Genomic DNA, 72,089 nt, shown 5'->3' with positions numbered 1-72,089 from the left:
TTCCAACATCGTTGTGTGCAACTTTAGAGACGTTACAGCATTTATGTAATGTTTGTGTTTGATGAGGCTTAAAGCAGACATCTGAAGCTTAAACGTTGGGAGGTTTGACATAACGAGGTCACTCACAAGCTGCTGAAAACATCAAAAAACATTAGAGACGATAAATGCGTTTAAATTAGAGCTTGAACTCAAAGTTGTTTTTCTTACATAACGGCCCGCATGCACCAGCCACTTCATAAGGTAAACTCAATCTAGAACAAGAGATACTTATGAACCAAGCGCAAGTATCTGATTTGACAGTTTTCACTACAGCCACCTCCTGTGGTGTGGACTCACGTTGGCCGTTTCTCTGAAGGTCTTGAATCGTTGTTGTTTGAGGGAGAGTCTGCTGAGAGACAGAGGGGGATCTCTGTAGTCCTCCAGCTGTGACTGGACCTGCTCTATCTCTTTATCACACTGAGACAGACCGACACAAGGCAGAAGGTGACAGACATTAGATCAGAAACTCTTAGCTACTTCAAAGGTACTAAATGGCTACCACTTTGATATACACTTCTTAAATACCAAAGTTTGATGGTTTAACTTCAATTAGAGGGCAATCTAATGAGGAATGACTTGTGGTGGACTACTAAGTGATTTTCTCATCACTAGATTTGCCAGGAGATGTTGGCTTGATGTAGGATTGGTGTAGAGCACGGGGGGATGTTATAAAAAGCCAACTGTTACTTACGTGTTGTTATGCGTTGATGGAAGTCTGCTAATAAATCTACAGATCTAAATACCTACTCTTGTCTCGACTTCCACAGACTTACATTAATCTTAACAATGTAGGAAATACTTCAATTTCAACATGCAACACTTCCTATTTATCTTAATTTATGCAATCTGTTCATTTTCAAATGACCATTTTTGAAACTTTGAATAGGAAATCATCATGTTCCCATTTTACTTGCCCCTAACAACTTTTCACTAATCATAGGATATGCTTGAACAATTTCAACAGAAATCACAATTTTACCAACGTTCACTTCCTGTTTAAAAAAAAAAAAAATATATATACTTCAAGGAATTGTATTTATTAATGTTTAGACCTTTAAGAATAAATAGTATAAAAGAATAAAATCAGAAAAAACTAAAAAAACAGAAGATCTTCAGATTTACAGAATCATTTTATCAAACACCAAATCTATAGGATTTTTAACAAATACTATATGCGATTCTTGACCACATTTGTTACAATGTTTCAGTGACAATAAACATTTGAAAACACCTCAAATTACCACTGGCCACACCCACCACCAACAATACACTTACAGTATATATTAACATAGGAAGGAATCCTAAATTCCAAGCGCAACATTGCATCTCTCTATGTTATTCTTTCCTAAAAATCTGATTTAATTAAATATATATGCTTTTGTTTATTTACCTTTTCCAGTTTTTCCACCAGTCCAGCCAATTGACCCAGTGCATCCAGGTCTCGGCCTCTCTGATTGGACACTCGGACCAGACAGTGAAGGGCGTCGTCAACACTGTCGTACAGTTTGGAGGTCCCAGCGAGAGCCGCCCTGATGAGAGGAAAAGAAACCGAGTTAATTTCTGAACATGGAAGACAAAAATCAAAAGAAACTAATGAGCCAGCGCTGCTACGTGCTAAGCTAACAAAAAGATGTGCGACTGGTCTCTGGTATCTGAGGAAGAAGCACATTAACCGTCTACAATGCGTGGAACACAATGAAAGACTGCATCAACATGGCAGCGTTTGGTGGCCACGCCACAGACTAATAAAAAAGCTGTAGTATGTAGTAGTTGGAGCTTCAATGAAGTGAAGGAGATGTTTTCCGAAGCATTATTCATTAAAGTTCTGTGATTGACAAACAATACAATTGAAACAGAAAACACTAACCACTTCAAATTACACCACCAACTCCAAATTACACAAGTCTGACACAGACTGATAAAAAAGCTGTAGTATAATAAAAAATATTTTCTTCTCGTCATTCATTCACACTTTGTTTTAATTGTCATTTCTCATTGTTAAGCTTTAAATTTGATATTTGTGAAAAATAGAAACAGGCCTAAACAATTACAGTAGATTAAAAAGACATTTCTTTGGTTTCTAGATTAAAAAACAAAAAACAATGAAATTTGCTGTGAAAAAGCTTAGCAAAAACCTATTGTATTTGTTAAAAAAAGTCATGAACTGAGGGTAAAAAACTGTTGTAAATTTATCGTCTTAGTTTGAAATGATTCCTGAATATTTTTTTATCTCAGTTGTTAATCAATTTTATTTAATATAATATATTTTTTTGGCAATTAGTGCCTTCAATAAATTCTCAAGGCTCTAAAAGTAATAATTACTGAGCCCCAGACGTGACATGGTTAAAAAAAAAAAAAAACTAATTTGTGGCCAATGAACTACTTTCCTGGTTAGCGACTTGTTGCTGTAGCAACGGCACATGCAGTCAAAGAGGAGCAGGTGCTGAGCTGCCCTCATGGATACCATCATGTTGCTTTTGTTTATGTTGTGTAACCGTTAAAAGTGTTAATAAGTGAGTGTATGTAGCTCTATGTGTACAGACGCATCACATGCACAACACAGGACTTTTCGATGCAAAGTAAACTCACCGCGGCTGTTGTAAACAGGAAATGACATGTTTTCGCATGTTTGTGTTGCTTGTTCATATTTTAAAATTTACAATCTGTACTATGAATTGATGAAACAATGAACACGTGTTTACAATATGTCTCATAAAATAAAAAATAAAAAACACTTTAAATTGTTTAAACAGGGTGCCACCCTCCACCAGAGGCAGTGTCTCAGCCTCCTTAGGTAGTTTAGAGTTGGTGCTTGTGTGACAGTTGGTTGTGAGTGAGTGTGTGTGTGTGTACTCCAGTGTATAGTCTGTATGTGTGGGTGTCATCCGTCTGTCTCCATGCGCGTCACTAGAGGAGCGCTTGTTTTCCTTAGGGGACCAGGACGGTGGGCGGTGTCTACTGTGTGCACGGTTCCTTTTTGATTTAATTTGGGAGTTAAATATTAAGTATGGGTGAAGGACGCTGACCGGGGTAGGTTCACTTCTTCACTACAGTGGGTTCAGTCAGTCTATGGTTGGTCGTGCACATCCGATACCTGCAGTCTGGAGACTTCTGTGCCACTCCAGAAGCGTGATTGGCCAGCCCCGCGAGCCAGGCTCCGCCCCTCTGCTGTAGCTCAGTCAGCCGTTGGTCGGCCAGCACGCTCGTCATCAGCTGCCTGTGTCTGTCAATGCTCTGAGGAACAGCCTGAGGAACAACAGACAGAAGAAAAGACGTTTAAATGTTTTAAATATAAAGAGAATAAAAGTCTTCTTCTTCCAACCTTGATGTTGTCCGGCATCGGCTCAGATTCCATGGAGCTCAGTGCCTCTTTGATCAGGCAGAGGGCGCTCTCACAGCGTTCAGTCAGACTCTCCAGACTCTAAAGGAGGCAACGCAATCAAGTCCTTTGAGTTCATAGCTCAAAAATATTGTGAAAAAAGTTGTGGAAAAGAACTTTGGAGAAGAAAAACTTGATTATTCCACTTGGTTGGGATTGTCTAAAACTCAGGAAAATATCCACAGAACATCCTCAGAAGGTCCAGCCTACTACTCAAAGGTTTAAGCGAATATTTTAGCTCAAATACTTGATCTCATTCCCTAATGTTTATAGTAATATTTGTGACTGTTGATCAAAAACATCAAAAACCAAAGTTATTTTGCACAAAAAAACACCTCAAAAGTATTTCAATTTCAAGAAATCCAAGAAAGGGGGAAACCTAAAAATGTTCTATGTCCCAGTTGAGCTTTTTTTTAATATGTCTAATTTTTTTATTTTTCTGTATTTTTGTTTGAACAGTCATAACAATGTATACAAAGGATGGCACACAACACAATTTGACAGATGCCTGTGGTCTTAACAAGTCCTCTTTGTTACAATAAATATAAATAAATAAAACTGGAAAAACAGAGAATAAATAAAAAATGTTGTCCTTCAACTTTCAAATCACCCTTTTTTCCCTGTAGGTTTAAAAAATAATATAATTAATGGAAAGAAAAGAAAAAGAAAAGTGTGCATAAGTTTACATATCAACATACAACACAAAAATTGAAATTTACCATAGTTTTACTCAACGCAATTATAAATGAAACTTAGATGAACTTACAGAAATTCCTTAGACAACCTGAGTCAGTAAAACCTTTTATCTTCATACTCAAATGTTCAAAAATACACAACTCTTCCCTTATCACAATAAGAGTAACTCGATGCAAAAGAACAAGGAGTGCCTGCTGATGCACGTGGGGCGAGATTTAACAAAATCGGCCCATATAGGGGTAATAAATGTCATCCATTTGCTTCAAATAAGCTAAAACGTGTCCTTTTGCAGTCAAGTCAACATTCCAGTTGAGCTTTTTAGGCTTTTGTTCTGAAGAAATTAGAAGAAACATCTGCAATTTCTTGCAATGGTCTTCTTCATCGTCTCTTTAAAATAATCACCCTCTCTCTTAATGTTTTTATTTGATTTAAATTCACATTTGAACACATTTTTTTTTAACTTCACTGAATCAATCTTGTAAACATTAGAAAAAGTTTTTATTAAAGGAAAACTTCCTTGGAAAATAAGAAGGCTAATTGTAGAAAAATCATCAAAGTTGATATAAAATGTCATGAATAGTAGACAGTAAATCCAGGTTTTTCTCACCAGTCTGAAGGTGAGCCAGTCAGAGTGAGAGTGATTGAAGTCTCCGTCCATCTCTTTGAGAAGTTGCTGTTTCTCTACGTATTGCTGAAGGACGACCGTTCCACGCACAGTGTGAACCTGAAAAAAAGAAAAAAACTTATGTTGGCTTTGATCCTGATAACTAGGTAACCATTAGCTAGAAAAGTAGCTTGGTAAGGGAGATCTCCACCTTATTTCTTATTCCTGACACTGACTTCCTGAATGTTGTTATAATGTTGGCTACTTAATACTAAGTATTATAATCAGGTATTACAATCTGCCTATGATACTTCAAATTAGTTTTTTCCAGATGTTTGTTTACATGTCAATTTGTCACGATTATGGACATAATAAATACGACTTATTTTGAAAGTACGAGCAATGTTGAACTACACAGTGTAGCTATGTCTTATAGTAGGAGGCAATGTTACTCAATGTTGTGTGAAAAGTCACTATTAATGGTCCAGGAAGTCGCTAGATGACGTATATGTTTCATGTGGTTAGCAAGGGCGGCGAGGGCAGGGTGCTAAATAACGCGACAAAATCGCAAAGTTAGCAATCGCAATCTTAAATGACAAAGGCTGAAACTTATAAGTGGGTCAATGACGTACTGTATATAAAACATAAAATGTTCAACATCGGGCAAGGTTTGCATGACTAATATGAAAGAAATAAAAATAGAAATACTTTGAAATCTTATACAGGACTATATTATAACTAAAAATAAGGGCAAAAAATACATTTAAAAAAATTTAGAGTAATTTTAAAGATATCTTATGGCCAGACTGTCGCACCACACTTTGAATAACAGAATAAACTAGACAAATTTGCATTGCTGCGACAATGCAACTGGGAATGCCAAAAATAATTGTTAAAAAGGATGGCCAACTCCTTTGGCTGTATGTTTTTATTGTTAATAAACAAGTTTGTACACACTGCCAAAAGCTAAGACAATTGTAGGCAGTATTAACAGAGAACTAACAGCATTACGTTCAGTCATTGAGGATTTAACAGTTATTTAGAGTTACAGAGATCGTGCAGTGTGAAATTCGAACCAGGATCCTCGTGATGATTGCTTGAAGAAAGTTAGAAGCAGGCTCTGATCACACTGAGGGTAGAAATCCTACTTGTGGAAACAAAGCGATAAATGCAAAGCATTTCCACTAAAAGTATAATTATAAGAAAGAAGACGACTGTAACAAAATACAGTATTAAGCTATAAGTTGTGGCTGTAGCTGCAGAACATAAGCTTTAACAGTAGTTTTCCTAAAAAATAAAAGAGCAACAGTTGTCACAAACAGGCCTAACCAAGCAGTCTAAGGATTGCATGAGCAGCCACATTTGCACAAAACCTTAATTTACATTAAAAGTAACAGATTAGCACTTTACAAATTAGATATTATCATTGTCACTAAGGAGCAGAACAATTTGATCTTTGAATGGTGTAAATCGGTTAAGATTTACATTAAGCATGACAAACTGGCAAAAATTATTTATATGAATTTTTTTAATGGACCCTGAGTGCAACCTCTATAAATTACTAGGAATTGTAGTTTAGACAATGGGCATCATGTTGGTGCTAGAATTGTGTCTCCGAGTTAAAAATTGACAGAGATATAGCAGTTTACAATAAAGGCAAAAAACCTAATATTACATTAAAAGTAAAAGTGTTAGCATTTTGCAAATTACATAGCAGAATTGACATTAAGCAGCATAACATTTTGATATCTGAATGGTGTGGATGGGTTAAGAAATGGCAGAGTAGTAGCAAAACAAAATATGTATGAAAGAATAAGAAAAATAGAAAGAAAACGCATTCCACATTTACAAAAGCAATTTAGGAAGTAAAAAAAAAAACTAGTCAAAGTGAGTGCATATATACTACGTTAATACATATTTGGTATCCATTTATGCATTTAAACCTTTTTTTTAAATAAAAAAAAATGCAGTTTGACAGAAAATTCACGCGGGACGTCATGGACCCATCACGTATATTAGTTACCTCTGTGCTGTCCACAGTAAGACTAAAGGACTCCTGCTGTTCTTCTACCAACACCAGAACAGATCCCAGACCACCTGGAACCAACACCTGGAAATACACACTGGGATTCAAATTCACACAACTTTATTCATCCAAAAGGTGAAATTAAAGGCAACAATGAATGTATGACAGAGATCATCAGTGTATAGACAACAGACACCTAGAACTGTTAGCTTCTATGTTGTGATCCTCTTTGACATGTGTGCATGTTATATATATATACACTATTTTTTTAACACCAAAAGGTGCAAATAAATATTTGTGACATATCATTTTCACTCCACAAAATGAAAAAAATGCACATTAAAGTTTCAGCATTTCACAGTTGACCGCCTACAAGCTGATGAAATGCTGTCACCATGTGTTCACAGCAGAAACTGCAACTGTACGATGTATTTATTGTGTTTGTGGGACAAAAACAACACATTGTGAATTTTGTGATATTTTTTCTCATATATAATGTAAATCTTGAATCTAAATGTTCAATTTTCAATCTAAATCTACATAAGAAATCTAATGATAAATGTAAAATATTTAATATAAAAGTTAAATATAAATGATAAATCAAAATGCAAAATGTTGACGTTAAATCTAACGGTTGAAACTAAATATTTAGCTAATATGCAATTTCCCCGCAAGTACCAACATAAAAGCTCATTCTAATGAATTTGCATATTGGTTAAATATTTAGTTTCACCAGTGACATTTACATTTAAAGTTTAAGATTCACATTTAACAATTAAACTTAAACTTTAGATATAGATTTAACATTTAGCATTTAGATTTATCATTTACATTGATATTACAGACCCTTTCCAAAAAAAATAGAATATCATAGAAAAGTTGTTTAATTTCCATAATTCCATTCAAAAAGTTAAACTTTCATAGATTATTAGATTCAGGAACCACATTTTTAAAGTATTTATTTGTTTATTTTTACATAATTTAGGCTTCCAGCTCAAAAAACCCACAAAAAATTTAAATACTGTCAAGAAATCACCATTTACTTTTCAGTTTTTGCAGAAAAAAGAGGAGAAGAAGGAGTGGACTGTTGGCCAGTGGTCCAAAGTCCTCTTTTCTGATGAAAGTAAAGTGTGCCTCTCATTCAGGAATCAAGGTCCAAGGGTTTAGAGGAAGACGGGGGAGGAACAGAACAGAACATTGCACCACAAATCATGACTGACTGTGGATATTTCACACTGGACCTCAAACAGCTTGGGTTCTGTTCCTCACCAGTCTTCCTCCAAACGTTTTTTTAAACTTGGTTTGTTGCTAAATGTTGCAAAAATCTTATATATGTATTTTAGGATGTACAACTTTACAATCGGCGCCCCATAGAATTGAGTTAAAATCATTGGACTAGGCTGTCCTGCTAGCTTAGCTTAGCTAGTAATTGCTTGCCCTTAAATGTGCCGTAGTCTCACCTGGAAATACTTAAGAGCAGAGACTGTGAGATCGGAGGGCAGTGAGCGTCTGCAGTCCATTAGCACCGTCAGACCTTTTTCTTTAGCTGCAGGCCTGATAAGAACAAAAACACAGCCGTGAAGCAGAAGCTAAAGCAGGAATGAGATGATCTGTGTACGCTACAGGTCAGCAAATTTTCTTTTAAACATTAAAACAATCCTAAATAATATCTTAGTGAGGAAAAAAAGACAAGATACATTATTCTCAACATCTATATTCTTGTTAGAATTAGAGGGTTTTTTTGTACTTGACAAAGTGACTCAGTCAGACCATGTATTGGTTAGTGCCGCTCATGCTAGCTAGCTAACACGTGGTCATTTGGGCAGTCTCCTCAGTTTTTAAAACTTTGCTCGCGAAAATTTTTTACTTTTGCTATCTTTCAGCAAATAAGACTTTTAGACTTTTGGATGACTTGGCCTTCAGTGCATTAGCTTGTTAGCATTTTTATTAGCTCGGAGATTGTTCCCCTGCTAGATTTATTGGTTTGTAGCTTAAAGGCTAAAACATTAAATTGCTAAATAACTTAGCTTTACACAGAAGTATTACATTTAGTGGTCAGGGTTAAGTTATATATTAGTTTGTTTGCTCACTTTAGCTAGCTAGCTAGCGAGCTTGTGGGTTGATAATTTAGACAATTTCTTTTTTAAAGATCTTTAAAAAGTTACTTTTTTAACATTTAGCTGATAAGTGAGAGTCAGACCATTAGCTCCTTTAATAGCTTGTAGATTGTTCACCTGCTAGCAGTAAATTGGCTAGCTTTATAAGTTTGTGGGTCAAAGATTAAAACATTATAAATTAGCTTTACACAGAAGTATTAAATTTAGTGGTCAGTGATCTCGATTAAATTAATTCAGCTTGAAATGATTTTAAATGCATTTAAAAAGTAGTGAAGTAAGTTGTGTATTGTTTTGTCTGCTCACTTTAGCTAGCAAGTAAGCTAGCTTACGAATCAATCAGGCCAGTTTTTTTTTAAAGGATCCTTTAAAAGTTTTTTTTTTTTTTAATTTAGCTGATAAGTGAGATCTGTTAGCTGGTTTAGATACTGTTCACCTGCTTGCGATAAATTAGTCAGTCAGATAGCTAGTTAGCTCAGAAACATGAATATTCAATAGCTTCTTAAAAACTGAGCTGGATTTATACCAAAGTATTTATTTCAAATTTGTTTAACAGCTGTTTCCAAAGCTCTTACTGAATGCCTTCTATTTTTAATCATTAGTTTTTGCTAGTTTTTCAGATTTAATGTGTCAGAAAAGTATTTACTGTGGTAAAAGAAAAATCCTGCAGTCTTGATGCTAATTCATCTTGACATGTTTTAAATCCATTTAAGTAGTGGAAAAGTTTGTTAGTTATGTATTGGTATTATTCGCCGAATCATGCTAGCTAGCAGGTCAATCAGTTTTTCAAATTGGATCCATTAAAAGTTGCTTTTTTTTTTTTTTAAATCATTTAGCTAACAGGTGAGTTGTCTAGCAATGAGCAAAATGGCCAATGATCATTACTTTTATTTAATTTTACCTTTGGTTTATCAGTTTTGTAGCTTCTACAATATACTTGTAGCTAGTTCACTTTCCTAACTGTATTTTACATAGTTAGCTTAAAGATGGTGTCTTTAAAAGGCATGCTAATACCTGGTTAATTAATTGTGGAGAAAAGTGTGTAATTATGTAATGTATGTTGTTGTTTATGAAAAGAGTTTTATTCATATTGTTGTTTTCCTTTAGACTTTCCGTGTCAGACGGTAGTTTGTTGAGCTAAAAGAAAATCACAGCTGCATTGATTCCATTAATTTATATTGACACTTCTCTAAACCTCAGCTTTCATGCTTGTAATAAGTTTTTTTTTAGGTTGGTTTGTTATTTTGTGGTGTTAATTAGATTGAAACAAAAAGTCTGAGTGGAAAGAATTAGCTAGCGTCTTTGAAAACAACATTTTTAGCATTATTAGGTCTTCTTTCAGATTCTCTCTTATAATATCCTGAGGAGATACTTAAGGCGAAGCTTAAAGAAACTATTAAGTCGCTAGTCCTGTCTGGGGCTTTGTCATTTTGCTGCTTACTGCGTGATCCGATGGTAGCAGGCCAAGACCCGAGCCATCTCCTCCACACACAAACCATCAGTGTTTGTAAAAGTCTCTGTGAAAACCAGGGCTCGTCCCAGGCGGTCAGCTGTACCTGTGGTTAGGCCAGACAACGCAACGCATCATTTAGCATTTATTTAACAAGCTCATAATCACACAACAACCAAGACAGATGTAAAAACACAACTTGTGCAATACCAAACATAATCAACTGGCGGCCCAGAGGCAACATGTGGCTTTCTGTCTAATTTTGTGCAGTTCTGACTCAGAACACACAAAGTGCCACAAAAATACACGAAATGTCAACAAAACACAAAATAGTAGAAAAATGTGCAAAAATACACAAAATGACAAAGAAACACGCAGAAAGTTACACACAAAATAGAAAAATACAAAAGATTACAAAAAAAGCGCAGAAAAATGTACAAAATGTCAACGAAAATGTAACAATTTACTACAAAAATGACAAAATTGCAGGGATGGCCCACTGATATTATCAGCTGATATTTGCCATCAGTTGACATTGGTGTTGGTTTTCCCACCTTTATTGAAAAATCAATTTGTGCAAAGGCACTTTTTCTATTACTAAAGGTTTCTTGTGATATTAATTTGTGGAATACATCCAGTGAGGCATCACATCAAAAGTAGCCTTAATGTGTTATTTCCATGGAAATAACACGTATATAATGTGAGCTAACATTAGTTGGGAGGGGTGTATATGTATATATCGGTATTGATTCATGCTGTAAATGGCAAATTAACAACATGTTGGGGAATATCGAATATTGGTAAGAAGCTGAAATCGAACATTTAAATTGCATCAAAAAGCTTGTGGCAAGGCCTCAGTTGGAAGCAATTGTTTGATGGTACATGTTGATAACTACCATTACTAATAGGGATGCACCAAAATGAAAATTCTTGTGCGAAACCGAAAACCAAAAATGAGAAAATCAAGAATGAAAACCGAGACCTGAAACTGAAATAAACCATTATTCAAATGACTAATCTATGGGTTAACTATAAAAGTATTTAATGACTTGATTAATTGAAACTCACCCGTCAACTTAAGCATCCCTGATTGAAGAAGCTCTGTGTCCAGGTCCCGTAGCAGAGCCGTTCCTTTGGTGCAGAAACCATTCTGTTGTTCTTCTTTTGAAACGTTACCAAACGATGCCTTTGCCTCGTGTAAAGTCGTTTCTGTTAAGAGACAGAAAAACAATCAATCAGAAGATTCTAAGGGTTTATTAGACTGACAGGAAGTTGTTAATGGTCCACATACCTGAAGTGTTGGTTCTTGTGCTTTCGGAGTTCTTAGTGCTGTCAGACACTCCATCTACCTGATCGTCAGGTTCTTTTTTTTTCTGCGGCAGGTCCTCGGCAGTGATTGGCGTCTTTGGTGAAGTGGAAGAGTTAGTCTGGCTTGGCTGAGAGGGTTTACAGCTCGATTTGGAGCCTTTTTGGTTCACCCGACCACCGGATCTAGCTCGCCGTTTGGCCCCCTTTCCCTTCCTCTTCCTCCTAGACACAGCAAGGGCCACAAAGAGAATAATAGGAATTTTTGTTGTAAATGTGTGTGTTTTGGGAGATTTTCTGTATTTTTCTGTCATTTTGTGTAGTTTGTTGGTATTTTGTGTGACTTATTAGTCAGTTTTGTGCATTTTTAAATTGTTTAGTGCATTTTTCTTGTTACTTTGAGTACTTTTGTTGACATTTTGTCCATTATACTGTATGTGTTATTGGAATTATTTTGTGCATTATGTTGAGCTTCACATTCCTTTCAATCTTTTGAATTTAAATTTTTGGGGAATTGGTTTTGGGGACCGCAGACAACCAATTGTCTATGTCAGAGTCACAAATATACAAGAAACCATTTAATTTCCAGCTCTCCACACTTCATGTTGATATTTTTGCAATATCGGTTTAAGAAAGACGAAAACAAAGTAACATCACACCTTGGCGCTCTAAATCCTGCTGTTTTAATTTCTTTTCCTCTTGGACAAACTCTTTCCTCCACCTTTTTGACGTCTTCTTTCTCTTCGATCTTTGGGTTTGATGAACCCTTCCCTCTGGACTCACTTTTATCACTTCCTTCACCTTCTGGCCCTCCCACGAAAGGCCTTTCTGACACGTCCGAAGTCGGTGTTGTCACGTTGCTGTCTCCGCTCAGTGGTTTGTCTGTGTCTTCAAAAACAGCATCTGATTGATCCGAATGAGCCTCCACCATGTGTCCCATCTGGTTTGTCCGGTCGTGGAGGTCGTTTGGGACCGAGCTGTCACTGCTTTTTGAGTTTTTACTTTTGTGGTCATTTCTGGATGATTGATGTGGGAAGCCATTGGTTTCCCTTTCCCGGCCCACACCGGGCCTCCTCTCCTTTAGTCCCCCATCGAAATAAGGACTGGGGCTTTCGAGGCCTTCCGATTCCCTGCTTACTTTATCTCCTTCATCAGAGTCATGGACTGAGGAAGAGTAAGAACTCCTGTCTTTGGCTTGACCAGATACAACTTTAGAAGTCAATCCGTCCCCTTTGCTTCCGAGGACACCACGAAAGCTTCCCGACCTTTCGGTCCTCCAGTATCCCCAGGCTTTACCCTTGCGTAGCTTGATGGCTTTACTTCTCTTGCACAGAGGTAAAGTCTTGGTTTTAGAGATCCCATGCATCTCTAGGTACCTCTGCCTCGGATCGACGCCTCCATCAGGTCCACCTCTGGGCTCCAGCAACTCCACGTATTCCCCGTCGAGCTGAACATGCCTCGCAGTCCTCCCTAACCCGTCTTCACTGCGACGCCGTCGTGGTAGTCCCGGATCAGTATCTATGCTGTCCTCCTCCTCATCCCAGGACCAAGAGTCCAGTTCCCCAGAGGAGGAACCGCCCCAGCCAACCAGGCTACTGCCACCTTCACTGGAGAGGCGCTTGGACATCACGCTCTGCTCTTCAGAAGGGTCATGGATGAATTTTGGGTAAACAACCTCCTTCCACGCAAGCCTTACAACCCCATCACAGGTGCTGACCAGACATGTGTCGAGTCCTCCACCAACTGTAAGAAGATGAAGAGAAGAATGTCAATATGACCACTGAACCGTAGTCCATAATATCCCGGAAACCTTTTGATACATTACACGGTTATTATTCCACTAGGAGGATTGATCCACCATAAATTTATGGGACTATGTGCAATGGCAAACATCTCACTATCTTTTCATCCTAACCTTTCAGGTAGTGAACAGCTTCTTTTTGAGATAATTTCATTCAAGTGATGCCAACCCATCCCATGAATGCACTTAAAACCAGTGGTTCTCCACCTTTTCAGCCCGCAACCCCCAAAATAAAGGTGCCAGAGACCGGGGACCCCCACTGTAGCTGAAGGTGGTTGAACACAAACATGAACATTGAAGAACAGTCATGTGGAAACAGGGCCATCTATAAGGGGGAATAAAGGGGGGAGCTTCTTGGGGCCCATCCATAAAGTCAACAAAATGATGCTCTATCCAAAAATGGTTCAAAGTGTCAATATTGTCTTAAAAGTGGCAGAAATGGGGGGGGTTGGGTAAATGTAATTTAAAAAGTAGGAACAATAGGTTTAAACTGGAAAATAATGGGCATGAAAAATCCTGAATGTGTGTAAATTGACAAAATAAGCATGAAATATGATGAAAAGAAGTTAAAAGTGACAATAATGGGTCAACATACATGACAATAGGTGGAAATTTGTGGAAAGGGTTTATAAGTGCCAAAAATATCTAAAGTGGAAAAAATGTGCAGAAAAGCCATTGAAATTTGATGAAGTGGCAAAAATGTGAGTAATGTAGCAAAAAAAAGCAATAAAAGGAGTTAAAACATGGCAAGTTTGGTGTAGTTGCAGAAAAAGAGTAAAAATAAGCAAAAATGGGCTCAAGTTATTCCGACAATACTCCTAGTTTTTTGAAGGTATCTGGCGACCCCCTCCTTGTGTGTTGCAACCCCAAATGGGGTCCTGACCCCAAGGTTGAGAACAATTGCTTTAGATGATCGCTCTAAAGCTGAATGATAAAACTTTGTTACTAATTGTCTTTGGTGTCATTTATATCAACTTACAGCTTCAAACACACGCAATATTCCTTTATTTGTGGGAGTCACCATTTTGGAGATTTCAGCCAATCAGCGTTCACATGTCATGTTAGGCTAACTCAAGGTATTTCTGCTCCCAAAAAGAGTCCATGGTGAAATATAATTTCAATCTGACGTTGTAGAGCTTAGTTACTTGTCATCCAGTTCCTTGGACATAGTTAGAGAGTTTTCCTTTTTTCAATAACGAGAGTAAAAAACTTAATGACTTAAATGTATTTATTTGTATGCAAAGAAAACTAAATAAAGATACTATCATCCATCTTACTACAGATCCACACATGCCTTCAGCTGAACAAGGAAAACACCTTCAAACAGGAAGTCTGCACTACCATGGCAACCATTAAATGCATTTAATTTCATAAATCTCTTGTTTCAGTTGAGCTGTCTGACATTTGAGTTGAGGATCCCTTTTACTTCCCTAAACTTCTTTCACTTCGCAATTTTGACTTAATATTACTTTTAACCAACAAGATTGACTTTCCACATCCAAGGTTTGGCAGGCAATACTAAACAAGTGCTTTGTCAGACAACTGTGTGAGACATTTAGTGTCTAATTTATCAATGAGTTTAATTCAACTTAAAGGAGAGCAAAGCACCCCCCAAACCAATTAATTCTGCTGAAAACAAAAGTATTTAGTATGAAGTTGTGTTGACTGCTTTTTATTCAACTCTTGACATTTTATTCAAAGTATTTTAATTTGTTTTATTTTGTTGTAAAAACAGTGACTGCCCTCTATGGCTTGAAACTCGACTAACAAGCTAATTTTGCTGTTTTCTGAGAATGTTAGTTTGTGACGTTTTGGTGGTTTCTTCTGTCACTGTTGGCCACGCTGGATTGGGAGAATTGTGAATAGAGAGGTATAGTGAGCATTGAGTAGCCAGTTAGCATAGCAGAGATGAGGGTAGCCATTGATTACCATACTAGAATACTTGGGGTTTTCTGTAATCTACCCTGTAATGGCAAAATACAATATCATAAATTGTAATTGCTCATAAGGTTTACAAATAAATTAAAAAAATCTTAAAATAATCTAAAATCAGTGGCGACTCAAGTCATTAACCTTTATTATGCATTTTAACCATCTGTCCATCAAAAACTTAATATATACCTTCTTGAAATAACTCAGTCATTGAAACAAAACAATGAGGAACATCTCCTACTAGACATTAAAACAATAACAAAAAACTCAAGGCTTACAGAATAGTACATAATCATTAAATATCAATAAATAACCTTTTCAATGAAACCAACCAATATTTGGTCTCTTTTAATTACTCTCTCTCTCGGATTTTGGTTCGCTCTCTTTTCTTCGTGTGGCGTTTTCATCAAAACAAAGCGGCATCTTTATTGATTCTGTCACGTGTGAGTAAAATTATCACAATGACTCCTTAGCTTTCAGAAACTGGTGGAATTTCTCAGATAGAGCAAATATTATAGTTACAGCCTTTTAAATGAACGTGTTCCCTGAGATGCGTTCAGGGTCCCTGGGGAACCCAGACAATTTAAATAATATGTCAAACTTGTTTTATGGAGATTTTAATAGTATAGACTGGGCGTGTCTTAACTGCTCCAGGAGTCACACCCATAATCGAGGCACATTTTGATTTTCCAGCCAAAACCTCTAGGTTGAGTTACTCTTTAAGGACTTTAACTTCTTATAAAGCCTTTGATTAAATGGATTTGGCTTTTTCCCGACCTAAAGATTAGGACCAGAGGTGGATGTCTTAAGTTCTCGCCTACCTTCACGCTTATGTCCGCGCTCCTTGTTGACACTGTGAATCCACTCAGTCGTAAACACAAGCGGATGCTGGGACTCGGGCACGAGGATCTCCTGAACCGTGCGACCTCCAGGAGCCAAACATTTCAGGGCCAGGCGGGGGCATCGGGTAGAAAACGGCACCACCTGCAGGTAGAAGTCGTTGCTGCGCAGAAGCCTCCAGTCCAAGGTGGAGAGCTGGACCACCACCTTTTCACCCAGACAGAGAGGCCAGCCGGAGTGGAGGAACAGGCAACCCAGGTACTGAGACTATAGGACCAGGAGAAAACAAAGTAAATGTTCTGAGTACCATTAAAGTTCTACAATCAAAGAGTCTCCTCTAACCAAAAGTCTGTCTAGTGGATGCTTCCTCGTTCAGATGAATTACTCAAACTAATTCCACACGACTGTCCGCCTTTCACACGCTCTGCTGACCCACAGCCAATGCCACGGACAAATGTCAGCCATGTGACTCACTGTGTTTTCTAAAGGGGGAAAACTGCTTAGCTAGCATGACGCGGGGAGAAGAGCCTGGACAAAGTGACTCAGACTGGAGCTTCACAACAACACGTTGCTGCTACTGTTGCTGCTGCTAAAACAATCCAAGTGGAAACAACTCAGTATATTTCACTGCAAGACGTGGGAACGAACATGGAACCATATAGTTCTACTGTTTAATCTCAGCTTCTACAAGAGTCGTCTGGTTCCCACCCAGAACTCTTTCAAATCAACTCCTCCACCGTCCTTGCGCTCTGGACTCACGAGACAGTCAAATTAAATTGCTGAACTAAACCGCTCATCCATCTTTCACGTTACTTCCGACCTTTTATTCAATTTATCTCCCTTAAGCCTCCCGTCTGCTTTCTTTCTTGCATGTAGACTAAAAAAATCTACTTTGGCATGCAGTAATTATTGGATTACAGTCACTGTGTTTATTATGAATGCTTGCATGAACCCTGTAGTTTTAAATGTTATCATGAGCTACAAAAGTAACTAAGGGCCTGATTTACCACAAGGAGAAGAATTGGTTGTGCATGCAAAGGAAACGCACACCTTTTCTGCGCTTTTTTCCCCCCCACTTTCAAGACATTTTTGCCATTTATAAACCATTTCCACCACTTTCTACACAGAATATTGCATTATGTTGACCCATTATTGTCAACTTACACCACTTTTCACCATATTTCATGCTAATTTTTGCCAATTTAATCACAGTCACAATTTTTCATGTCCATTATTTGGCAGTTTAAACAAACTGTTCCAATACTGACACTTTGAACCCTTTCTGTCTGTTTTTGACCACAAATTTACTTTCAACCCATTTTATTTCCGATTGAAACAAGGATTTACATCTTTAAAGCTGCAGTATATAGAATCCTCTCTCAACTCTGTTTAAAAACCAAAAGTTAATCTCCCTTACAAGCATCTTTTCTGAACGCTCTTAGTGACTTCTTTCTGTCAATAGAGACTAGTGACAAATGCAGTTACTTTATCTTGTGTTATTAGAGATTTTTCTGGTGTTTTAGAGACTGACTAGAATCCACGCATTACTCTCGTTACTGCCCAGAGCAGCGGCTGCTGCCATCAGCTCGTCCCCGCCAGAGAGCACACAGAGCTATGATCCCAGATGCTGCTCAGGGCAGACTGACAACCATTACTCCGCATCCAGACTGTAAAATTAATTCACCTTGAATAAGCTTCTCTTAGGTTTACACGCGGGTTATCCCATCTGACACCATTAGGTGGGGCCGAACCTCCACAGTCGCGGGGATCCGTGAGGACGCAAAGCTGTCCATTCTCCCCGAGTATGTTTGTGCCTTTATTCTGTTGCTTCTCCACCTCAGTCTGCCTTTTTCTGCTCGATTTGCCTTATAACTGTTGTGTCTAACAGTGGGGACTTCTGCTGGAACGTCCATCATTGCACTTTTACTACCAATGGTCCGTGAATGCACCTGACTTCAGTCGAGCAGCCAATAGAAACACCCAATACAGCACAAATGTTAGTAGAAAGATCTTCCTGACACCCAGCGTGACACTCCTGGATTTCTAAACACCAAGAGAAGGAGAATAGCTTCACTGTCCACTCAGAATTCTTTGATTACAATATGATAAAAGGTGATTATGGATTTTTTGACCAAATGATGTAAAAAAAATTACAAACTGCACCTTTAAGATGACTATATACTATGGCGCACAGAATAATAAGCTTCCTAGTTAACAATAGATATTATTCTGATCAATACATAAATGTGGTTAAAAAGGTTGAGAACCACTGATTTAAGGGGATGTGATCAGTCGGATGACGTTGGCATGACTTGTAACCTTTCCACTTCTCCCTCAATGAATCCTTGTGTTTGCTCCTGAAATTCCTCAATCAGTCAATGATAATGTGCAAACCTCCAGTGTTTTGAATGGAGTCCATATCGTCGCCTCCCACCGTTTCCGAGCTCCTCCTCGTCCTCTCTGCTCTCTCTCACATATGGAAGTGATTACAGCCATGACTCAGAGTCTACCGCCTGACCCAGGCAGCACTGCTCAGCGACAATGAAAACATGGTTTCCTCACAGTCCCCGTGTGTGTGTGTGAGAGAGAGAGCCGCAGAGGGAACTTCGAGAAAGTATTTTATCTCCAAGTTAACAGTGTGAGTTATTTATCTGTGAAGGAATCTTATTCAGAGACCAGAGCTAAGTACTCGCTGCGTTCCCTATGTTTGTCTTGGTACTGGAGAGTAATCTGAGTACACAAAGAGAAAACTGCGCGCCAAAACCAAAATCCTACTTGTTCCATGCCTTTATTTTTGGCTAAAAAGTACCAGATTTATTTGAATTATTCACATAAAAACGTGCGCTAGGATCGCAAAATAACACCAAGGCTTTATTTAGCATTAGGGATGTAACGATTCACTCAACTCCCGATACGATTCGATTCATGATTTATTTTACAAAATGGGACTGTAGACATGATGACTGAAAAATATTCCTTTTTTTTTTTGGGGAAAAAAACTTGAAAATACTGTACCATTTCCTTTTATATTTCATTGTATAGTAAACAATGCAAAACTACATAATAGTTCCTTTTCTTTATAAAAGTGCAACTGAAAATGTATTTTGTGCCTTAACAATTGGACTTTAAAAAAAAAAAAAGTCATTGCACTGTATTTACATCAGATATTTGTTTGGACCAGCAGAGGGCGCTGGTAACCCAGTGGTCGGTTGGCATGCAGATATCTTGCAGTGAAGAAGAGATGCTATGCTAGCAGACAGAGCTAATAGAAAAACGTGACTTTTACAGATATTCACGTAATATTACAGATATTCTTTCGGTGCTAAAGGGGTAAAAAATCATTTATGAACATGTTTAAGAGTAGAAGGTGGCCAGAAAGAAAGTAGTAGCAGATTCCACCTGCCGCCTATACTTCTGGACAAGAGAAGGATAAATATATAGCACCCTCTGCTGCCTAAAAAAAGTACTGCAATTTAATTTTCAGAGCATCGATGTGAACTGTGATACCTATGAATCAATTTTTAACTGCCTTACGATTAATCGTTACATCCCTATTTAGCATGTTAGCTTCTAACATGCAAATTTGCTAAATCACCCGCAACTGGTAAACAAACGTCATCTATTTCACCTCGTTATTTGAGATCTCAGGTAACCAAACCCGAGGGGTTCTCCAACTTGTGGGTCGTGTCATAGAGACAATTTAATATTGCACAAAGATTTTGAATGAGATAATGAGCAAAATTTGACATATTTGTCTGTTTGCTACACTTGCTTGACATTCAGTCATAAGGATAAGGAAGAGTGACAGATCACCTTTATTGTCACATATGTAGAGCTACATACATTACATTTGTTCTCAGCATTTACCCCCTCCCAGTTAGGGTTTAGGGACTTGCTTAGGGCCCTAAAAAAATTCAGTGTTTGACTTTAATTTTTTTCTTTTTTTTATACAAAATATTAGTTTTTAACTCCTGTAAGGAAACAACAAACACATCAGAAGAAGAAAAAAATCATCGTTGAACAAAAATGTATGTTAGAATAAAAGAGTAATTTAAAACCATGTATAGCAATTAAAAGACTGACAGATTATTATTATTATTATTCCTTTTTAATGATTTCTAATAAGTCAAAGATGTACGAGAGCAGAATTAATGTCACCCAATTTGCCCGCAGGGATCAATGGTTTACTGAATCTGAGCAGGTTTATGTAGGAAGTAACTTAATTTTAAATGAACTTCATTTAAATGATCCTGATGACATCATTGCTGATCGTAATTATTAGACAAAAATAGCATCAGTTATTTCACTAGTACTAGTGTCCACCTAATGAGCGGTCCCTGGAAACCTTTCCCCATGACAAACGTGCTTTGCCTCACGGTGACGGCGTTTCATTAAACATTACGTCACTTATTTTTATTGGTCGATTCCGTTAACGTGGAGATTACAGGGTCCTACGAGGTCAACATCCCACAACGATGACCTAGATAAGAGTCAGACGTTTCCTGGAGTATAAAATATGCATGTGAGGCCCTATGTCAAAAAACAAAAATGGTTTATACTGATTTTTTCATTTCAGAAGAGGTATTTTGTATTTCCTTCTGTTTTTTTTGTTTGTTGTGTTTTGTTTTTAACACAGAAAATTGTAGGCTTTACTTTAGATTTGAAATTAGGGACAAAGTGTGTGTCAGTGGGTAAATTCTGAAACGATTGCACTGGGATGATTAATCCCCATTATCCTTAAACACAAAAACTTAATGATTTGTTTTAACAAGGAAAGCCTACGAGACGTTAAATACCAGCCTGTGAATATGTGGTTTTGATCTCCTACCAGAAGCCTTTTCCTCTGCAGGTTCAGGCCTCCACTGGGTAATCATGAGCAGGTTGGAAATGAATCAAATGATTTCTTTTGACATCTCGCCTGACGTCTCATATTCACCAGACGTTATCTCCGGATCCCCAAACCCCGAATATTTCTGGCCTAAGGCTCGTCCTTCACCCCAAAGGTTTGCAGACGCTAACAGCCGTCTGGCTTCTCACAGTGCACTGCTAGCGTGCGACGGCAATGCTGCTTCTGATTACGCGGCTACGTGTGTGTTCCTGTACTCACACACGCGTGCTGCTGGAGCTTGTGCAGGAGATGCTTGGCAGGTACGAAGTAGTCCAGGAGGTACCGCAGACTGTCGTTCTGATAGGTCGACTCCAGGACCGAGAAGACCTGTCGACAAAGGAAAAGGAAGGATTGGTGGAAAACCAACAGGAATCCAAAGAAAGATTACAAAAAACAAGAAACTGAAGACTGACATGTTCAAGACTTTTTGGACAAGCCCCCAATAATAACCTGCACAAGATGGAGGGATTCCTCTAAAGCATGGGTTCTCAACCTTGGGGTAAGGACCCCATTTGGGGTCACCGGACACCTTCAAGAAACTAAGAATATTATCTGAACAATTTTGCTTATTTTTACCCTTTTTCTGCAACTACACCAAAATCATAATATTTTAACCTATTTTCATCACTTTTTCTTGTCTTATTTTTGCTCCTTTGCTACATTACTCCCATTTCTAAAGTAATGACTCATACACTTATAAACCCTTTCCACCACTTTTCCCACCTAATGTCACATGTTGACCCATTATTGCCACTTTTTCTGTTTTTGTCCACTCTAATTTGCAACTTTTAACTAATTTCTATGGCTTTTCCATAATTTTTGTTAACTTTTAACTTATTTTATTTCTGACTAAAACAATTATTTACATTTTTAAGATGACTATATACTATGGCTAAAATACTACTAAAATTCCTGGATAACAGTGGAAATTATTCAGATGTATAAATAAATGTGGTTATCACAGATTCATAGAACAATGGACCATCATTTTACTGACTTTATGGATGGACCCCAAAAATCTCTCCCCTTTATTCCCCCTCATAGATGACCCTTCTTTAATATTCATGTCTCTGGTACCTTTTCTTTGGGGGTTGCAGACTGAAAAGGTTGAGAACCACTGGTCTACAGTGTGATTGTAACATAATGATAAATGGGTATTTCTGAAAAAGATGGCGGTGAAGCCCACCTGTGAGAGGAGGGGCGGAGCCGTGCTCTCAAACGGAGGATAAAGGGACGATAGCGCCCCCTGGACGCAGTCCTCCATGGCCTCCGAACCCTGAAAGAAAGAAAATAATTTTCTATCTATATAATAAAGAACCACTAAAGAAAGGCCGAACATTTTTATTTCATTTTATTATTGGAGGGAGAAACAGGAAGTCATTCAACACTGAAATTTACTGTAGTAACGAAGCGACTCAAGAGGAATCAGCTCAATGTTCCTTAAAGTGAACCACAACAGTGTTAACGTTTTCTTTTATTCACAAAATGTACTTTGAGCTCCTGGACATGTTTTGACATTCCTTGATTTTGAGACCATTTATTATTTAATTTGGCAGACTTTTTTTTTTTAAATAATTTTGTGAAAAAATGCAGGACTTTTGAAAAAGTTAGTGTTCTTTTAACAATTTCCTTTTAAAAATAAATTCTAGGAGGAAATTACTTTTTTCTTTACACAGAACAAAGAAAAGAAAAAGACTAATACACAATTAAATAGGGATTAAATACAAGTGCACAGTAAAATATAATACAAATGTACAAATACAATATTGTGGTGTTTCATTGAATTTGTGTATTTGGAGGAGCTGAGATATCTACAACTTAATTATTCACATTTTCTCTGTCAATTTTACTTTCTCCTGCTGAATTGGACACTTTAAGGCCAAATTTGGGCCCCCGGACCTCGAGTTTGACACATGTGGCTAAGGGGTCTTATTTTGTTGGTGCACACGTGACCCAGGCGGTCAATTTGCTATTATTTTTTTTATCAACTGTGGATTTAAAAGTATGCAATCAATTTTTCATAAAAACTGTATTTGTGTTACTCTTGCACAGTTGAGGGAGTGTCAAGCATTTCCTCCGAGGCTCAGCAAAGCCTCCGAATGCAACCCGAGGCCTGTTTATGTTTCCACATGGCCGTTACCATGGCAACCAGGGACACTTTTCTTCCAAACTTCAGTCGCCCCCAACCCCGGCCAGTTCTACGTACGTTCCCCCGTACAACAATCACATCTTGAGGCGGGTATTTATTGGAGAGAAACAGAGAAATAAGAGCCCCGAGTGGATGGAAAAAAGCAGAGAAAAAGGAGGAGGAGGAAATAACAGAGTGAACACTGATTTTTGGGGCTTGTTTTCATATACAAATCAGACATGTGGTTAACCGCAATGCACAGACTCAGTAGTCTGAATAACCCCAAAGCTTTTTACGCAACAAAACTCTCAAATCAAACCAATCACAGCAAAGAGGAAACGTACGACAGTCACGGTGATTATTCACGAGCAGCAATTGATTTATATATAAAAGACGGTATTAACTGGGGTTTTTTAAGCAGAAAAAGCTCAAATCGTAATACAATCGCCTTCACCTGGGCGTGAAGATGTAACCTATTTTCACAAAATGGAAATTTTTACTTTTCTTCTTCAAATCTGATTAAAAGAACATACATTTTGCAATCACATATTTTTAGAAAAGCAATAATAAAACTAAAAAAAAAAAGATTTTCGATATTTCATGCCCCCGCGTGCAACCTTGTCATAACTTCTGAGATCATAAAGTCTGAGACCCGCTGCCATAGACTCTCTTAAGGGTGTAAGAAAAAAAATTGATTGGGATATTTCATCATGCGATTATCGTATTGATCCAAAAAATGTACAAATCCATTTTTTTTAATCATGTTTTTTAACAAAAAACCATTTAATTGCGCTAACGTCTGCATAGCACATAAACGCCCGGTCACTGGGTGTCAGTGAACCACATCAGACCTTGTTAAACTACATCCATGTATTTTAGCTGGAAGTTGATTTTCATAAAACAAAGGTTGTAGAAGCAAAAAAAAAACTTTTGATAAACATACCACTTGTTTTTTATATTTGTACCTGAATTACTGTGCAGTTAGTTACCATTTACTTGTTCTCGCAAGTTTAGAAAGATTTTGTATTTGTAATTATTGATAGTGCGAAATACCGTATTGTTTCGTATCGTATCGTCAGATTCATGGCAATGCACACCCCGACTTTCTATGGGAGCAAGGCAAGAGTTTGGCTGACATGACCACAATATGATACGTTTATTCTGATTGGCTGAAAACTCCAAAATGATTACGCCCACATAATAAGGGATATGTTTGATGCTAAAAGTTGATATAAATGACTCCAAGGACATTTCAAAGTTTCGTTCTTCAGCTTTAGAGTGATCATCTTAAAGTGTACTGTAAAGTCAACTTTCAAAAAAAGTTTTCCTTACTTAAAACAATTTAAATAAAATTTGTCGCTTTATTTTTATTTTTTTATTTTTTTAACTCCCATTATTCACAAAGACAGCATGCACCAGCACTGAAATATGAAGTTGTATTATTCAGCTTTAAAGTGCTTTCATGGGAATTAAAAATAAATCAATTTCAATAAAATTATTCATTGTTAGGTTTTTCTTTTATTTTCGACTACTGAAAACGAGAGCATGCAACAGCAGCGAGGACATGAGTGTATCATCATCATCATCAGTGTGTGATGAATCATGAGCAGACACAATAGAAACAGAAGAAGTAGTAATAAAAAGCAAGGCAGAGCAGCTCCTAAACAGGAAAGAGTTAAAGGAGGAGAGTGGAATAAAACATAATAGAACGTGTTCCCTCAGTAGGACAGAAAGAGGAACAAGGGAGAAAAGAGAAAAAAAAAGGAGGTGGAGGCCGAGCAGTGGGAAAGATGGATGGGAAACGAGCAGCAACAAGCGTGATAGAAACCAGATGCACCCAAAGGATGGACAAAAAGGCAAAGCAGAAGGGAGGAGACAGAGGACTGAAAAGACAAAGAAAAGGAGGGAGGGAACGTTGGAGTTTCCTTCCTTCAGCCTAAGTGACAAACTGTTGCTGCAAAGTCTTTGGATTCCTTTCACAAGAAAAGTCCCCGGGTTAAAAAAAAAAAAAAAAAAAACGCTGAATCAAGATAATTTTGCATGTTTTAACGTGGCTCACGCTACATGACCTCTGACCTCCTCTGCAGACGCAACATATCTCCATCAGTGTTACACAAGCACGGGGTATTGTTTTCAACCTCCACACTTTGCTTATAACAAGAAATGTACAAATAAGGTTGTACGAAATAATCCTGATGCTGGAAACTAAAGAAAAATATATTATATATATAGTTGCTAACAAAGAAAGCACTGAATAAATATAGATTAAATATATATATATATATGTGGGGTTGGAGGTTGGGCATTTATATGTATTTTTCTGTTTTTTATTGATTTATTGTTCTTTTAAAAAGTGTCTGTTTCCATGTTTTCTTACTCGGTGTGCCACCAAAACGCACAGTCATTATCAATGAATACTCTATACACCAGTGGTTCCCAAACAGGGGTAGTGTACCCAAGATTGAACAAATAATACAAAATAATCAGGAAATGTTTCTTCATCCTTTTTAGGCACTTTTTTTTTTTTGGACAAATTCACCACAAACTAACAGTACTATTGCTCAACAAAATGCTGGATTTACTTGTAATTTATTGAAACGTGATTATTTTACGCTGTAGAGGACATTTTTAACCACACTTCTGACAAATGGAAGACAATAATTAGCTACATTTTACAAATTAGACTGTATTTACCTACTATTAAAGTAATCACAAAAGTAGTAGTTTAATTTGTACTCGTTGTTTTGAATTTGGAGAAGAAGCCTTAGGGAACAAATGTTGGAGATATTTAGGGGTTTAGGAGAGTCTGCATATGAAATTATGGAGAGGGTACTCATGATATGAAGAGGGGGTACACATGATTTGAACCACTGCTACTCTATACACTCAACATACTGTTCAATCCCGCCTTAAAATAGTGCAGGGAGGTCATTATGGCGATGGGGTTCCACGTGTGTGGAAACAAAAAGAGAACCATGGAATGTACTGGTGTACACAACATGCAGAACTGGGAGCGTAGACAACAAACAGGAACCCTGACAGAAAATAAAATGCTTAACAAAAAATGCAAAACAAAACAAAAATAACGAGTGATAGTCTTGAATTTCTCTAATTCTGATACTTTAAGGAATTAGACGGTCCGATTCAAGCATAAATTTACATACATTATGTTTTAATACTCTTCTAAAATAGGGATACACATTAAATTGTGTTTTCATACTGTAAATATTTACTGTATACACAATGTTCTAAACCAGAAGTGTCACACATGTTAGTTCAGGGGCCAAATACGGAGCAGTTTGATGTCAAGTGGGCCACAGTTTTTAAGTGAGAAAACAAGTAATTTCAACATTTATGTGACCTAGTCGACACTTCTTTGTATACATAATATACAAAATATATAAGAAACCAACCAAATCCAAGCAATAAGTGACAGGTTCTTCACTTTAAGTTTCCTAGATTTTGTGAATTTCTATTTAATTAAGGAAAATGTCTAAATTTGAGGAAAATTTAGGGATTTTGTAAGACTTGAGTTTTTTTACCCAGGAGTTTAACATTAAACGTGATTTGCATGTGGTATAAGCACCAGGAGCATTGAGTTTTATTTACACAATGATTCATGTTTTCTTTGTCATCTTTACTTCCTCCTGCGGGCCGGATTTGGATGCTCCAAAGGGCCGGATTTGGCCCCCGGACCATAAGTTTGAAACATATGTTCTAAACGTTGTCAGCTAAGTTTGACTTTAGGCCTTTAATGTCTGCATGGCAGGAATGGGGTTGAAGATGTGAAGCTGTAATGTAACAGAGTATTTTGAGTGGCAGCCAAGCAGCAGAAACCAGTTGGCAGACTGAGTAGAAACCAGTAACTACCAGACAATCACAGGAAATCCAGTCAGAGAATCCAGGCTTTCTCCATTCACGACATTTTTCTGAGCCCGTTTGCCCCAAAGCACAAACACTGACACTCTTTAGAACCACCATCAGTACTCTTTATTCCTGACTGTTTGGATACATCTCAGCACCTTTGTGCACAGTCAGTTCTCTGAGGGGAATGTCCAGTGTTGTTTATATGTTCACTGCAAACACCGCTCTGCTAATTATCTTTAATGAGTCGCCTGCAAGATGAAGACTTTTCTAGAACAGATTTTAGAAGAAGTCGGCCTTTGCTCTCCCTCGTTTCCACTTTTCTCCCAGAATGTGGAAAATCCAGCATCACCAAAACCACCGGCGCTGCCGTCCAAGCCTCCGAAAATAAAAAGCAACCCGACCCTCCTCTCTTTGATTTGGGTTTTCCTCAGCTTTTTGTTCTGCGCTCCGTGCCAAACGGCTCCACCCTTTGAAGCAGAGCCCCAACGTCTTTATTTCTAAAGATTACGTCCAAATACGCAAATGTTTGTGTTAAAGACGGTAAAGGAAACCCCCGGGAGATGTAACCAGTCTCTACAGTTGCTGTGAAGTTTCACTTTAAGACTACTTTCACATTGGTTGAGTCGTGGACTTAGTCCGAATGGGCGGAGGACAGCTGATCATTTCAACAAATTGGTTTGGCTCGGTTTGTGTTCAGAGAACAACTTCTGATCCGCTCCAAACAACCTCTGGTGCGGTTCCATAAACTAACCAGTTGAGGGCACCGTTACTGGAGTAAAAACTTCTCTAGGCAGAGAAACTAAAACCTCAAGAAGAGGCTCTCATCTATGGGTCAAAGCCAGCGCTGTTGTGTACTCAGAAACTTCTTCCTTCTTCGTTTGTTCTTTCACAATATTAAAGAATGAAGCAGCAACAAGTTTTTCGGCACTTTAGTGCTTTTAAGATCATGTTTTGCACCGTCGCCAAAACTCCTGACCACCCACAATACCGTGGACTCTACATCATCTCCGATACTTCCTGTGTTTGATCACAGCGCTCCTAATCGCTCTAAACGTGGATTGGAAACAGTCCGAGACTAGCAGAAACAATTACTCTAGAATTCTCCCATTTGAACCGCTCTAGACTTCATTTCCGTGTTCACAGAGACCAAACAAGACGAACTATCAGAGCAACCAAATCCTAGACTGTTTTAACCGCTCTAGTATACGTCGGTGTGAATTCACCCTAACATCTGTCCAAGCTGGGACTGTCAACTGTCACCTTTTACCCCATTAGTCAATAAACTAAGGTTTATGAAGCCTTGCACCAGGACACAGAGGTTCACTAATGACACGTGGGTCATCTGAAAGTTCTCCTTCCACTCAACATAATATAGATGGAAGTAGCTCAGCCAATGCATTAATCATTGGCTTTAATGAGCCAAAGTACGTCTTCTATCTCCTTCTCCTCCTCAGCAGACCAAAGTGAAACAGTATGTTGTTGTCCAGCTGCTGCTTCAAAACTACAATCAAAATAAAAGTTAAAATGTTTTTCTTATGTGGTCTTCTTTGTTGTAGCCAAAAAGAAAAGACTTGTTTTGTGTTTTTTCCATTACGTCCACCCCCCCACCCGTCATTTTTTTTAAACCTTTATTTAACCAGGAAAGTCTCATTAAGATTAATAATCTTTTTCAAGAGTCCTGTAAACAATTAGGTCTAAGGGACTTGCTCAATGGCCCACAGTGGATTTGAACCCCTCCAATTACAAGCCCACTACTGTAACCACCAATAAGCGAATAAGTGTAGTATTTTTGCTACTGCACATTTTGCAAAATACTACACTAAGAATTATTGAATTCTGAATTAAAAACCATCACGTAACTGTGGCTACTGTTGTGGGAGTGATTGACTAAAGAAGCAGTTTGAGGCTTTTTTGACGTTAAACTGTCAGTTTTCTTGGTACGATGTCACGTTAGAGACTCCTGCTTTCCATATCCAACCTTTCTGAGCCATGAATACTCGCTCTGTCCAAAGTCACACACACTTACGGACACAGAAGGTATGATTGTGGCACTTTACTTTCCGTGGTTTATGTTAAATGCTGAGAAAAGTAAAAGCTGACTGACTTCAAACAGTATTGTGGCTTTAGTCATTTTTGTTGTACTTCATATACATTTTTAAAGGACATAATAATGCACCTATTTTCTATTTACTTGTAATTGTATTGTGTTGCCATCAAATTGGAGCTGCTAAGGCGTTTGTATTTGTGTCATACAATTCACATTTTTATTCACTATACCAGTGGTTTTCAATTTTTCCAGAGGTCCCAGAGGCCGGGATTAGAAAAACCACAGAAATTGGTTAAAAGTTGCAATTTAGAGCGGGCAAAAACAGACAGAAAAAGTCCATGTTTGAACAATTAGTTTAAACTGGCTAATAATGGACATGACAAACCGTGAATGCGGTTAAATTGGCAAAAAAAAAGTAAGCATGAATAATATGGTGAAAAATAGGTTAAAAGTGACAATAATGGGTCAACGTGTGTGACATTAGGTTTATAAGTGCTAAAAATGTTTTGGAAGTGGAAAAAAGTTCAGGAAAGGCATTGAAATTTGATGGAGTAGTGTTAGAAATGGAAGAAATGTAGCAAAAATGCATTAAAAGGCTAAAAAAAAGTGCTGGAAATAGGTTAAAATATGACATGTTTGGTGGAGTTGCAGAAAATTGTAAAAATAAGCAAAAATGGGCTCAAATTGTTAAAAATATATATATTCTTAGTTTCTTCCACTCCCAGTGTCTTGTGACACCAAATGGGGTCCTGACCCCAAGGTTGAGAACCCCTGCACTAGATAGTGCTGATGCTGGAAATATCCACAAATAGGTCGCTGCGGCATACAAGTCGCGTCCTCAATTTTAAAGAAGAAAATTTGCAACCCAGGCTGTTTACGCTGTTTGAGAGCAGAGTTTAACGTTGTTTACCAATAAAGAAAAATGTGTACTTTGTACTTTACTTTGGTAATTAATGGAGTCTAAAACAGTTTCTATAGAAAAAATGCTCCGTGATTAATAAATGAGTCTAATTGTGATCAGTATCAGCCATAAAAACCCTGATTAAACCACTTTAAAAGCTTAAAATCTGCACAATTGTGGATTAAAATGAAGAAAATGTACAAATGAGGAAAGGCAATTGCAACCAAAAAGGTCATCTTTTAAAAACAGTGCTAATTGTTGTTGGCTACATGTTGAGGTTGTGAGTGGTGAGGCGTTCAGGAGCACGTTAGAAAGTGAGGACAGAGTGAAGCTGATGTGGAAATAACAGCAACAAAGACGGGACTCACCATGACTTGAGTCAGAGTTCCTACATGTTTCCTCAGCGGCTCCGTCTCCTCATGTCTTCACACCGGCGTCGTCCTCCTCCTCCTCCTCGTCGCTCTCCGATGGATGACCTCTGACCTCTGCAGATGTCTCCTATTCTGTAGCTTTTCACAGAGTCGACCAGCGCTAACCAAACAAGCGCTCTTTCCTCCTGCTGGATTTCCCAGCCTGGGAATGTCCAAGCTGCATTCTTCCTCCTCCTCCTCCTCTTCTCAGCCACCTCCCACTCCTCACCTAACAAGAGCGCCACAGTCCCTCTCAAACTTTCCATCTTTTTTTTCTTCTTCTCACCACTTGGAAGTAACTTTTAATGAATAGACATCGGAAAGCCGTTCCTCCCCCGCCCAGTCGACCTGTAAACACACAAAATAAACACACTTTACTGTTTTCACAAAACAGGCGAAACACATCACATCCAGTGGTCACCTGGAGGGTATTGTAGAAAAGTCAGATAAATACATCCAGGATAAAGGAGAATACATGGTTAGACAAAGTCTGGTCTTGGATAAATTGGTTGCACATTTGCCACGGGTTAGTGAAGGTTTGAGATAAGTGGTTTGAATTCGATCACAGAATCACCAATGAAAGTATGGAACACAGACGCGCAGCTTTGTTTACACTTGCCCAACAATTGATGTTTCTGCAACAGGATGAAGAAATATAAGACACGATGCAGGAAAAATGGAAGAGCAGCGCTGCTAAAAAGGAGAAAGAAAGGCTGGCAGACAATAGCCCTAATGCATAAATATACAAAACATTAAAATCTCTCTATAAAAGCAAGGTTTATCTGTGTGTGTGTGTGCTCGTTCCTTAAATATCTCTGCAGATCAGGATCAAACTGAGCTGAGAGTTTCAACATGGCTGCTGCTTGGTTCAAGGGTGTGCAACGTCACCTTTTTTTTCGGTGATGATGTCATCCGTCATCTACAATGATACCGTTAATAACTTATTTTATAAATGCTTTACACATTAAAAAATAAGTTTATCCAAGATAGACATTTTTCCAGGCTTTTTCCCCTATCCTGGTTTTGTGCAACACCCCGTCTGGACTACAATTGGAAAAACATCTTGTTTTTTGAACAAAATCTGTACTTGATGAATAATTTCTCCCGCTTAACCGGAGTCGGATCGCCGTGACGTGAATGAATTATTTAAGAGAATATATTCACTGATAATATAGTATAGTAGAAGAAACAAGTGTATCCCTTTTTGCTATATCCTGCTAGCCTATTAGCTTAAACATTAACCTGAGGCAATCACGCATTTGCATAATGAGAGGGAACTACATCATACATGCTAGTAAATATCAGGGCTTAGACTTTAATGGGTTAATTCCAATTAATATTAAAAAAAAAACAACGCAGTTTATCACTTTTTCTTTGCACTCCAAACAGCGCGAAACCTCTCTCATTGCACGAGTTCCCGGGACATACATAATACTGACGCAGCCTGCAATACACGAAACGGGAGAAGCCGAGGAGACGTCGTCGCTCCTGTGTTTTGTTGCCGTTATTTTATTTTTTAAAGAAAAACACCGGCTGGAAAACAAAAGCCCAGTTGTGTGCAAATTGTGCGAGAAAAAGTCGGGCTCTATAATTTAACGGAATCGACCAATGAAAACGAAATCCACTGTTGGATGCAGGAAATTAAAAGAATGTGAATGAAACAATGTTTGTTTTGGTGAAATATTAATGAAGACCGCTCATTTGATGCACCGCCCCCGCCCCCTCCCATCCTAGCCGCTTCAACATGTGAAAGCGTCCACGCGAAACACCGTCTAAACTTCTAAAAAAAAAACAAAAAACATGCAACTCATCACAGCTCCAACACACAGCGCCGACCATTTCCCACGTAACTTTACTGTGTCTTTCTAGTGAAGCGCTGCGGCGCTCTGTGAAAACGTCAACAGCTTTTCCCTTCGTCATGCTAACCCTGTTCAGAGCGTATGAATAACGTTTCATCAGATCTACAGAAGATCCGTGACAAACAATTATTAATGTGGACGATGCCAGGGATTGTTAAGTCTTAAACAACGTAGGTTACTAAGTACTTTGCTTAGCTTCTAATACTCTACAACAGACATAGGCAACTGGTGGCCCAGGGGCCACATTCAGCCCTTAGTCTAATTTTATGCGGAACCCAAAATAAATACACAAAACAAGAGCAAGAATACATAAAAAAAAAAACACAAAGAATTACAACATTGCAGGAAAATACAGTAAAAGACAACAGAAAAACACAGAACTATTACAAAAATGAACAAAATGACAACAGTAAACTGTAATACACAAAATTACTCAGACAAATATACAAAATTACAGAAAATGACAAGATCAAAAGTACTTTAAGACAAGAAAAACACAAAAAATTATTCTGCAAACACACAGCACTAACAAAAAAGCACAACGACAGCAGAAATACACAAAAATTACATCACAAATAAACACAATGAGCAAGACAACAACAAATGTACACAAAATGTGAGAAAAACAAATAAAATTTGAATAAAAACTCTTTGTTCTTTCCTGAATTAATGCTCAGATCTCTCATTATTCTAAACGTTGATATGATTGTTGATCATGTGACCCTCCGATCAAACAAACAAACAAACAAACAAACAAACACAAACACATTTTTGTGGCCCCACTGTGATAAAAGAGGCGACCTCTGCTCTACAATATTCTGCCCACTAGTGGTGAAATAACTGATGCATCCTTGTGTCCATTTTTTTAATGATTACGGTCTGGAATAATGTCACCAGGATCATTTAAAAAGAAGTTGATCAAAAAGTCATCAATAAACCTGCTCAGATTCAGTAAACCTTTGATTCCTGAGGGGATCATATTCATACATCTTTATATGACATAAATAATTAAAAAGGAGCAGTCAGAATAATCCATGTCAGCTTACACGTTATTTTAAATTACATTTTTGTTTTTAACATACATTTTTGTGTAATTGTGGGTTTCTTTTTCATTCATATTTATTTGTTTTTTCCTCACAGGAGTTAAAAACTAATTGAGGAGTTAAAACTTGTTAAGTAGTTCTAAAAATAAATCAATTAATTAAAATTAAAAAAAAAAACAACAACAACAACGGAATTTTCAAAAATCAATGTGGAAAACACGGAATTTGGGAACTAAAATGACTGTAAATGGATTTTATAGGGGCCTACATAACCCCCCTCACTAAATTGTTCATCCAATCCAACTAAAAATTGACAATAAGTATTGATTAATCACGAAACAATTGGTAGTTAAAGTGCATTTCAGTGTAAAGTGCATTACCAACAGAATAAATAAGACAATATTTGGTTAAATAACGCCACAAAATACATAATAAACAACTTGGCAACATCGGAAAAAAATCTTAAATAATTAATCAACATTAAATACATTTCATTTGGACAAAATCACTGCAAGAAAAGTGCAGAAACTGGACATAAACAAACAATGCTAAACAGACCCATACGAACGAATGAGAGAGGCTAATGCTAACGCATGAACTCACCAATTCCGTTATATTGCATCGAACGCACGGCTTTTCCGAGTTGCTTGGACAATGTCAGTCTGCTCCTATGAGTCATCAATCAATACATTTAGTTTGACAACTTGTCATAGCGAAATATTCATAAAAAGAAGTAAAACCTACCAGCAGCAACAGTTTGTTTGTTGGTTTGTAGGTTTGTTCATCCCCGTCGCTCGCGTGCCGTGTACCAATAACTTCCGGGTAGCACATAATAAAGGCCGCCTATTGGTCAACGTTGGTCACGTGAAATCAAAGAGTTTATGGGAGACAAGAGAATACAGCGCTCGATACAGCTTTAGGAGCTGTTACACTGTACTTTCAACACTAGAGGGCAGCTTTTATTTAGTGTTTACTGATAAATAAGAACAAAAGCATATTCCATCCATCCATCCATCTTCTCCCGCTTAGCCGTTTCCGGGTCGCGGGGGCAGCATCCTCAGTAGGGAGGCCCAGACTTCCCTCTCCCCGGCCACTTCCTCCAGCTCGTCCGGGGGGACCCCGAGACGTTCCCAGGCCAGCCGAGAGACATAGTCTCTCCAGCGTGTCCTGGGTCTTCCCCGGGGCCTCCTTCCGGAGGGACGTGCCCTGAACGCCGCACTAGGGAGGCGTTCAGGGGGCATCCTAATTAGGTGCCCGAGCCACCTCATCTGGCTCTTCTCGATGCGGAGGAGCAGCGACTCTACTTTGAGCCCCTCCCGAATGACTGAGCTTCTCACCCTATCTCTAAGCATATTATGTAGATGATTTTACCTTATTATAAGCATTTTAGGTTTGATTTATTCAGAGTTTATGGCTATAAACCAGTGCTTAACTCAAGGAAATGCTTCCAAAGTTCAATGTTGTTTGTCAAACTTATCTGAATAATATCCACTGTTATCCAGGAAGTTTACTATTATTTTGGCCATAGTATATATGATATATCATCTTAAAAATTTAAATCCTTGTTTGAATCAGAAATAAAATGGATTAAAAGTGACCAAAACTGGTTAAAAAGGTGGTGAAATCGGACTTTAAAAACCACAGAAATTAATTAAAAGTTGCAAAAACGGACAGACAAATGACAAATCGTGAATGTGGTTAAATTGGAATAAATACATAAATAAGAACAAGCATGAAATATAATGAAAAGAGGTCAAAATTGACAATAATGGTTCAACATAAGTGACAATAGGTGGAAAAGTGGTGGAAAGGGTTTAAAAGTGTTGAAAATGTCTTGAAAGTTGAAAACAAGTGTCAAAATGGGAGTAATATAGCAAAAATGTATTAAAAGGAGCAAAAATATGGCAAGAAAAAGTGATGAAAATAGATTAAAATATGGAAAGTTTGGTGGAGTTGCAGAAAATGTGTAAAAAAAAAAAAAAAATAGGCAAAAATGGGCTCAAATTGTTCAGATAATATTCTTAGTTCCTTGAAGGAAACATTTCTCTTTCTATCATCAGCACCTGTTAGACTTTTCGGTTTCCAGTTAAACTTTATTTTATTAATCACAGTGTATTATGGCAGTATTCGTGTATAAGGCTTGTAAGAGTTAGAATAGTTGTGTAAATGTTGCTGTTGGAGGCGTATTTTCCTAAAATAAACCACTCAGTCTCTCCACTGCTGTTGTTGGGATGACTCAGACTTTCTAGTGTATTTTTTATTGCTTTCGCTCCCCAAACATGAAGCCATGCTGGTTTCTGTGGCACTGCTAAATTTACTTGGAGTGGTTTGTGTGTGAAGTGAGGACAGGAAAAGGTAGAATACACAGTGTGAAGTGCAACAATGTCCCCTAGAGGCCACACGCAGAGTTACAGGAAAAGGGGTCAACAAAAAAATTAAAAATATAAAGAAATACATGTTTAGATACAACAATTTGCTTAAAAAAAAAAAGAAAAAAAAAAGACTGGGACATGGTTTTGGTGAGACCACTAGGTGGACAGGAGAGAAGAAGTGAAAGCAGTGGCGCCTAAGACTAGTATTTTAATGCAAAATAAGCTTTAAAATAAGAATATATTTTCATCGGTCATATTGTCATTTTCTGCTTCATCTAAAATAGAAATCTCAATGTATTGCAAATCTCGAAATATCTCCCAGGCCGAATTGGTTGGTTGGTTGGTTGGTTGGTTGGTTGGTTGGTTGACTACTAAACCGTTGAGCTGACTGGTTACTTCAGAATCAGAAAAAGTTTTTTATTCAAGAAGTATAGTTTACGGCCCTTTAGAGCATCAAATTCGGCCCGCAAGATAAAGTCAGAATGACAGAAAACATGAACCATTGTTTAAAAATACCAAATAATTCAGTTGTGGATATCTCAGCCCTTCCAAATACATAAATTCAATGAATATACATAATATTTGTCAGGGTGCACAGTTTTCCCAAGCTTTTATCACATGGTGACAGTCATTTTAAATCACAAATTCTTGAAAAAGAAATCTTTATCTTTTCCAAAATCCTGTAATTTTATTGAAATTATTCCACATTTTTTTAGAAATTAAATAAAAATTGGTTACAAACTCAGGGAAATTTAAAGATTGGATAGTGTCTGTAACTTCCATTACTTTACATATATTTATAGGGCAAAATAATGTTGAAATTGCTCGTTTTACCACCTATCATTTGCAGCCGACTTGAGATCAAACTGGTCCGTATTTGTCCCCTTGAACTAAAATATGTCTGACTGGTTGGTTGGTTTGAGGGTATGTTATTTGCTCAGTTGTTAAGTCTGTTGGTTGGTTCATCAGTCGGTCACTTGACCATGCAGCCAGTTGGTTGGTTGTTTCTTAAACCATTTATCTGATTGGTTCCTTGATGGTTTTGCTGGTTTCTAGGTGGTGGACCAGTTGGTTGGTTTGATGGTAGGTTATTGGCTCAGTTGTTTTGTCTGCTAGTTGGTATATTTGTCACTTGACCATGCAGCAGGTTGGTTGGTTGGTTGGTTGGCTATTAAACTGTTTAGCTGATTGGTTATTTGATTGTTTAGCTGGTTGCTAGGAGGTGGGCCGGTTGGTTTGTTTGATGGTAGGTTATTTGCTCAGTTGTTTTGTCTGGTAGTTGGTTTATCAGTCGGTCACTTGATCATTCAGCCGGTTGCTTGGTTGGGCAGTTGGTCTCTTATCAAAATAACTTAACATTTGTTTCGAATGGTTGGTTATTTGATCTGTCGGTTGTAGGGTTAATAGGCTGGTGCGCTGTTCAGCTTGTCGGTTGTTGGGCTTATTGTTTGGTTGGTTGTCTGTTACATCTATGGAAGGCAGCACAAACATAACAAAGTCTCATTCTGGATAGACAAGCAGGAAGTCTGATGAGTCAAGCAGTTCCAACTGCTTTCGTCAAACGCAGAAGTCATCTGACGCTTTTGCACCCTTTGCCAGGTGAGGAATACTCATGGTATCTCGGTTGGTGCCAGCTGTGAAATAAACAGTTGGATAGTTTTAAAAGGTCAAAGATTGCAGAAGTTACACAGATCAAGAAGAACCAGCAGAACCAGGAAAATCACAGCCGGCCCTTCCCCTGAAGAACATTTCTGTAGCCTCTTTCTTGCTCGGCTATTTATGTATCTCTGTAGACTTAGGCTGCTATGAATGGCATCCTATAATTAAATGTGTTGATTAAGTTTGCTATGCAAACAATGTTTGGCTTAATAATGATATGTTTACAGGTGCCAACAGTTAAGTATCAGTCTTAATATATCAACAATAAGAAAAGTACAGGGTTAATGTAGGTTAGGAAAGTTGCTCCATGTTTAATAGCGTGCGGAAGTTCTTTTACTGGATAATTAGAAGCTTCCGCCATTTTCAACATCTAAACCCTTTGAGCCGTCACTGGTTCACTTTGTCTACTTCTTTGTTACTGAAAAAATGGAGAGTCCGACTGACAATAGAGCTGACACATCAATCAGCTCTACAGATACAAGTAGTAGTATACAAGAGAAAATTAGTGTGCTTTCATACATATTTCAATTTATTATCCTAAAAATTTGGATGATCATTGCCAAAACAGGCTTTTGTGTAAAGGTATTAGTTAGTAGAGACTTTTTCTATTCACAAGTACAAGATTTCTTGGAAATTGCTGCAGATTATTCTAAATTCAAAGAGATTTGAAAGTTCATATAGGATCAATGAAACAGTTTAATTTAAGGTTCTTATTCATTGATAAACCCTTTAAAACTGGGGTGGGGAACCACCGGTCTCTGCGTCATATTTTGCCCATAAGACCATTTCTACTGACCCAAAATGCAATAACATTTTTATACTTTATATATGCACATAGTATATATAATTAAAAAGACAGAAAAACGAATATTGACAGCTATTCATTTTCTGAGATTAAACAGACGGTTATGTCCGTGACGATGTCAGGGTCATTGAATGTAGCACGTCATGTAGCACGCCACAGTGATTTCAACTAATGGAAAGTGATGAACCATTGCAATAAAGTTGTTGTGGCCATTAACAATTTTGAACTGGCATTTAAAAAGTTGAGCAACCTCGCCAACCGCAATAGTTGGCATACAAAAAGGATTGACTGCATTAGTCCAGAAAGAAATGAGCCATCTGAGTCTGGATCCAAGTGATTTGGTTGCCACTGTATCAGACATTAAAGTGAGTCTGTGTGCACATTCCCTGAAGCTTAACAATGTGATGAAACCTGTAGTTTCTACCATGAACTTCATCAAAAGCAGGGAGCTGAACAACCATCAGTTCAAGAAGCTACTCAACGAGCTTGAGTCAGAGTACTGCGATCCGGTTTATCACTGTGAAGTGTGACCTTCATGGTGGACATCACCAAGCACCTGTCAGAGCTAAACACCAAGCTGTAAGGTCCCAACTAGCTAATTAGCTCTCTGCTTTACAATCATTGGAAGTGAAGTTAAGGCTGTAGCCAAGGACAACTGAAAAGAGGAAAGACTGTGAACTTGCCCACCCAACTATACCAAAACAACAAGCTCAAAGATTACTACAATAATCTCCCTCTGCTTGACATTTACAAACTCATTTTGCTGTTTGTATTTCTGTTTGGGACTATGTACCGCTGTGAACAGTACTTTTCAAAACTGACACTTGCAGAGACTCGCTTCCGCTCACGACTGACTGACCTTAACTTAACTTGGAAAACCAATTTTGAGTAGCATCATCATCACTGCCAGCTGACCTCAGATGCCTCGCATCGCATTAGAGTATACATACATTCATTAATGTATGGTCCTTGGAGGACAGTGTTTAAAAAAAACACAAATATGGAAGGAAGGCTTGTAAATAAAATTGTGCCAGTCTAATGTTTACAGATTGTCCACAATAGGTAGAAATGTAGTTGTTACAAATCTTTTCCTTGGACTGAAAAAAAAACGGAAAGTTATTCCTCAGTAAGAAACTTTGATTGAGTCTCAAATATGTTTTCACATAAATTTTGAAGAAAGTGATTAAAACCAGCGTTCACAATCGGATACTTTGTTGTTAGTATTGTTGAAGTTACCAAGGGAAGATAGAGAACACCACCAATTGGTCTTCGAGTGCTGCCATTATATGGATCCAGATAAATGGGACTCACAAAACTGCTCTGGTTCATTTGTTTCACATGAATTTTTATTGTGTTCATGATGAGTTTGATGACTAATGTTCCAAGGGCAATTGTTTGCTCAATTGTATTATTTTATCCTCATGAAAAAACAAGACAAAATCTAAACGAAAAGCAAAGTAAACTAAGGTGACTGTCATAAGCACATAACTCATAATTAGGCCAACTTGCCCATCGAGTTCTGCCACCGCACTTAGGCGCGCAGCCCTTGAGCAAGATCCAAAGAAAACATTCAGGCGAAACCACCCAGAACTGAATCAATGCAGCTTTACATCAACAGGATCTGAACAAACCAACCACAGACACCAAGTAAAACCGGCAAGACTGAGAATCCTACAGACTTGGTGTTACCATAAATACATATTTCTCATATTCATTCATCAGTTTACTGACACTTTTTTTTCTCCCAGTCAGCCATAAACACCATGAAGTAAGTGGAACAAGATAGTAAAGAACATCTGTGATACACCAACAAACAAACGTAAAGATCATTTGAGGTTCATCAAGTAAACTAACATTTTATCAGCTCATTAAAGGTTTGTTTTTTTTCTCCACACTCGCACTACCCTCAGCCCAAATGTAGTCCAGCACAGTTTTCCTCCGACACATACACATTGCGCAATGTCATCAATACGCAATTTTTGCCAAAAACTTCAGAATTTCTTTGGGTATCGTACAGTTGCCCAAACTTGTAACTAACGCTCCACCTCTTAACTGCATGTTTTGTGCGTTAAGTGTGTAATAGTGAGTATGTGTAGCCAAGCGAACTAAGCTCAAGCACACCCATTTAGCCTTGCCTTGTGTGCGACTTGTTGCTGTACTCAAGCCAAATAATCAGGACTTCAGTCGACAATAATGTTTGGGCGTGGTACATTTCAAAACGAGCGTCTATTCTTCGAATAGACGCTTGTTTTGAATACGGCTATCGGGAACATACATAACAAAGCTGCTGAGGAAGACTGACAGCTGGCAGTTGAAACATTTCAGGAAATCAAAGTAAATTTCCTGTAAAAAGTGGTCTGAATAGATGAAACTTTAACATATTATAACATACATAATCCTGAGAGCACTGGACAGCAGCAGATTCACTGAGACACACACTAAAAGCTGGTTTACCTCCAAATCTCAGACAGGTCTGTTCCCTCAAAACCCTTTGACATAATAAACCCTGTGTCCGCATCTGACCAGCAACCCTAAAGCTTGACTCCGTCTCATTCATCAAAACCGCTACAACTGTTTGGGACTCGTCTCAAGATCTAAATACATTTAACGGGCAAGGTAGTGCCTTGCCCGTTAAATGATCAACCAGATAAAGAACTTGATAATATCTGAATTGGTGGTGGTGAAATGATGACAGAGATGTGTGAAGATACCAAACCAATAATTTTCCAAACAAAGACAAATAACAAAACTTCTGACACACTAAGGTTGCAAACAAAGGCTGGATGTGGGCATTAATAGTGTACACGTAACAGTACACGTAATCATAGTGAACTGTTTCAGTATGCAACGTTAGCCTAGCAGCTAGCCTCTGCTCACCGAGCTTCATAACAAACGTAAATCAAAAGACCTTCCTGTGTCATACAAGTTTCTGTTTTGGAATACTTTAGCCTCCAGGGGAATTACTGAATTTCGTTGGGTATGTTGCTATGGCAACACGTCAGCCCTCTCCAAAGAGAACATTAGAGTTGAATGAAACTTACTTTACCCACAACCTTTCACTAATGTGCAAAGGTGGTGGTCCAAGTATGTTACAAATAACAAAACAAATACGATCATTTGGAACTGTTAATGTAAACGTGGAAACGTTTTTCTAAGAAGAGAAAATATACATGAAAAGACATAAGCTGGGATCAATACAACTGTATTTCAAGTTATAGTCTTTAATAGGCCTATGTACCAAAATGCTATGAATCTGTTTTTTGTTTAATTTGATAATTATTTTTTTATAGACCTGACATTATTACAGTCTTAGGTTAATGAAATTCCTTTGGTATCTTTTTCTCTTCATATTGTTACTTAAAATAAACTAAAATTATTGAGGATAAAAATGACTATATTGACTAAAACAAATGTGTCTAAAGTTTTTAAAATAGCAACCAAACTAATTTTATCTGTTTATTTTTAAATAATCATCAGCATAAAAACTCTCTAATGATGTGTACCAATGTTACATGATTGGTGATCCTTAAAGTTTAACCTGTTTCAAGAAAATTATCAAAAATACAATTTGGAATTGCATTAATATCGTTTTCCTGTAGTTTTCTCTCAAAAGCCAATGAAACTTGAGAATTTTAGGCAGCAAGAGAAAAAAAAACAACTTCCAGATGGTTTGATTTGAACAATAATGGTAACATTTCCATTCACTTTATTTCAAAATGAGATCATGCAAACTTCATGGTTACAGAATGGAAGGTGCAAGGTTGGTTCCAACCCGTATTCTGCACAGTTTCAGTGCATCTGCTCACACAGAACATCAGCTGAGCACGGCTTCATCATCAAAGCTCCAAATCTGAACTTTGTACATTCACAACAACAAAGTACACATTTCATTTTTACACAGAGAAAAATTAAAAAATTGAGCATATGCAAACATGAAACTTCATTTAGGATTAAGTGAATAAGGTAGGTTATTCTCTTCATGGCTGATGTTAATACTTGAGAAATAAACCAGCATTTTCAACAGTTGGATAATTTGGTCCCGCCAAGATTAAAGGTAACCAGACCGTAACAGCAAAGACTAAATACACTCCTGAATCCTTCATTATATGTTCTTCATATTACTGCCATCCTTTAGAATTATTAGGATTTCCTTCATGTAAAAATACTTTTAAATATGGATGTTAAAAAGTGACGTGTGATCAGGAAAGGCTCTCATTAAAAAAATAAAAAATAAATCAGAAATATTGCCCAGTATATCCCAGTCTTTTATAAATTTTATAAATATCTATATATTAATGCTACATTAAATTTTTGATCAATATAACCAACTAATATTTAAATACACAGCATTTTTTTGGTGGGTGTTTTGTAGCCTCCTGGTTGTAAATGTGTATTTATGCAGAAACTTTACCACTAAAGGCTGTATAGATGGACTCATTTAAAATGTATTGTTACAAAATATGATTCATAGTATCATTTTACATTGACATGAGGAATAATTGTTCAAACTGTGGGTCAATTTTGCTTGGGAACATTTTGAGCAACAAGCGGGCTGATTAGTTCAATGGTGCTAATTCTATCTGGTGACGGACCTATTCGCACAACTGCTAACAGTCGGGTAATTTCAGACGTAACGGCTCTGATTCAGAACCAAGTGCTGCCAAGAAATCTGGACTATTGTGGAGTTTTAACCTAAACCAGTTTAATCAGATTTATTTTGGGTGGTTCACAGGTTGTCTGGTGTGTTCCAAAGTGGTGCCCTTTCTGTCTGGTGACGGAACTCTGCGCTCAACGTAACGGCTCTGGTTCAGGAACCGGAGCTGCGAAGTAGTTTCTGGAGTTTTGTGACTTTAAGCTCGTAGCAGTTCAATGAGAACAAAAGTGTACGGACGTTAAAAGGTTGTTCACTGCAATCCGGTAAATGACATTTATTTTCAAATATCAGTAGAAGGAAAAAAAGACGCTGGGAGATAAAAGTTAATCCTAAAAATGTTGTTTTTTTGGCAACAATTACACCTAAATAATTATTGTACTGTTCAATATATGTTGTGGTTTGGTCTGAAGGCCGTTTTCTCGATAACACATAAAAAAACAGAACAGTGCTTCTTTGTTAATACATTTTTGTCATAACTAGGGCTGGGCAATATTAACCGAATTTCATATTTGGATATTTTTTAGCAAAATAGCTATACACAATATAAATCTCAATATTTTTAATTCAATAAAGTCGGGCCAGAAAGACAATTCTGGGTTAAATTTGCTGATGAAAACTACCACACAGGCACATTTATTAACAAAAAGCTACAAAATATGTGCCACTTTTGGAGTTTTTCCATCTATAAAGGACAGCACGAGTGAGTGATCTTTGTAGTGTGGCTTGTTTAGGTGAAGGTCTGGGTTAGGACGCAATCAAAAATCCATCTAACTGTGCTTTTCATGATGTTCTGAGAATAATGAAAGTAAAAAGCAAGCTATAAAATAAAATATATTGTTAAAGATGATATTGTCATTTCCTATATCATATTAGATTCAGAGTTGTTTTGTAAAGCAGTCCTGAGATGAGGGAAGAGGTCCCACCATCAAACAATCCCCCTGCTTTGGTCTGTGCTGAGTGAAGGCGACATTAATCCAGCCAATGTAGCGTAAACATACATCAGGACCTTTAAGGGTATTTAGTATAAGTTAGGAGTAGATATGGTTGGTATTTTGTGGGTTTCTCACAGCATTGCCAGACCCAAAACTGCCAGAGTCACCAGCAGAGCTGCAGGGATGAAGGAACAGAAAGGTTAGCATTATACGCATTCAATCAAACTAGACACAGTTAGCAACTAGCATTGTAAATCATGCTTACTTTGCAGCAGTGAGTGACGGAGGGTGGGTGCGTAACTTGAGGTTGTTGTTGGGGTAGCTGTTGTTGGGGTAGCTGTTGCTGGGGTAGCTGTTGCTGGGGTAGCTGTTGCTGGGGTAGCTGTTGCTGGGGTAGCTGTTGCTGGGGTAGCTGTTGCTGGGGTAGCTGTTGCTGGGGTAGCTGTTGTGGAGTTGCTCGTAAGCGTATTGAAGACAGTGGCATTAGCATTATTAAAGTTGACCTGGTTGGTCTTGATGACTGTATTAGGGGTTCCCAGTGCACCAGAGGCTGGAAACACAAGCAGGACACAAAGAGAGGACTGAAATGTGGAATCTGTGAAAACTTGGCCTGGTTGATAATAAATTACAACAACTTTGCAAATTTCTAAGTCGTTTTGAGTTGGCCACATTTTTAAAGGCATTTCTGACATAAAGCATCTCAGTTGTGGGAAATTTACCTGCGTTGTAACTTCCATTGTGAAGTCCTGATGACAGACTGGTAATTCTCGTAGATGATTCCGGCAAAACAACACAAAAGGTGCACTGGATTGTGTTTCCATCTATTCTGCCCTTCCCTTCAGTCATAGACAACTGAGAAAGAAAGAACATCAATAAGGCCCTATAAAATCAGTTCTCTTTTTTTCAAATTCCGTGTTTTCCACATTATTTATTTTTTTAGTCTGTTTTTTAAGAAATATTAATCTTTTCTTTTTCAGAAAAAAATAGTTTTTAACTCCTGTGAGGAAACAAAATAAATGCTAATAAATAAATTCAAAAAACATAATTGAACAAAAATCTACGTGAAAAATAAAGTAAGATACAATGAAAAGGTAGATTTAAGTTGTAGTGACATGGATTATGCTGACTGCTCCTTTTTAATTATTTATGTCATATAATAATGTATGAGAACAGCATTAATGTCACAGTCATCATATTTCCTCTCAGGAATCAATGGTTTACTGAATATGAGCAGGTTTATTGTTTAACTTTTGATAAACTTAATTTAAATGATTCTGATGACATCATTCCAGACCATAATGATGACACGAAAATAAATGGACACAAGGCTACGTCAGCACTAGGGGCCAGACTATTTAACAGTATCAGAAGTTATCATGAAGCTACGATGCTTCAGACTCTACAATCCCTGTATCGATGGTCTCGTACACAACAACTTCACTTTTTCCCACGTATCTTCTGTTGCACAGATTAGATGTTGATCAAATGTTTTCACGGAGCACCGGACGGTGTTTTACGGGCACAGCAAAGTTAAACGGGCACTGGTGGCTCTGTATTTTTTTGGTAATGTTAACAGTGCTGAACGCAGCCAGGACAGGAAGGTGGAGAGCGGTGCACCTAATGAGCGCTCCCCAGAACATTTCCCCATAAAAAAACATTCCTTTCGTCACGGTGACGGCGTTTCATGTTGATTTTGTCCATTTCCACATTGAACTCATTGGTAGATTCCGTCTGCGATTCCGTTAATGTTGATTTTATAGGGCCCTACATCAATGGGGACATGTAGATTACGTGTCATAGTCAATTCCCGGGGCCCTTTAGAGCAGTGATTGTCAAACCTTTTTGGCTCCGGTACCCCCTTTCTCTTATTTCATTAATTCATAAGTGCCCCCTTTGTCCTACTACAACATTTTGCTTAAAAAACTATTTAAAAACAACTATAAATCACAATGATGGAATGAATGAGTGATAAAAACACATTTTGAATAATCTTATTTTTTAAATAAGTGGGAAGAAACTGTATTTAGTGCAGTGGTACCCAATTTCTTTTGGATCGTGACCCAATTTTGATATCAAGAACTTTTGGCGACCCTAATTGACTTTTTCTTTTAGAATTAGACTTTGATCATGTTTGAGTCAGATTTTTATTATTTTTTTTACTGCATTATAATTTAACTAGATTTATATTTCATAAAGTTTCAAACCAATTGTGAAGATGACAAACACAAAGAAGAGAAAAATCCCAACCAGACTCAATTGATTGGCCAGGACCAACTTGTTTACAACAGCCTATCATGAAGAGTGATTTCAGGTAGGTTTGGAATTTATTTTGTTAATGGTGGATGTCTTTATTCAGCAAAGAGAGGTAAGGAAAGAAAAAGTGAATTATTTATTTCTATTGTGACATGAACAACCATCACTTCTGTCAAACGGCAGCATAAAGGTGCGTTCACACCGAACGCAACTGAAGCAGTTAAAGTGACTAAATTAATCAATGTAAATGATGCTATGCCAAGCGACCTCCCTTCAAGCGACATGACTTGCGTAATTGTTGCACTCAAACTTGCAAAATCTTAACTTTTGAAGCGACTTCAAGCGACCCCAGCCGTCAGTGTCTATAGAGCCGAAGCAGCAGCTCCTCCCTCCCGCGACAGTGAGACAGCTGCAGTGGGAGGGCTGCACACTTCCTCAACTTACCGGGGCAAAATTAAAGCGGTTAATTCCTTGAATAAAACTAGTGAACTCATCCTTTAGTAACTTCGTAAATTGATAATTTACCAATAAAAACAACACTATCTATGATAAGTGCTGTAAACGTACGGCCGTTGAAGAAGTGATCAGCCCTCTCAATGCAGCAGTCCTCCTAGTGCTGCTGCCGTCTCTACAGACACACACTATTCCCTTGTTATCACGTCAGTGGAGCGATGAAGTGATGGAGCGACCAAAAAGCACCACTATGTTCAAGCGACTCATCACGAGTGATTTAAGTGACTGCAGTCACTTCAGTCGCATTCGGTGTGAACGCAACTTAAGACATGCTGATATAGTGTTGACATGATAAGTTATAAGGAGGCAAACACTAAAAAAAGAGTAACAAAAAATGTGAATAAAAGAACTACAAAAGCCTGAATAAAACAATGATATCAGACTAAAGAAGACTGGCCTGAAAGAGCCAATAAAAGACTTGGATCACTAGATTTGCACAAAGCTCGGTATAAAAGAAGATAAAAAGTAGTTAGAACTCACCGATATCACGCTCAGGATGCCATTATTAAGTGTCGCAGTGATGAGCACCACTGAACTGCCTCCATTCGCACAGATGTAGGTTATGTCGTTTCCTCCCTGCGTGTGATTATTAGAAATGGTGAATGGTTCTGATCTATATTATCTTTGTATGAGTACAAAACATATGTTAGTCATCAGTTAAGGTTATTAATTTACCAGAGTGTTGTCAGTGGAAAACGTAACAGCGAGATAGCCAACAGACTGCCCTGAAAGCTCAATTGAAAAGTTTCGACCAGTCTTTGGTTGAGCCGACATAAAGAAACAGCTGGATGTACTGGGGTTGCAATTGGCTGGCTCGGAAACGCAAAGTCGGCTTTCTGCGCAGCCAGCTCGGTCTACACTTTCCTGCACAACAGACAATTGAGAGGAAAATTAAGTTTGATGATGTTACTGAAGCCACAGTGTTTTGAAGTTTAAAAATGAAGTCTCTTTTGATCACCCACAGTGAGAGGCGCTGCTGTGGCACTGGTCACTGCCGTTGTTGCCACTACTGCCCGAGTTGTAGTTGCAGGAGCAACAGTCACATTCCCCGCAACAGTTGGTGTGACTGTTTCATTCCCTGCCACTGTTGGTGCGACTGTCATATTGCCTGCTGCAGTTGGTGCGACTGTTGCATTCCCTGCCACTGTTGGTGCGACTGTCATATTGCCTGCTGCAGTTGGTGCGACTGTTGCATTCCCTGCCACTGTTGGTGCGACTGTCATATTGCCTGCTGCAGTTGGTGCGACTGTTGCATTCCCTGCCACTGTTGGTGCGACTGTCATATTGCCTGCTGCAGTTGGTGCGACTGTTTCATTCCCTGCCACTGTTGGTGCGACTGTCATATTGCCTGCTGCAGTTGGTGCGACTGTTGCATTCCCTGCCACTGTTGGTGCGACTGTCATATTGCCTGCTGCAGTTGGTGCGACTGTTGCATTCCCTGCCACTGTTGGTGCGACTGTCATATTGCCTGCTGCAGTTGGTGCGACTGTTGCATTCCCTGCCACTGTTGGTGCGACTGTCATATTGCCTGCTGCAGTTGGTGCGACTGTTTCATTCCCTGCCACTGTTGGTGCGACTGTCATATTGCCTGCTGCAGTTGGTGCGACTGTTGCATTCCCTGCCACTGTTGGTGCGACTGTCATATTGCCTGCTGCAGTTGGTGCGACTGTTGCATTCCCTGCCACTGTTGGTGCGACTGTCATGTTGCCTGCTGCAGTTGGTGCGACTGTTGCATTCCCTGGCACTGTTGGTGCGACTGTCATATTGCCTGCTGCAGTTGGTGCGACTGTTGCATTCCCTGCCACTGTTGGTGCGACTGTCATGTTGCCTGCAGCAGTTGCTGCGACTGTTGCATTCCCGGTCGTGGGAGCCACTGTTGTTGAGTTGTTGGTGATTGTATTGATGATGGTGGAGTTGGGGTTAGAAATATCTACTACGTTTGTAGTTATCACTGTAGTGGGGGTTCCCAGTTCACCAGAGCCTGAAAGCACAAGCAGAACACAAAGAGATGACTGACACATTGAACTAAAGCTTTCTAAAAACCTGTTTTGGCTGATTGTTAAACACATTAACAGTGGGAGTTTGTAACTTATTTAGGTAACTTACTTGCATTGTAAGTTCCAGTTAGGAAACTAGATGAAAAGCTGTCAACACTTGTGGATCTTTTTCTTCTTGAAGACTGTTGCCCCACAGTAGCACAAAACCTGCACTGGATGATATTTCCATTTCGACTGCCCGTTCCATCTGACGCTTGTAGCTGAGAAGGAAAAATAAATATTGGGACAATGCAGGTTCAAATACTTTATTATTATTATTACTTTGACTGTACATTAAGCATGCTGGGGTTTTTGTTGCAACTGTGCACAGACCCCCCTCTGCAAGAACAGCAAGCTCAATTGTTTTATCCTCCCTAAAATCCAATGATTGTGCAGGCGGAACCAATAACTGCACACACAAACCCTGAAGCTGTTAAACTGAACTAAAGAGGGTTGATGTTGAGACGCTTTTACACTAAGTGTAGGTAGGACAGTTTAAAAAAAGCAGAACTTACCGATATCACTCTCAAAACTCCGTTATTTAATCTTGCGGTGATGAGCAACACTGTACTGCCATTAGCAGCACAGATGTAGGTTATGTCGTTGCTTCCCTGTGTTTAATATTAAGAAAATGTGAATACACTGATCTATTTATCTTTGTATGAGAATTAAAAGTTTACAAGTCATTAGTTCAGATCCTGAACTTACCGGATTGTTGCCAGTCGAAAGTGTTACAGCGATGAATCCAGTTGATGACCCTGCAAGCTCAAATGCAAAGTTTCTACCAGTCTTTTGGCGAAATGACATAAAGGAGCAGCCTGAGGTTGTACTGGGGTCACAGCTATCAGGCCTAGATATGCAAAGTTTGGTAACTGCGCAGCCATTTCTGTTTACATTTTCCTGCAAGAGAGACAAAAGGGAGAAGTTAACTTTGGTGGTGGGATATGAGCTGCATTGTTGTCTTAACCAAAATGTGAAAGTCACATTACTTTTAAAGGGGGCATATTATGAAAAATCTACTTTTGCATTTATTTATTTATATTTAATTATATATATTTTTCATCACATGAGGTAACTTGAGTGTACACCAGCACACAAAATGTGAAATAAAACTATCAAGTCGTTTGATTGTGGTCTGTGTAAGTCTTATAACAGAGAAAATTGCTCCAATTCAAATTTTCTACATTTGTGACGTCACAAGCAAAATCAGAAATCAGTGTTGCCAGATCAGATGGACAATTTCAAGCCCAATCACATCCTAGAACTTGCCCATTCTAATAAAAACAGCCCAAACACGAACCACAAATCTGACAACACTGTGTTTGTGACACAATGTGACACAGCGGTCGTACAAAGCAGTGGACTATCACCTTGAATGGACTATTCCTGTATTTTTTACATGAGATGATGATGAAAAGCAACGTAGCAGCTCTGGTAAGTGTTTGACGCAGCTGAAACATGCTTTTGCTGTTGAAGCTGCTGTTGCTCCACGGCGCGCACACTTCAATAAATAGTGTTTTTCTGATTCACAATCACAATAGCCTCTTAAATATCCATGTGTTTTACTGTAATGTGCAGTTTTTTGGCTGAAACAATAACAAGAGTGAGTGAATAGAAAAAAAAAAGTCGCTAGTAATCAACTGTTGTGTGGAGTCTACGTCTCCAGACACTCAAACAGCCTGGTTTTAGAATTGGTCAGAAAATGACTATTCAGGGGGCTGTAACTCCAGAATACAGGCGAGTTTGGAAAAATAAACCTCAAATACTATGTTGTTGGGGTTCTTAGAACAAATGGAGATAGGTAAAAAATTGCATAATCTGTTCACTTTAATTACCCACCGTGAGAGGCGCTGCTGTGACACTGGTCACTGCTGATGTTGCCACTTCGGTTGCAGTTACTGTCAGATTCCCTGCTACAGTTACTGCGACTGTTGTATTGCCTGCTGCAGTTGGTGCAACTGTTTCATTCACTGCCACTGTTGGTGCAACTGTCATATTGCCTGCTGCAGTTGGTGCGACTGTTTCATTCACTGCCACTGTTGGTGCGACTGTCATATTGCCTGCTGCAGTTGGTGCGACTGTTTCATTCACTGCCACTGTTGGTGCGACTGTCATATTGCCTGCTGCAGTTGGTGCGACTGTTTCATTCACTGCCACTGTTGGTGCGACTGTCATATTGCCTGCTGCAGTTGGTGCGACTGTTTCATTCCCTGCCACTGTTGGTGTGACTGTCATATTGCCTGCTGCAGTTGGTGCGACTGTTTCATTCCCTGCCACTGTTGGTGCGACTGTCATATTGCCTGCTGCAGTTGGTGCGACTGTTTCATTCCCTGCCACTGTTGGTGCGACTGTCATATTGCCTGCTGCAGTTGGTGCGACTGTCATATTGCCTGCTGCAGTTGGTGCGACTGTTTCATTCCCTGCCACTGTTGGTGCGACTGTCATATTGCCTGCTGCAGTTGGTGCGACTGTTTCATTCCCTGCCACTGTTGGTGCGACTGTCATATTGCCTGCTGCAGTTGGTGTGACCGTTGCAATGCCTGCAGCAGTTGCATTCACGGTCGTGGGAGCCACTGTTGTTGAGTTGTTGGTGATTGTATTGATGATGGTGGAGTTGGGGTTAGAAATTTCTACTACGTTTGTAGTTATCACTGTAGTGGGGGTTCCCAGTTCACCAGAGCCTGAAAGCACAAGCAGAACACAAAGGGATGACTGACACATTGAGCTAAAGCTTTCTAAAAACCTGTTTTGGCTGATTGTTAAACACATTAACAGTGGGAGTTTGTAACTTATTTAGGTAACTTACTTGCATTGTAAGTTCCAGTTAGGAAACTAGATGAAAAGCTGTCAACACTTGTGGATCTTTTTCTTCTTGAAGACTGTTGCCCCACAGTAGCACAAAACCTGCACTGGATTGTATTTCCATTTCGACTGCCCGTTCCATCTGACGCTTGTAGCTGAGAAGGAAAAAGATCATTGGGACAATGCGGGTTCAAATACTTCATTATTATTATTATTTTGACTGTACAGCTGTCCAGTTGTTAGCTTTAAGCCTCTCTATGGTATGTTTTTATTCACACTGTACATTAAGCATGCTGGGGTTTTTGTTGCAACTGTGCACAGACCCCCCTCTGCAAGAACAGCAAGCTCAATTGTTTTATCCTCCCTAAAATCCAATGATTGTGCAGGCGGAACCAATAACTGCACACACAAACCCTGAAGCTGTTAAACTGAACTAAAGAGGGTTGATGTTGAGACACTTTTACACTAAGTGTAGGTAGGACAGTTTTAAAAAAGCAGAACTTACCGATATCACTCTCAAAACTCCGTTATTTAATCTTGCGGTGATGAGCAACACTGTAGTGCCATTAGCAGCACAGATGTAGGTTATGTCGTTGCTTCCCTGTGTTTAATATTAAGAAAATGTGAATACACTGATCTATTTATCTTTGTATGAGAATTAAAAGTTTACAAGTCATTAGTTCAGATCCTGAACTTACCGGATTGTTGCCAGTCGAAAGTGTTAGAGCGATGAATCCAGTTGATGACCCTGCAAGCTCAAATGCAAAGTTTCTACCAGTCTTTTGGCGAAATGACATAAAGGAGCAGCCTGAGGTTGTACTGGGGTCACAGCTGTCAGGCCTAGATATGCAAAGTTTGGTAACTGCGCAGCCATTTCTGTTTACATTTTCCTGCAAGAGAGACAAAAGGGAGAAGTTAACTTTGGTGGTGGGATATGAGCTGCATTGTTGTCTTAACCAAAATGTGAAAGTCACATTACTTTTAAAGGGGGCATATTATGAAAAATCTACTTTTGCATTTATTTATCTATTTTTTATTTATTTTTTTATCACATGAGGTAACTTGAGTGTCCACCAGCACACAAAATGTGAAATAAAACTATCAAGTCGTTTGATTGTGGTCTGTTTAAGTCTTATAACAGAGAAAATTGCTCCATTTCAAATTTTCTACATTTGTGACCTCACAAGCAAAATCAGAAATCAGTGTTGCCAGATCAGATGGACAATTTCAAGCCCAATCACATCCTAGAACTTGCCCATTCTAATAAAAACAGCCCAAACACGAACCACAAATCTGACAACACTGTGTTTGTGACACAATGTGACACAGCGGTCGTACAAAGCAGTGGACTATCACCTTGAATGGACTATTCCTGTATTTTTTACATGAGATGATGATGAAAAGCAACGTAGCAGCTCTGGTAAGTGTTTGACGCAGCTGAAACATGCTTTTGCTGTTGAAGCTGCTGTTGCTCCACGGCGCGCACACTTCAATAAATAGTGTTTTTCTGATTCACAATCACAATAGCCTCTTAAATATCCATGTGTTTTACTGTAATGTGCAGTTTTTTGGCTGAAACAATAACAAGAGTGAGTGAATAGAAAAAAAAAAGTCGCTAGTAATCAACTGTTGTGTGGAGTCTACGTCTCCAGACACTCAAACAGCCTGGTTTTAGAATTGGTCAGAAAATGACTATTCAGGGGGCTGTAACTCCAGAATACAGGCGAGTTTGGAAAAATAAACCTCAAATACTATGTTGTTGGGGTTCTTAGAACAAATGGAGATAGGTAAAAAATTGCATAATCTGTTCACTTTAATTACCCACCGTGAGAGGCGCTGCTGTGACACTGGTCACTGCTGATGTTGCCACTTCGGTTGCAGTTACTGTCAGATTCCCTGCTACAGTTACTGCGACTGTTGTATTGCCTGCTGCAGTTGGTGCAACTGTTTCATTCACTGCCACTGTTGGTGCAACTGTCATATTGCCTGCTGCAGTTGGTGCGACTGTTTCATTCACTGCCACTGTTGGTGCGACTGTCATATTGCCTGCTGCAGTTGGTGCGACTGTTTCATTCACTGCCACTGTTGGTGCGACTGTCATATTGCCTGCTGCAGTTGGTGCGACTGTTTCATTCACTGCCACTGTTGGTGCGACTGTCATATTGCCTGCTGCAGTTGGTGCGACTGTTTCATTCACTGTCACTGTTGGTGCGACTGTGATATTGCCTGCTGCAGTTGGTGCGACTGTTGCATTCCCTGCCACTGTTGGTGCGACTGTCATATTGCCTGCTGCAGTTGGTGCGACTGTTTCATTCCCTGCCACTGTTGGTGCGACTGTCATATTGCCTGCTGCAGTTGGTGCGACTGTCATATTGCCTGCTGCAGTTGGTGCGACTGTTTCATTCCCTGCCACTGTTGGTGCGACTGTCATATTGCCTGCTGCAGTTGGTGCGACTGTTTCATTCCCTGCCACTGTTGGTGCGACTGTCATATTGCCTGCTGCAGTTGGTGCGACTGTTTCATTCACTGCCACTGTTGGTGCGACTGTGATATTGCCTGCTGCAGTTGGTGCGACTGTTTCATTCCCTGCCACTGTTGGTGCGACTGTCATATTGCCTGCTGCAGTTGGTGCGACTGTTTCATTCCCTGCCACTGTTGGTGCGACTGTCATATTGCCTGCTGCAGTTGGTGTGACCGTTGCAATGCCTGCAGCAGTTGCATTCACGGTCGTGGGAGCCACTGTTGTTGAGTTGTTGGTGATTGTATTGATGATGGTGGAGTTGGGGTTAGAAATTTCTACTACGTTTGTAGTTATCACTGTAGTGGGGGTTCCCAGTTCACCAGAGCCTGAAAGCACAAGCAGAACACAAAGAGATGACTGACACATTGAGCTAAAGCTTTCTAAAAACCTGTTTTGGCTGATTGTTAAACACATTAACAGTGGGAGTTTGTAACTTATTTAGGTAACTTACTTGCATTGTAAGTTCCAGTTAGGAAACTAGATGAAAAGCTGTCAACACTTGTGGATCTTTTTCTTCTTGAAGACTGTTGCCCCACAGTAGCACAAAACCTGCACTGGATTGTATTTCCATTTCGACTGCCCGTTCCATCTGACGCTTGTAGCTGAGAAGGAAAAAGATCATTGGGACAATGCGGGTTCAAATACTTCATTATTATTATTATTTTGACTGTACAGCTGTCCAGTTGTTAGCTTTAAGCCTCTCTATGGTATGTTTTTATTCACACTGTACATTAAGCATGCTGGGGTTTTTGTTGCAACTGTGCACAGACCCCCCTCTGCAAGAACAGCAAGCTCAATTGTTTTATCCTCCCTAAAATCCAATGATTGTGCAGGCGGAACCAATAACTGCACACACAAACCCTGAAGCTGTTAAACTGAACTAAAGAGGGTTGATGTTGAGACACTTTTACACTAAGTGTAGGTAGGACAGTTTTAAAAAAGCAGAACTTACCGATATCACTCTCAAAACTCCGTTATTTAATCTTGCGGTGATGAGCAACACTGTAGTGCCATTAGCAGCACAGATGTAGGTTATGTCGTTGCTTCCCTGTGTTTAATATTAAGAAAATGTGAATACACTGATCTATTTATCTTTGTATGAGAATTAAAAGTTTACAAGTCATTAGTTCAGATCCTGAACTTACCGGATTGTTGCCAGTCGAAAGTGTTAGAGCGATGAATCCAGTTGATGACCCTGCAAGCTCAAATGCAAAGTTTCTACCAGTCTTTTGGCGAAATGACATAAAGGAGCAGCCTGAGGTTGTACTGGGGTCACAGCTGTCAGGCCTAGATATGCAAAGTTTGGTAACTGCGCAGCCATTTCTGTTTACATTTTCCTGCAAGAGAGACAAAAGGGAGAAGTTAACTTTGGTGGTGGGATATGAGCTGCATTGTTGTCTTAACCAAAATGTGAAAGTCACATTACTTTTAAAGGGGGCATATTATGAAAAATCTACTTTTGCATTTATTTATTTATTTTTAATTATATATATTTTTTTATCACATGAGGTAACTTGAGTGTCCACCAGCACACAAAATGTGAAATAAAACTATCAAGTCGTTTGATTGTGGTCTGTGTAAGTCTTATAACAGAGAAAATTGCTCCATTTCAAATTTTCTACATTTGTGACCTCACAAGTAATATCAGAAATCAGTGTTGCCAGATCAGATGGACAATTTCAAGCCCAATCACATCCTATAACTTGCCCATTCTAATAAAAACAGCCCAAACACGAACCACAAATCTGACAACACTGTGTTTGTGACACAATGTGACACAGCGGTCGTACAAAGCTCGTGCACACTTCAATAAATAGTGTTTTTCTGATTCACAATCACAATAGCCTCTTAAATATCCATGTGTTTTACTGTAATGTGCAGTTTTTTGGCTGAAACAATAACAAGAGTGAGTGAATAGAAAAAAAAAGTTGCTAGTAATCAACTGTTGTGTGGAGTCTACGTCTCCAGACACTCAAACAGCCTGGTTTTAGAATTGGTCAGAAAATGACTATTCAGGGGGCTGTAACTCCAGAATACAGGCGAGTTTGGAAAAATAAACCTCAAATACTATGTTGTTGGGGTTCTTAGAACAAATGGAGATAGGTAAAAAATTGCATAATCTGTTCACTTTAATTACCCACCGTGAGAGGCGCTGCTGTGACACTGGTCACTGCTGATGTTGCCACTTCGGTTGCAGTTACTGTCAGATTCCCTGCTACAGTTACTGCGACTGTCATATTGCCTGCTGCAGTTGGTGCAACTGTTTCATTCACTGCCACTGTTGGTGCGACTGTCATATTGCCTGCTGCAGTTGGTGCAACTGTTTCATTCCCTGCCACTGTTGGTGCGACTGTCGTATTGCCTGCTGCAGTTGGTGCGACTGTTTCATTCCCTGCCACTGTTGGTGCGACTGTCATATTGCCTGCTGCAGTTGGTGCGACTGTTTCATTCCCTGCCACTGTTGGTGCGACTGTGATATTGCCTGCTGCAGTTGGTGCGACTGTTTCATTCCCTGCCACTGTTGGTGCGACTGTCATATTGCCTGCTGCAGTTGGTGCGACTGTTTCATTCCCTGCCACTGTTGGTGCGACTGTCATATTGCCTGATGCAGTTGGTGCGACTGTTTCATTCCCTGCCACTGTTGGTGCGACTGTCATATTGCCTGCTGCAGTTGGTGCGACTGTTTCATTCCCTGCCACTGTTGGTGCGACTGTCATATTACCTGCTGCAGTTGGTGCGACTGTTTCATTCCCTGCCACTGTTGGTGCGACTGTCATATTGCCTGCTGCAGTTGGTGCGACTGTCATATTGCCTGCTGCAGTTGGTGCGACTGTTTCATTCCCTGCCACTGTTGGTGCGACTGTGATATTGCCTGCTGCAGTTGGTGCGACTGTTTCATTCCCTGCCACTGTTGGTGCGACTGTCATATTGCCTGCTGCAGTTGGTGCGACTGTTTCATTCCCTGCCACTGTTGGTGCGACTGTCATATTGCCTGATGCAGTTGGTGCGACTGTTTCATTCCCTGCCACTGTTGGTGCGACTGTCATATTGCCTGCTGCAGTTGGTGCGACTGTTTCATTCCCTGCCACTGTTGGTGCGACTGTCATATTACCTGCTGCAGTTGGTGCGACTGTTTCATTCCCTGCCACTGTTGGTGCGACTGTCATATTGCCTGCTGCAGTTGGTGCGACTGTTTCATTCCCTGCCACTGTTGGTGCGACTGTCATATTGCCTGCTGCAGTTGGTGCGACTGTTTCATTCCCTGCCACTGTTGGTGCGACTGTCATATTGCCTGCTGCAGTTGGTGCGACTGTTTCATTCCCTGCCACTGTTGGTGCGACTGTCATATTGCCTGCTGCAGTTGGTGCGACTGTTTCATTCCCTGCCACTGTTGGTGCGACTGTCATATTGCCTGCTGCAGTTGGTGCGACTGTTTCATTCCCTGCCACTGTTGGTGCGACTGTGATATTGCCTGCTGCAGTTGGTGCGACTGTTTCATTCCCTGCCACTGTTGGTGCGACTGTCATATTGCCTGCTGCAGTTGGTGCGACTGTTCCATTCACTGCCACTGTTGGTGCGACTGTCATATTTCCTGCAGCAGTTGCTGCGACTGTCTCATTTCCAGTGGGTGGGGTTGCCGTTGTTACGTTTGCTGCCAACAGGAAACATAACAACAAGTTATGTTTGTTTTTTTTTTTTAAATTGTGGCTGTGCTAATGAAGTATTAAAAACAAAACATTGCCTTGAACATAATGCAGTGTATGAGGACATGATGTTGTTAGTGGTCTATGTGTGTGTTAATGGTGATGTCTTGTTATTCATGTTGTGTATTTACATACTTGCATTATTTTGAGCGTTTGCACCAATGAAGGCGGACGACAGTATCACAAAGATGACTGCGATGATCAGTCGGTTTTCCATATCTAGAGAAGATAAAACTTTACATTAGGTGAAGTGTGTGAATTACACCATGTGCTATGCGTCACACCCAACACTACAATCACTACAATGAGATAAAGACTCGAATCATGGACAAAATCAGAATCCAGGAATTCTTTGTCTTTTCTTATTTAGAACCGATTAATCTTTTGAGATTCTTCTGCTGCAAAGTACAAATCATTGAAAAAAAAAATTGTTGAATCCCCAGCAACATTCAATGATGGACGACTTAAACTATGCAGTTAATGAAACGTGTAAAGTACTCCCCGGAAAACAGTCAGCATGTAATTGATCTGGTTTGGGGACCCGATAGCGTACTTCCTTTCAGGAGACAATTAGGAATTGATTGATTTTATGTAAGGACATGATGAACTGACTCAAAAGTTTAATTAGAGTACAGTACTCCATGGAAACCAATTGAGGAACCCAGATCCCGATAGGAGGTGTGGCTAATAATTCCAAAGTTTCACCATACAATGGATTATCGATGAGTGTATTAGTATTGTATTATTATTATTACTGGTGAATCGAGTCACCGTTTGAATTGTCATCCAAGGGGGCGCTCCTCACACAAAATTGAGCCAAAATCACAGAACAAGAAAATTATGGCGCACGAGCAGAGGCTTTTAAGTGAAAGATGCACCGGCATCATTTCAATCAAAAAGTGTGGACTCACTTTGGCTTTTGTAGAGTGGATGGGAAAACGCTGGATACAGACTTTGCAACACGAAAGAAGTGTCTCACAAAAATAAGCCACACGGGCTACATGACAAACATGCATGGCCACCTTATTCGCCACCGTCCTGAGCTCACGTAGAAAACTGTGCCTACTTGCTCACTTTCTAATGGTTTTGCTACAGTGATATACATTGCTTTAGCGTCATTCAGAGGGTCAAAGTAGAAAAAGTTCTGTTTCTGTTTCCTCCCTCCCTTGTAATTCCACATTTTGTAAAAAGCAACTGGATTTGGAGTTTTTATAATCCCAGTTGTCTCAATGAATCGACTAATCAGCATCACCCGGATGATTGAGAACCTTCCACTCTCTGGTGTTTGAGAGTTTCTAAATATCAAAGTTTATTTATTTCAATGTATTTATTTTCTATCCTAGCTATAGAAAAATAATAAATATAGCAAACACTTGTAATTATGAGTCTCAAAAACTCTAAAAAGTTACATTGAATTGAGGAAACGTTCATTAAATAAAGTATTCTTGTTAAAATGAAATATTTAAAGGTGGAATGACTAAACCTTGAATCTCCTCCTATTAATAAAAACAAACGTCATTGGAAATAAAAACATTCCATTCAACCCAACCCTGATTGATGCTACGTGTTTGAAATACCGCTGAGATTATGTGGCACGTAATAATTACCGCCATTTATTTTCTCTACATTAAAGAAGTTATTTTTTAATAAGACTAAAGTCATTATTGTAATTGCATTTAGTTAAAAAAAAAGTCAGATAAGCTCACTTATACATTGTTTAGTTGATATGAAGTACTTGTTTTAGCTGTTGCTTTTAGTTGTTATGCTGCAAAGAAGTGGAATAAACTGCACAATCGAATAAGAACATTTTTAAACCCAAGTTAAAAGATTTTCTTTTTCTCGACTACGTATAACTGCTGATTTAATGTTTTTACTGCTGATTTAATGTTTTTACTGCTGATTTAATGTTTTTACTGCTGATTTAATGTTTTACTGCTGATTAAATTTTTTTACTGCTGATTTAATGTTTTTACTGCTGATTTAATGTTTTTACTGCTGATTTAATGTTTTTACTGCTGATTTAAAATGTCTTTTGTTGACTTCGAAACTATCAAATGTTTTCTGTTGCATTTTTTAATCATGTAAAGCACATTGAATTGCCTTGTGTATGAAATGCACTATACAAATACATTTGCCTTGCCCTGTTGGATTAGTAAAGCCCCGCTTACAGATGACAAATACCAAACAATTTTCTATCTTTTGTGATTTGTTGCTCAACTTTCTTACAGAGATGACAAATGATGAGTCATCAGCATCTCCTGTCTAGGCAAAGATTCAAAGTACGACAACGTTAAATAAATTCATATTAAAGTTAAACTCATACATTTGGTTTCACAGATTTTTTCTTTATTGTAAACATTTTTACTCTGAGGTTTTGTTTCATTGTGTAACAAATCTACTTGATTTCTTTGAATTAGACGTTTATTAACGTCCATCCATTTTCTGACCCGCTGGTTACTGTTTTCAGGGTCACATTTATTAAACGTTACGGTGTTATTGTTTCAAGCCATTTGTTTGTTACAGATTTATTGAGGAAAAAACTATTTTTTCTTGTATGATAGAGACTTATACTAAATCTGTGTCAGTCCACTGCATCTTGTTAAGGAATGAAAAGGTTGAACTTAATCATTGTGTTTTGTTTTTGTTTTCCAAGTCTGGATTGGTAAAGTGTGGGAATAAACCCATTAATAAAACAATGTAATATACCAATAACCAATTTGCTTTTTGAATGGCTGATTGAATGTTGACTATTTTTTTTACACAGTAATTTAGTCATTTGTTGCTCACTGAATAAACTTGTATCAGGGCGTTTAAGGGCGCGAGCAGCCACACCTTTAGTGTTCCGTAAAATGTTTTTAAAATCTTCAAACTAAAAAAATGAGTCTCTGGTAAAGATGAAAACAATGCTGCTGAATGCAAAAAAAATAATTACACAGTTTCAATGACATGTGATGGTTTTCACAATATAAGGTGTGGTTTTTAAAAAGCCACATCACAATTAAAAGAGAAAATAAAATCAATGGTTTATTATCTTACCTGCAGAGCCCCTCTACCAGTCCAAGACACTGGGGAAGGGGGGGCGGACGGGCGAGGTGGTGGTTGGTCCTTTGGTTTAGAAAGATGGCAACAAGTGTGAGACGTCTTCGTTTAGATGTTCATCAGCGCTGCTAACAGACTCTGAGGTTAAGTGATGACAAAAATTGACTGTATTTATGCTCAGGATAGAGTTGGGTTGGAGGGGGGGGGGGGGGGGGGGGGGGGGGGGTGTGACATGCTAGAAAAAAAAAATAACAACTAGAAATAGAATCATATCAGAGGTGCGGTAACCTCACGAAAAGTTGAGTTTGAGGCGGAGTCAGATTTGCACAATAGAAGCTTAAGAGAACTGGCAGCATCACTGCAGGTACGGTAAGTAACTATGTGTCTGACTAATAACTATAGAATGATCGACCTTCTTCAGATAACTTGGCAGACTTTGGAACGTATTTCTATCAAGAGGCTGATTAAAACCGCAGCTGACGCACAACTTGTGTGACTAGAGCAGGAATCATCACTGGGCCCGTGAGGGATGCGACACCCGCACCTTCTAAAAAACAAAAAATGATCCCCCTCGCTATTTTTTTTTTACAGAGGGATTCATTGTTGAAAAGGTACTGGTCCAGTTTGATTGATTGAATGGTGATCGAGCCAATCACAGCCAGCCATTTGATGAGAAGATAAACAAAATGTTAACAGCGATGAGTAAAGTGGAAGCAAAGTGACAAAAAATGAGTAACAGGTGGTCAAAAATGGTCCAAAAGTAGCAAAAAGAGTGAAAAGTGACTAAAAATGGGTGAAAAAACAAGAGTGGCAAAACAAATTGACAAAAAAGAGAAAACAGGTGGTATGTAATGGAAGAAGGTTGCTTAAATGAGCAAAATGTGACAAACAGTCGTGAAAAAGGGGCAAAATGTAGGGAAAAAAGGAAACAAGAGGTATTTATTAGACAAAAGATAGCTCATTTAGATGAAAAGTGGCAAAAAAAAAAAATGGTTAAATAACTGACAAAAAAGGGATAAAAGTGACAAAAAAACTTGCGCAAATGATAAAAAATGGGAGTAAAAGGAATATTTATTGGCAAAAGGAAGCTAAAATCTGAAAATACAAAAAAACTGTCAACATTTTTGCAAAAAGAGCAAAAATAAGACAAAGGAAGTTTCAAAATGGTCAATGAAAAAGGTTAAAAGGAGATTAAAAATTTCCCTTTTTTAACGTTTTCTGGGACAATAATGATTAAAATTAAGACATAAAGAGCCACACGTTGAGTATCACTGACTTAATAACAGCTTTATCATGGTTTCAGTAAATTATTATAATAAACTAAATTGGGAGTCGACGGCTGCGCTACCTTAGAACAACTCTCACTTTTAAAAGTGCTGCTCAATCCCTGGTTGTGGGCCCCAGGTGGTAGCCCACATGGACCATGTGAGGGGCCCTCAGGCCTGTTCTAACACAAGCACTCGTCACAAAGAGCTCCGTCTAAAAGCGGATTTACTTTCCGGGATTCAAACTGGTAAAGATAAACACAGATGTACAGTAGTCAGAGCCTTACAGTAGAACAGAGGTTCCCAACCTTTTTTAATCATGTTTATTAAAGTATTTTACAAATACAGAGCAGCCAGGATAAGTGCACTAAGTCACAAGATATTTTTATACTGAATTTTATTTGCACTTGATTTATATTTGAGAAAGTTTAAGATACAGTCATTTGATATTTATTGTGTGTGAGATGTGTATTTGTAATAAATCATTATTTTTTTTTTTTTTTTTTCAAATTCCTAGACATTTGAGTGGATCCCATTTTAGTTCAGGGGCTAAATACAGACCAGTCTGATCTCATGTGGGCAGGGGAAACGAACAATTTTAACATCAATTGTGCTCTAGTTCATTATCACTTCAATTCACTTTAAAAATTCTTGATTTCACCCTTTTTTGTGTATTTTAGACACATTTTGTGAAATTGTTTGTGAGAAATTGCAAAATGTTGTGGAGTTTTATTAAATTGGTTAATATCACATAATTGATTACACAATACCGCTTTCTGTATATATATATATATATATATATATATATATATATATATATTTCTGTTTACAGAAAGTGGATTTCTTATAAAATCTCACACAATTGTTGAATTTAAAAAACATGTTATATATTTCACGTTTATTTTAAAGTGGCTATAGTAAAATAGGAACATGATGATTTCTTTTCCATTGTTGTTGGAAAATGAAAAAATTGTATATATTAAGAGAGAAAGTGTTGCATGTTGAAACTACTAGAGCGTGTATTGCACAAAGTCACCAGCAGGAGGCGCTGAAGAACCACCACATAGAGCTGAATGAGACATGGGGACACTGGTTCTCACACTGGTTTTTTGGCATCAGTACCCCCTTTCTCTAACTTTTGAATGCTAGTACCTTGGTCTGACTACAACATGTTGCTCAGAATTCTGTGAAAAAAACTTCTTTATAGCATTTAGATTTATTTCTATCATTATCATTTATGGTTTTTTCCTGCAAAATCATTTCTATCATCATTTTGTGTGTTTTTGGTGTCATTTTGCTGGTCTGTTCTTTTTATTATTCAGTATTTTTCTCTTATTTTGTGTATTTGTTGTCGCTTGTGTGAGTTGTTGGTATTATTTATCCATCCATCCATCCATCCATCTTCTCCCGCTTAGCCGTTTCCGGGTCGCGGGGGCAGCATCCTCAGTAGGGAGGCCCAGACTTCCCTCTCCCCGGCCACTTCCTCCAGCTCTTCCGGGGGGACCCCGAGACGTTCCCAGGCCAGCCGAGAGACATAGTCTCTCCAGCGTGTCCTGGGTCTTCTCCGGGGCCTCCTTCCGGAGGGACGTGCCCTGAACGCCTCACTAGGGAGGCGTTCAGGGGGCATCCTAATTAGGTGCCCGAGCCACCTCATCTGGCTCTTCTCTATGTGGAGGAGCAGCGACTCTACTTTCAGCCCCTCCCGAATGACTGAGCTTCTCACCCTATCTCTAAGGGAGAGCCCAGCCACCCTACGGAGGAAACTCATTTCGGCCGCTTGTCCCCGTGATCTTGTTCTTTCGGTCATGACCCAAAGTTCATGACCATAGGTGAAGGTTGGAACGTAGACCGACCTGTAAATCGAGAGCTTCGCTTTTTGGCTCAGCTCCCTTTTTACAATGACAGACTGGTGCAGACTCTGCATCACTGCAGACGCCGCACCAATCCGCCTGTCGATCTCTCGCTCCATCCTTCCCTCACTCGTGAACAAGACCCCGAGGTACTTGAACTCCTCCACCTGGGGCAGAACCTCATCTCCAACCCGAAGAAGGCACTCCACCTTTTTCCGGTCGAGAACCATGGACTCGGAATTGGAGGTGCTGATTCTCATTCCGGCCCCTTCACACTCGGCTGCGAACTGATCCAGTGAGAGTTGAAGGTCACGGTATGTTGGAGCCAACAGGACCACATCATCTGCAAAAAGCAGTGATGCAATACTGAGGCCCCCGAACCGGACCCCCTCAACGCCCTGACTGCGCCTAGAAATTCTGTCCATAAAAGTTATGAACAGAATTGGTGACAAAGGGCAGCCCTGGCGGAGTCCAACCCTCACCAGAAACGATTTCGACTTACTGCCGGCAATGCGGACCAGACTCTGACTCCGGTCATACAGGGAACGAACAGCTCCTATCAGGAGGTTCGATACAACATACTCCCGGAGGACCCCCCACAGGAATCCCCGAGGGACACAGTCAAATGCCTTTTCCAGGTCCACAAAACACATGTGGACTGGTTGGGCAAATTCCCATGACCCCTCAAGGACCCTGCTGAGGGTGTAGAGCTGGTCCACAGTTCCACGGCCAGGACGAAAACCACATTGCTCCTCCTGAATCCGAGGTTCAACTATCCGGCGGACCCTCCTCTCCAGTACCCCTGAATAGACCTTACCGGGGAGGCTGAGGAGTGTGATCCCTCTATAATTGGAACACACCCTCCGGTCCCCCTTCTTAAAAAGGGGGACCACTACCCGGTCTGCCAATCCAGAGGCACTGCCCCCGATGTCCACGCGATGTTGCAGAGTCGTGTCAGCCATGACAGCCCCACAACATCCAGGGCCTTGAGGAACTCCGGGCGGATCTCATCCACCCCCGGAGCCCTGCCACCGAGGAGCTTTTTAACCACCTCGGCAACCTCAGAGATAGGAGAGTCCACTCTCGGGTCCCTGGGCCCTGCTTCCTGATTGGAAGGCGTGTCGGTGGGATTCAGGAGATCTTCGAAGTATTCCCCCCACCGATCCACAATGTCTCGAGTCGAGGTCAGCAGCGCACCATCCGCACCATACATAGTGTTGACGGTGCACTGCTTCCCCCTCCTGAGACGCGGGATGGTGGTCCAGAATCTCTTCGAAGCCGTCCGGAAGTCGTTCTCCATGGCCTCACCAAACTCCTCCCATGTCCGGGCTTTTGCCTCAGCGACCGCCGTGGCTGCACTCCGCTTGGCCCGTCGGTACTTGTCTGCTGCCTCCGGAGTCCCACAGGCCAAAAAGGCCCGGTAGGACTCCTTCTTCAGCTTGACGGCATCCCTCACCCCCGGTGTCCACCAACGGGTTCGGGTATTGCCGCCACGACAGGCACCGATCAGCCGCCTCAGCAACAGAGGCACGGAACCTGGCCCACTCGGACTCAATGTCCCCCACCTCCTCCGAGACATGGTTGAAGTTTTCCCGGAGGTGGGAGTTGAAGCTCCTTCTGACGGGTGACTCTGCCAGGCGTTCCCAGCAGACCCTCACTATACGTTTGGGTCTGCTAGGTCTAACCGGCATTACCCCTCTGGGGGGTGGTGTATTGAGATGTACACGTACTCACATTCACATCACACACACATATACACACACACACACCAACTGACGCACACAAATTATCAAGACAGATATTGCTCAAACGTCTCCACTGTTGAGGCATCTGACCCCCTCCTTTTCCTCTCATCAGGGTGGGACTTTTCTCTATCTGTATAAAGTTTAAGCTGTGGAACTTTCCAGTTAGTTGCTCGCCACTTGCCCTTCCTACAGGATGGAAGCCTTTTTTGTACTCTTTTTCATTTAGTTTATAATAAATCCTTTTTTTTATAAAATTATCATGCTTTGGCTGGACTTCATCATTCAACCGGAGCACAAATCATGTTTCCAAATGAGGGCAACCGCAAATTTGCCGTGACATAGGGTAACGCAACACCCGGCTTAAGTATAATGATGGTGGTCACGAAAGTGAAAGGGTGAGGGCTTACATCTGGAACTGATATTTAAGATCAACATATCTCAAGCTTTATTTATAAAAAAAGCGCTTTTCATAAAACAAAATGCAGCTTTTACAAAGTGAAAAATAAAAATAAACAAAACATCCACCCGATACAAACCCCACCCACCACACACAGACGCACAGGTTAAAATAAAGACAATGGCACATGACAGAGGATCGAGGTAAGGAGACATCACAAGTATCCATCTGCACCAGGAGCAGGATACAGACCGTGGGTACAGGGCGCTGAGACAGAGCCCCCAGTCCAGCAAAATAGCTAAAGCCATTTACCAGCACTGAGGGCCACGAGACAGACAGCACTACTGCAGCCACAGCCCATCACAGCCCCGAGGGCAGAGGGCTCCCTCCGAGGAAACACTGGGATAGTAGTCCTAAAACATCAAATCTATCAATTACAGCAAGGAATATCTGTGTGTATGTGTGTCATAGCTGCAGCTTGGTTCAAAGCTGTGAAACATGGGGTTTGTTTGGACTGAAATAGACCATTTAATGAATAATTTCATTAAAAAATCTTCCTTTGCTGGAGCCTTTAGTCACGTGGTGCAGTACAGCCAATCACTGCACACCATAGACACGTGTGTGCACTACAGCCAAGTGCGCATCCAATCCAGCAAACACTGCGCGTGTTTGTGTGTGCATGCATCAGAGAGAGAGAGAGAATTCTAAAACTATCAAAACATCTTAAAAAAAACTATGAAAACAACATATAAGATAACGATCCTAAAACTATAAAAGCATAAAAGATAATCCTAAAATGAATAAATAAGTAGCTAAAAGCTAAATTAAACAAGTGGGTTTGTTCTTAAAAATATGAACATTCTCTGCATTCTCTGATTACCTAAGGTTAAGCCCAGTACGAGCTTCACTAAATGCCTAAGGCATGCCAGTCCATCCATGACTGATGTGCATTCAAGGGCCACTATTGTGGACCTGCCCCTCCCCCCGGGCTCAAAAGACCAGCCTGGCTGGCACCACCAATGGGATTGGCCACCCCCCATGACCGAGCCGCCTCTCCAGAGCAATCCCCTGAGAGCCAAGGACCCAACGCACATCACCACACTCCCCAGGGGACAGCCCAGGGAGCCCCCCCACCCAAAACCCCAAGAGGGTAGAGACCCATGCCCAGGGGACAACCAGCACCACGTCAGGCAGGCAACAAGAGGGCGCCATCCAGAGCCAGCAGGGGCTGAATCTCAGGCCAGAGAGAACCAGTACAGAGGCAGTAGCAGCAGCCCGCCCCGGGACAACAGCCGCACCCTAGGCCTAAGAAACAAAGGGTGCGGCGGTTCCATACATAGAAATACTAAAGTAGTCTTGCTTTACCTGGAATGACTAAACGTTAAAATACTACATAGTTGAGAAACTAGCCAGCGAACCCTGAAGGAAATTATTGTGACACATTGAACATAAATTCCTAATATTTTGCATGAAAGTGTGGTGAGGTCGAAATTCCTAGGTGACACCTCCATCAACTGAGATTTTACATCTTCCAAAATACATCGTGAAAATTTTAAAAAGAAGATTGAAGAAGAATCTTGAGTCACATTTTCGGACACATTCTACACTGAAAAGCTTACTTGATATTAAATATTTATATGTAAAGTCACGGTGACGGGAAGACCCAGTGGTTCCCAAATAGTCCTGTACCCCTTCAGACATTTAACCTGAAGTCATGTACCCCCTACTGCTGCACACTTAAAAATATAAGAATGCAATGCAGAGCTTTTCCACGTTGGGGTCGTGACCTCCTTTGGGGTCCCCTGAAATGTCTAATTTATAATAAAAAATAATGTTAAATAAAAATGTATTTTTTTTAAATGTTTTAATTATTATTCTTTTCCAAATTATAACACCACACACAAAACAATCTTAAATAACTGTATTCTATACTTTCACTTTCTCAAATATAAATCTAGTTCAAATAAAATGCAGAAAATTCTAGTCAGAAAATAATTTGTGATATTAAAATGGGGTCACAACCCAAAAACGTTTGGGAACCACTGATGTAATGTCACATACAATGTATTCCTACAGTGAAATTTGTCTCTGAATTTTACCTATCCTGTTGAGGAATAATATATAATAATAATGAAAACAAAATGAATTTAAAAAAAAATCTGTAACCATGGGTAGTCTTACATCGTTTAATGTGTAATTTGTAGCAATGTATATATGTTATACAGATTGAAGGACTTCAGTCACCATTCATATTGCGTAAATTAAAATAAACGAAACTACGTTTCTGATTTAAGAATTGTGCATTTCCATAATTCTTTTAAAACTGAATTAAAGGTTAACATTTTAATTTGATGTAGTTCTGAACTTGTTAAATAAAAAGAAAAAATACATGTATAAAATGCGGCACTGGTGCCCCAGGAGACTAGATTGATAACACTGAGCAAAAGTACAACGTGCAGTAAACCCCTGTTGTAAAGATTAACCCGCTAATCATTTATTATTGTATAATGGGTGTAGAAATGTGATTCTGTGATTAACAATTGCTTTTTTTTTTCAGGACGAGTTGGATGACACTGCCCATGTTTGGAATGCACACAACATCATTCCCAGTGGTCAGCCCAATGTGATGTATTCACTGCCGGAACTGTATGGGACACAAGACTATCTCACTCCAGTTGACAATGATGATCTGCAACTGTGCAAAAGCAGATGTGTGTTTCATCAGTCAGTACCTTGTGATGCTGATATATATGAATTGGCCAACATCCTGATGGCAGAGCTCAACTTATCCATACCATCTGAGATTTATCAGGCTCTGGATTTGTATATGTGTCTGAGAGAGAAACTCAATGAATTGCTATAAAGCAGGGGTCACCAACACGGTGCCTGCATGGACCATGTGAGGTACCCTCAGGACTGTACCGGAACGCTTGCCACCAATGAGCTCCATCTAGAAACTGATTTACTTGCCAGGCTTCAATCTCACAGATAACTGCAAATGACAGATGTTGTCAGTGCCATAGTAGAGTTACATACTGCTGCACTTCATAAGTTAGGTTATTTTTGTTGAAACATTGTGACAAATGTTTTATGTGTCACAGATTTGAGATATGGGTTGTGATATGTTTTTGAAAAATATTACATTAAAGGTTAAATTGTACAAACATGTTTCACATTTGATCATTTAAAGTAATTAGTGGTTTAGTAAAATAGGAACATGATGAGTTTCTGTTGGAAACAACTGCATGAAATAAATTAAAACTTAAAGTTAAAATGTGCTGCTTTTTAAACTGGTAACCCTTTGGAATAATCACCAGCTTTGGAGTAGCTCACAGCTTTAGAAAGGTTGCTGACACCTGCTATAAACATTACTTTTATTATGTGTTCAATGATTTTGGACATTTTTTATATAAAGTGTATAGAAAGAGCACACAATAGCTATAAAACATTGTTTAATATTTTCATAAAATACTTTTTTTTTTTAACAGGGATGAGAACACTGATTGCCTTTAAAAAAAATAATGCATTAGATGTGCAGTACACTTAAAATGCACAATATTAAATCTTGGAAGGAAATGACACCTGTAACAATGGCATCAAATGTGACCATCTCAATTTCAAGTGCAACAAAATATATCAAAGTAATACATTAACAAAAGACAAATGGAGTTTTACAAAAACATAACTAATGGTAACAAAGGATTGTGTCTCACATTGTTTAAAACAACATACTGTGTATCAAAATACTTCAGTGGAGAATAAGTGCTTAAAACAACCTAACTCTTATGTACAGTACATGGCTTTAAGTACCAACGGTTTAGGTGGATTTGAGTTCCCTTTAAAGTGATACACTTCTCAAACTTTTCAAATCAATTGCTACCTGAAAATGTATAACCTTCTAAGTACCACTTGGCCTAAGTTAAGATAAAACCAGGACTAAACAAGTCTAAAATGGACCTAAAATGGAAAAAAAAAATGTTTTTCTAGTAAGGGTTTGTTCAGGCTGTCAGCTAGGAAGATAAATTAAAAGTAGTGGACAAGCAAAACACCCTCCCTTCAATGAACCCAGTCCAGTAGCAACACTGTAAAATAGAACAACTACCTAACTTAAACAGTAAAAACTAATTGTGCAGATGAATAGAGTACCAGTTTGCGAACTACTGTACTAAATGCAATCTACAAAATCTGCATAAACTTGGGTATGGTAGCACAGTCTTATATTCATAATTTACACAATATCCATTTCCCAACAGTTGCTTGCCAAGACATTGTCAAATTCTGTACGGAAATCTGGGTAAGAGCTATAGGTACAATCGCTCCACAAGTGTGACTTCTAGGCCTTCTGTTAAGCCCTGTTTGATTAAAAGACACTATGATTTTCTCAACAGCCATAACTGAAGATCCTGTACAGAAGCGTAGTAGTTTCTCTGCCTTAGCTTGGTCACTATTTTTTGTGTATCGCTGTAGATAAGTAAATGTAACTTGCTCCATCTGAGAGAGAACAGCGTTTGAGGGCTGAAACAGCTGTGCCACTTTCCTTCCTGACGCCTTTTTTGATGTGTACAAAGCCACAACACTTTGTTTATCAGGCAACAGAACTTTAACATGAGACATGTGTGTAGAGAAGCAAACAATGACATATTTGGCCTCCTGGAGAATGGCTTTATGAGCCATAGTTTTAATAGCTCGCTGCATGCCTTCTTTGGATGGTAATGTTTGCGAGCCCATTCTTGTGAAAATGTCAAGCAAGTCCTCTTCATCAGATTGGTCCGAACTGCCCTGCAGGGCTCTCTCAATAACGGACTTCTCAATGGGAGAGATGAAGGTGAGAAATGATGCAATGAGGTTATCATCATCAACTGAGTCAAGACCATGAATGCAAGCCAATATAAAGGACTGTGCCAGCATCACTGGCACAATGCCATGATCCATTAACCCAAATCTGGTGACTGCTCTCCATTCTTCCTCACCAAAATCAGGAGTCAATCTAGGCACTCGCTCACTTTCCCCTTCACACAGTTCCAAAAACTGCTCCCAGAAGGCAGTGTAAACATCACGTGACACTCCTGCATCATCAACTGCAATTTCATTGATAAACTTCATCTTAACTGTTAAATACATTATGCTGTCATCTTTAAATGCTTGCACAAGGTCTCTGACCACTACCACTCTTCGAACAGATACATATATTTTTCTTTCTTCATCGCCTGAAGCCTCTAATGAATCTAATGGGAAGAGTTGGGATCTTGAATTCACAGGCAGAGCATCTTCAGGCGAGGCATTGAGCACACTCTCCTGAAGGATCTAAAAAATAAGTAGTAAACAAAATTAATAACATGAACGCCATTCATACTGTAGTTCCACAGATGTACCAAATCATTCTTTTGCCAAGATTATATGTAATGATTACCCGATTACTTTGCAGGTCCTCTACAGATATCTGGGGCTCATGAAATGGGACCTCAGTTGCTGAGTCATTCTCAACAGTTGCCTGAAATATAAAATAGTTTATTTTTCAATCATTATGACACAGATAATGTAATAACCCCAAACCAGAGCCCACAAACTCAGAGAATAGGTCATCTCTCAACTAAGTCAAGGAATCAAGACATGGCTGTAAATCTTTAACAACATCCTCCAACGTAGACTGTCCCTTTATGGCATTGGCTGATGTTGCATGATGACCAGTTGTAATATGAATCTCAATGATGTGGGAAAGATTCTAATGAAATTTTGATTTGATACAAGTTTTAAAATTCAATTGATTCATTAAATAAATGTCTACAATTTAAAATGGTCCACCAATCTGACCTACAGTTATTTCAGCTTCGTTGTTATGGCAGTTTACAACTACAGCTGAATCATCAGTACAGATCTCAGAAAGATTTGGATCCCATTCAATTGTGTCGTCTCCATCTGCACCAAAAACATTAATACAGGTTCATTTCATTACTTTAAGAGCCAACCTACTACTACCAATAAAAAAGGTGTTTCAACCATAATGGCTGTCGCTATCACTGACGTCCTGGCCATCTCCCTTTGATGCTGGAGATTCTGTTACATTCTTGGTCTTTCTTTTTGTTTTTGGATCTATTCACCACTGGTAAATCCTCATTCTGCAAAAAATAATATACACTAAATTATATATGTCAAGTATATAAGAAGAATATTTGTTATACAGAACTTTATTCATATTCTATAACCAACTCATAT

At 39.2% G+C, this 72,089-nt stretch overlaps 2 protein-coding genes across 18 annotated transcripts in view; both read right to left on the bottom strand.

The window, feature by feature from the left end:
- Positions 1–34,148, bottom strand: part of arhgef40 (Rho guanine nucleotide exchange factor (GEF) 40) — a 53,661-nt gene extending 19,513 nt beyond the window's left edge. The window contains exons 1-17 of the mRNA XM_028474727.1: positions 34,074–34,148; positions 33,933–33,997; positions 30,386–30,775; positions 22,261–22,350; positions 21,294–21,401; positions 16,168–16,453; positions 12,273–13,356; positions 11,600–11,838; positions 11,377–11,517; positions 10,300–10,414; positions 8,205–8,298; positions 6,742–6,828; positions 4,722–4,838; positions 3,362–3,460; positions 3,134–3,285; positions 1,430–1,568; positions 337–456 (exon numbers count right to left, since the gene is read on the bottom strand). Of these exons, the coding sequence (XP_028330528.1) occupies positions 337–456; positions 1,430–1,568; positions 3,134–3,285; positions 3,362–3,460; positions 4,722–4,838; positions 6,742–6,828; positions 8,205–8,298; positions 10,300–10,414; positions 11,377–11,517; positions 11,600–11,838; positions 12,273–13,356; positions 16,168–16,453; positions 21,294–21,401; positions 22,261–22,350; positions 30,386–30,388 (2,874 nt within the window). The 5' untranslated portion in view covers positions 30,389–30,775; positions 33,933–33,997; positions 34,074–34,148. The remainder of the gene's footprint in view (positions 1–336; positions 457–1,429; positions 1,569–3,133; positions 3,286–3,361; positions 3,461–4,721; positions 4,839–6,741; positions 6,829–8,204; positions 8,299–10,299; positions 10,415–11,376; positions 11,518–11,599; positions 11,839–12,272; positions 13,357–16,167; positions 16,454–21,293; positions 21,402–22,260; positions 22,351–30,385; positions 30,776–33,932; positions 33,998–34,073) is intronic.
- A 9,332-nt stretch (positions 34,149–43,480) lies between these two features.
- Positions 43,481–60,776, bottom strand: LOC114480170 (mucin-22-like). 17 transcript variants are annotated; one of them, XM_028474051.1, is made up of 22 exons: positions 60,617–60,776; positions 57,716–57,799; positions 56,689–57,528; positions 56,018–56,658; positions 55,022–55,213; positions 54,829–54,924; positions 54,328–54,478; positions 53,181–54,202; positions 52,054–52,245; positions 51,861–51,956; positions 51,360–51,510; positions 50,944–51,234; positions 50,393–50,913; positions 49,262–49,453; positions 49,069–49,164; positions 48,624–48,774; positions 47,480–48,498; positions 47,193–47,381; positions 46,998–47,093; positions 44,471–44,603; positions 44,017–44,301; positions 43,481–43,926 (listed from the first exon to the last, which is right to left on the bottom strand). In XM_028474051.1, the coding sequence occupies exons 2-22, from the start codon at positions 57,795–57,797 to the stop codon at positions 43,883–43,885; spliced, it is 6,480 nt and encodes a 2,159-aa protein (XP_028329852.1). In that variant the 5' UTR covers positions 57,798–57,799; positions 60,617–60,776; the 3' UTR covers positions 43,481–43,882. The 17 variants fall into 17 exon arrangements, with proteins under 17 accessions (XP_028329852.1, XP_028329854.1, XP_028329858.1 ...); XM_028474053.1 differs by having other exon boundaries at positions 51,004–51,234; XM_028474057.1 differs by having other exon boundaries at positions 51,064–51,234.
- Positions 60,777–72,089: the final 11,313 nt, after the last annotated feature.

This window comes from Gouania willdenowi, chromosome 18 (genome assembly GCF_900634775.1).
Source record: "Gouania willdenowi chromosome 18, fGouWil2.1, whole genome shotgun sequence".
NCBI classification, from domain to species: domain Eukaryota; kingdom Metazoa; phylum Chordata; class Actinopteri; order Blenniiformes; family Gobiesocidae; genus Gouania; species Gouania willdenowi.
This window is presented reverse-complemented; position numbering and strand designations above follow the sequence as displayed.

Coding starts and splice junctions, on each gene's coding strand:
- LOC114480170 (XM_028474049.1), bottom strand. CDS start 57,797: ATGGAAAACCGACTGATCATCGCAGTCATCTTTGTGATACTGTCGTCC. Junction 51,511..51,860: donor GAGTTTTGAGAGTGATATCG/GTAAGTTCTGCT, acceptor TTTCCTTCTCAG/CTACAAGCGTCAGATGGAAC. Junction 49,165..49,261: donor TTTCGACTGGCAACAATCCG/GTAAGTTCAGGA, acceptor TATTAAACACAG/GGAAGCAACGACATAACCTA.